Source organism: Rhinolophus sinicus, chromosome 1 (genome assembly GCF_057876585.1).
Source record: "Rhinolophus sinicus isolate RSI-liver-muscle chromosome 1, RSI-T2T, whole genome shotgun sequence".
NCBI lineage: Eukaryota > Metazoa > Chordata > Mammalia > Chiroptera > Rhinolophidae > Rhinolophus > Rhinolophus sinicus.
The window spans coordinates 165533289-165605377 of NC_142501.1; the positions used below are offsets into that span (position 1 = coordinate 165533289).

At 38.4% G+C, this 72089-nt stretch overlaps 2 protein-coding genes and 1 pseudogene across 2 annotated transcripts in view; 1 reads left to right on the plus strand and 2 right to left on the minus strand.

Annotated features, from left to right (window-relative positions):
- Positions 1–15231, minus strand: part of COQ2 (coenzyme Q2, polyprenyltransferase) — a 20791-nt gene extending 5560 nt beyond the window's left edge. The window contains exons 1-4 of the mRNA XM_074324104.2: positions 14937–15231; positions 6156–6322; positions 2046–2167; positions 638–723 (exon numbers count right to left, since the gene is read on the minus strand). Of these exons, the coding sequence (XP_074180205.2) occupies positions 638–723; positions 2046–2167; positions 6156–6322; positions 14937–15228 (667 nt within the window). The 5' untranslated portion in view covers positions 15229–15231. The remainder of the gene's footprint in view (positions 1–637; positions 724–2045; positions 2168–6155; positions 6323–14936) is intronic.
- A 5895-nt stretch (positions 15232–21126) lies between these two features.
- LOC109447187 (transmembrane protein 163 pseudogene) lies at positions 21127–22599 on the plus strand (annotated as a pseudogene).
- Positions 22600–24966: 2367 nt separating this feature from the next.
- On the minus strand, positions 24967–57819 carry HPSE (heparanase). The gene is made up of 12 exons (XM_019731371.3): positions 57456–57819; positions 46151–46296; positions 44323–44448; positions 39488–39661; positions 37622–37790; positions 36980–37027; positions 36399–36492; positions 35825–35931; positions 34597–34711; positions 31637–31755; positions 30332–30478; positions 24967–26553 (listed from the first exon to the last, which is right to left on the minus strand). Exons 1-12 carry the CDS (start codon positions 57695–57697, stop codon positions 26394–26396), a joined length of 1647 nt encoding a protein of 548 aa, XP_019586930.3. The 5' UTR covers positions 57698–57819; the 3' UTR covers positions 24967–26393.
- Positions 57820–72089: the final 14270 nt, after the last annotated feature.

Genomic DNA, 72089 nt, shown 5'->3' on the forward strand with positions numbered 1-72089 from the left:
AATGTATTTTAGTCATCACTTTTATTTTCTTAGTACCTACTGCAATTCCTGACACAAAGTACAAGTCAGGTGTCCAATAAATATTTGAAGTAAATACGAGTATCCAGCTTTCTTAATATTATCTTAAGATAGGAAACGCATATCCTCCTTTTACCAAAAGATTCCCAAGTCAGTTGAGAATATAATGTCCTATATTTTTTAAATAATAAAAAGAAACATAACATTGAGTGAGAGAATCTTATAAAAAAGGTAAATATTTGACCACAATTTTCCAAGTAAGACTCACATTGATTCTTGGAGTGTCTTTTGGTTCTTTTATTTACTGGAAAAAAAATAGTTCAAAGAACTAGACTAGTTCTAGGAACACTCTTAAATTAATCTAGGAATAGAATAGAAAATACTAGTAAATATTTTTGCAATAGATTGACTTACCTACTTACCCATCTTCCTCTAATTGTCTTTTAAAACATGAAAATCTATTCTTGGTTTGGAAAATTTTATGACTGACTTGACATTTTATCTCCGACACATTATATATACATATATTATATCTGAAGGTATAGTTTCAGATATAATATCATACATATATACAATGTGTATGAATCAAAAGAAATACTTATAGTTATTTCAAACTCACCCAAGACTAATTGAGGCCAGTATGTAATTCTTTTCATTAGTGGGTAGGTGATGACAAGAAGTAGGGATGCTGCTCCTAGAGCTATACTGAAATCAAGAAAAACCATTAAAAAGATTAATAGCATTTTTAGATTACAAATAACTAAGACAACAATAGTAACACTAATTGGGAAAATGATTTATCTTAAAATTACATTGTTTGTTACGTAAATTTCTCTTCCTGGACTTTGATTAGGATAAAGGGTGATTAAAAAATAGTTATTAAATTTATTGGGGTGACACTGGTTAGTAAAATTACATAGGTTTCAAGTGTACATTTATATTTTAAGTGTTATAAAACAACCAAACAAAATAACAATAGCCAACACATATAGTACTTTCATGGATTAGGCACTGCTCTAACTGCTTTATATATATTAACTCATTATTATCACCACCAGAACCTTAAGAGGTTGGTTTTATTCTACTTGTTTTTTGCAGATGAGAAAACTAAAGCACAGAGAGATTAAGTAATTTGCCAACTGTCATACACTGAGTCAGTAGTCGGCACCCAGGATTCAAACCTAAGGCAGAGACCAACTTATTACCCACCATATGCTACTGCCTCTCTAAATTCTGTGCTCAAACATTAAGACAGCTAGTAAACTGAGACGTCCTGACAGAGAATTCGAGTCAAGCTATCGCTCCCTAGTTGTACAACAGGGTATTATTTTCTAGAAGAGGATAAGCCTCTATGAAAGGATGATAACTTAAGATGTTCCTCAAAGCTCACCTAACACCACCCTTCCAGGAATAACCTTCCAAAGTGTTCATACGACCGATGCTAGCAGGGCAACATATACAATTAAGTCTAGTCTCTATAAAGGAATGCTTATTTGCTGACTTCCTCCTCTTTTTTGTCTTATTGAAGCACTTTGTAATCAGCCGTCTGATGCACAGAAGTTTAATTCTGTCTCTGTTTAAGAGACACAGGAATGAGTTCTTTCACTTTTTATTCTGTCATGGATTAGGAACATGACTCTGGGAAAGATCGGTTCCTCTTTTTGCAATATAATCACTTCTGCTTCTATGTACTTCAGAGATACTATCAGGGTGAGTAAAATTAAACATACAGGTCTATACACACACATTCACTCATGCATCTAGAAAACCTATGAAGTGCCTTGTGTCCCTGAGGAATATGCAGGGCAAGTACCGAATAAATTAAATGCTGAGCTCTTAATTCCTTTAGCTGAAAGCATTCTTGATTTTACAATGTGTGGTGACTTACACTTGCTAATTTATAGATGCTTGACAGGCAGCCAATAAACAACTTTGTGATAAAGGTACTTCAATTTTATTTTATTCTTTCTTCTTCCACTTCAAAGGAGAGATTTTATATGTGATTATGAAAAACACATTTACTGTACCTGTAGTAATTCAGACACAGAAGAATACTCAGCGCCAAGGTCAGCTGTCCCCCAAGGAAAACAAAGGATTGAAAAGTTGAAATGTCTCCAGCAGCTATTGGGCGACTTGCTGTTCTTGCAACCTTAACACATAAAAACAGATACCTTAGTGTCGTGTAATGTCTCAACTATTTACTTAAACATTCCCTCAGGAGACTGGCCCATGGTAAGCATTAAGGCAGAATTATGAATAAAAGGTGAAATCAACATTGGAAAGTACTGCCAAGAATCAAAACTTGATATTTAAAATAGCTTTGAAAAGAACTAAAAATTCCCACCACTCATCCCCCTTTACTTCCATCTCCCATCCCCATCTCCAAACAAAACAAAGCAACTTCCTCATCTAGTTATTTAACTACTCAGTTTAGCCAGTATTATGTTCAATTTCCATAGAGAAAAGAGAGACAATAATAATGAGTATTCTCAGGAAAGAGAAAATTGCAGTGCATGTTCAATAAGGCTGATAACCTCATGACTGTCTCAGCACTGCAATCAGAAATCAGATGTGGAGAAAGAAAGGAGACAGATTACCTGGGTTTGAAAGTGGGAGAGTGGGAGAGCTTCTGCCAGGGTATTTAGGAATGGGTCTGTTATTTTATATTAGCTGTACCCAAATATAAAGGGCAAACACACTGTAAGAATATGAACAGACAGAGCAATTGTGTGAACAAATAATATATATTAATTTGTTCTTTTCCTTCCAAGAGATTATGAAATGTGATTATTCTAAACTCAACCACAAATAAAGAATTTTCAACATTGTTAAAAGTAAAGAACTCAGGATCTGGGATCAGAGAACCCCCCAAAATTTGAATCCAATCCCATCACTTACTAGCTTTGGGAATTTTGGCAAATTACTAACCTCTCTTGGGCTTAGGTTGCTTACCTATTAAAGGAGCGAAGGAGAGAAGGAGAAAAAGAACAAAGAGAGGTAATAATAGCACCTACCTCATAGAGTAAATGCAGTTTCTGAAGCATATAGGTATGCAACAAATATTATTTATATTTAATATAGCATATTTTTGTATGATTTATATCAAGGGTTAGCAAACAATGGTCTGTGGACCAAATCTAGCCTACTGCCTGTTTTTGTATGGCCTGTGAGCTAAAACTGGTTTTCACTTTTTCAGATGGTTGAAAACAAATTTTAAGAAAATGTGACACATGAAAATAGTATGCAATTCAAATTTCAGTGTCCAAAAATAAAGTTTTATTGAAAAAGAGACACATCATTTGTTTATATATTGTGTATGGCTGCTTTCACACTCCAACAGAGTCAAGCAGTTGTAACAAAGACGGTACGGCCCACAAAGGCTAAAATATTTATTACCTGACTCTCTACAAAAAAATTTTGCTGACCCTATTTATAGCATGCTTTACTCTGCAATAAATCAGCTTGTCAAACTATAATGATTTATCCTGGTTAAAGTGCCAGACTGGATCTTCTGTCCTGGACTTGGTTCCTGTAATTTCAATTGGAAATAATATTCTTATATGGGTTCTTATATGGGTTTCAGGATGTTGTGATTATTCCAATTAGTAGCTGAGTGTTTACAATGTGCCACTCACTATTCTAAGAGTTATATATGAGGCGTCACATCGTATCATTGAATCCTCATACCCCTGTCTTTTAACCACTCACAAGGTCTTGCTACGTCTAAGCCTTAGGAAACTTATGTGAACAAATAACATTTATTTGTTCAATAACTTTCCAAAGTCACAGGTAGCACCGTAGCAAGTCAGTCGTGTTCCACTAACCACACGACTAACCACAAGACCACACTACCCCTTCAGTACAGTAATACTTGCCTAGCTAAATTTGAAAGATGAAAATAAACAGGCACTCCATCAAAACACTAAAAATCATGTAACATGATGATCAAACATATTCCATGTCGTTTTTATGAAACCAGAATGCTCACAGCTTACAAAACCAAATCATTAATACCTGTGCATTGAGATTATTTCAATGTTTTATGGACCTAATGTTTATCACATGGCTAGATTATATACATCAACAGAACTTGCTTAACTCAGATACCCTAATAGCAACCCACTTAAAATCTTGAGCCAGAAACATATCCTTAACGATATATAGCCTTTAAGAAACTGTGAGGTAAGCATTACCATTTGGCCAAGTTTTTTAACTCATCCTTTAAAAGAGATGCACGTAACATTTTAAAATTCATGTTAGCAAAACCACCTCAATAGCTATAAAACACTCACTTATGTACTGTGTTGTAAGTCAATATAGAATCTAGAGTCTTCTAATCAAGGGAAAGTAGAATGGGGAAGATGTAAGATATATAATCAGTTCCCTTTTATCTAGGGAAAAAAAATCACTTAAGAGGTAACTAAAATGGCCATATTTTGTTAATTAAAAAAGTGGAAAAAGTTTGTTGGTTTGAATATATTATTGAATTAAACTTTTTCTTTTGAGGTAACTGGATTCACATGCAGTCATTTTTTCAAATCTCTGTATTTTAAAAAACATAGAGATCCCATGCACCCTTCATCAAGTTCCCCCAAGGGTAACATATTGCAAAACTACAGTACAATATGACAACTAGTATTTGGATATTAGCTGCTCCAAACATGTTCAAGAATTATTTTGAAATGATATATACCAGAAGCCTCATTCACATTGTGATGCAGAATGAAATACCAACCAGATGTGTGAACCCCCAAATCAAAAAAGTATGCATCTCCCGGCACGGATCAAGGCATCCACACTGGGTCAGTGGGGCACAGAGAAGCTTCTCCATGCAGTTCCTGCCACTCTGCCACTATCCTATTCTGCAGCCATAAGCAAATCTCAGGGTTCAGGTGGTCAAGCATAATATACTTTATCTCAAAGCCATAGCATGCCTCTGTACCTTCACCCTCCAGCACACCCTTTTCTTGCTATCCTATTCTGAAACAGTTCAAAGGTCACCCCCTGAAAGTCCTCTCTGAGCTGCTCCCGTAAGCTAAGGCAAGTGGTCTTCAGTAAGTCCCCTCGTGGACACCATACGATAGTGCTGCTGTGTTATAACGACTAAACTGTGAGGTCAGAATGTTCTTTCACCCATGAAATCCGAGAACCTATCACGGTGTCTCACACACAGCAAGTATTCAATAAATGTGTTTTGAATTAAAAAACATATTGTGATACTGTTCTATAAACTAAAAATCATTTTAGGTGTACCTTGTTTAAGGAAACTTTAGACTTACATGAAAGACAAATTAAAAATGATTATTAACTTTATATCAGTGTACATGTAAGATTATTTATTTTATATAATTTACCATGCGTTTCTTTTAAATTGAAAGTTTACTTGATTATTCACTCAAGTACTTAATGATCTTGTACTTGTTATTGCATGGCTGCTAGGATAAAAGGCAAACAAGATGGACCTTTCCCTTGAGAAGATAATGGTCTGTTGAGGAACAAAGAAGTAATTATACACGTGTTAGAATATGCATAGAAAGTAATCCAGAGGAATATGTATCAAACTTTAACTGGAGTTTTCTTCTGGGGTTGGGGGAGGAAATAAGGAGAGCTTGCACTTTCTCTCCTTTCTATTTTTGTACTGTATGAATTTTTCAGAATAAACAAGTGTTTTTTTTAAAGCAGAAAAAAGGATATAATTATGTTTTTTGAAGAAATAATTATAGCAAATGCTAATAGGGCTGCGTTAGTTCATCTAAATTAAGATTTGATTTACATATGAACAGTATGGCTCCAACATCTATCTCAAAGGAAGGGATGACAGTTCTTTTAGATACTCAAAGGTTCAGATGGACTTTTTACCTTCACTCCTAACATCCTTACAGCAGCCTTCTAAACCTTAATTCATTTTGTAAAAATGAAGTACACACCTTGCCCCCATGGCCGCTCTTGTGTCGAGAAAGGAAGTACACTGCACTTTGTAACACCAGATGTTCAACTGATATGGGCACTGCTCATGCTGGATTGCAGTGAGGACACTAAATGATCCTGTTGCTTGATGTGGCATTCAAACGTAATGGCACCACGTTACTCTGCAGAATTGAGAGGAGGCTCTCTGGTCCTTTCCAGGACAAAACTACCTTTTTATCGTAATCCCGGTCCCACATGTCGTTAATAGTACAGCCTGCTCCACGCATCAGAACAGCTCCAGTGCCAAAGAGGGATAGCATGTACCAATCTGGAAAACAGCCTGGTTCAGCTGCCAAACCAATGCTCCAGGTACACGGCAGATACAGAAGCCAGGTTCCTAAGCAAAAATAAAAAGACAGAAAAGGTACAAATTTAAGTTAGTTAACTGTTTTCATTTGTTTAAACACCGCATCCCAAAGAATTAAAGAACACAAAGTTAAAAACACATCACAAAACTGAGACAATAAATTTGCAACTCCTCACAAAGGATTATTCTCCGTATTATGTAGGGTTCTTAGAAACTGAAGAGAGATCAATAAGTAGTCCAACTAAAAAAAGGACAAAAAGCATGATAGAACTTCACAGAAAGAAATATGAATGGCTCTTATACATATGAAAAGATAACTGACTGAAATACACACTGAGTTAACATTTTTCACCCATCAGACTGACAAAACCCAACGTCTGACAACACACCTGGAAAGTGGGATACTTTCTTGTATTTCTGATGAAGTTACGAAATGGCCCAACCCTTAAGGAAGAGAACCTGAAAATTTGGTGTGTGTGTGTGTGTGTGCCCACGCACACACACATATAAAACACATACATTTGAATGTTAGTATGTTCATAGACCATGTTGGGAAGGCTATATTAGAAACTGATAATAGCTGTCTTTAGGGCAGGGTAACTGGTTGGCTGGGAGAGAAGGGTGGGAGACTTAGTTTTCACTCTACACTTTTGTACCTTCTGAATTTTGTATCATATGCATGTACTACCTGCTCAAAATAGTAAAACTTTCTTTACTGTTATTAATATAATACAATAAAATGGTTTTGGGGTAGGGAGATTACTAGTGTACTGTTTTTTTAATATTTTACAACTATACACACAAATGGGATTAGTTCTTGGCACTTAGCCCATAAACGAGATGAATTAAGCTAAAACCAAATACAGTAGTCCTCCCTCATCTACCAGGGATACGTTCCAAGTCCCCCAGTGGATGCCTGAACCCATGGATAGCACTGAATCCTTTATCTATGTTTTTCCCTATATAGACATACATACCTATGATAAAGTTTAATTTATAAATTAGGTATAGTAAAAAATTAAAAACAATCACTAATAATAAAATAGAACATTATAACAATATACTGTAATAACAGTTACGTGAATATCATCCCTTGTTTCAGGGGCTCCCCTGCTGTAGTCTTTGTATAAGCTCAGTGCTTTCTGGCACAATACGCTGCTGTCGATTGGAACATGTTTCCATTTAGTATCTGCCAGATGCTAAAGTACATTAAACTTTAAAGTTCATTCTTCCTCATCTATGAATGAGGGGAAAGAATATGTACCTTTCAGAGTTGCTATGAGAAGATGATATTGGTGATGATGAAAACAAAAACAATAACAATAAATACATAGTGCTCACTGTGTGCCAGGTATTGTCATATAACACTTTTGATTCTCACCACAAATCTATGATATAGACACTATTTTTATTATACACATTTAACAAATACAGAACTGAAGCATAGAGAAAGTAATATGCCCAAGGCCACACAGGCAAAACGTGGCAGAGCTGGAATTGAAATCCAGGCATTCTGGCTCTAGTCTGTCCGAAGGCCAATGCTATCATATCACTCTGCACACCTAAATCTCCACATACCCCTAAATTCTTATTGTTCTTTTGCCCTTCTGACTCTCAGCAACATTTTTTTGTCTCCCCTATGACACTTTCATTGTATTTTATTCCATGAAGAAAGATGCAGAGGTGGTAAGGATACAGATAGGTTTTAGAAAGAAATGTTTACTGTAGAAAAAGGGAAAACTCTCTGGGAGATTAAAGACAATTATCAAGTTTTGATAGGTGATGGGCAGACCAAAGAACCTGGATAAATGGAGTCTAAGAGTCAGTCACTAATTACACATTATCTTTAAGACAACATAATCACCCATAAATTCAGTAAAATAAAAATTACACCACCAATTTAATGGAAAGAGTGCCACCTGCTGAAACTTCCTGAAATAATAGTTCATGGCCCATTTGAAAGAAGTTGTATGTAATTCATGCTGAAAAACAATAAAACACACTTTGATTTATGAAGATAACAAGATTAAACTTCAACAAAGTAAAACAATGAACATAAAATTATCCCGCAAAAGAATTTAAATAAAGAAATATCAAACCTGGATTGTACTACTGTCAATTTATTGCTCCTGGCATACACAGGGGCTCAAAAAATGTTTGATGAACTGTAACACAGAACTATTAATGAATTGCCTTAAAAATCCTTCAATCATCACCTCAGTAAGAACCAAAGGACACAGGCTGTTATCTTTTAACACACCCTGTTTCCCTGAAAATAAGACCTAGCTGGACAATCAGCTCTAATGCGTATTTTGGAGCAAAAATTAATATAAGACCTGGCATTATATTGTATTATATTACATTATACTATACTATGTTATGTTATGTTATGTTATATTATATAAGACAGGGTCTTATATTATAGTAAAATAAGACCAGGTCTTATATTAATTTTTGCTCCAAAAGATGCATTAGAGCTGATTGTCTGGCTAGGTCTTATTTTCGGGGAAACACGGTACATAGTAACTATTACCCAATCTTCTCCAATTTCCACTTCTCAAGTAATATTGGCTAACATTCTTGAGCACTTATGTCAGGCACTGTTCTAAAGACTTGACATATATTAATGAATTCTCATGGTAACCTTATAAAGGCAGTATTGTTAGTATCTTAATTTTATAGATGAGAAATGAATAACTTAGTTGAGGTCTCTCAAATGGGCAAAGTGAAGATTCAAACCCAGGAGGTCTGGCTCCAGCTTTATGTAAAACTCCTTTATAGCCTCTTATGTGATGGGGTGGTCTAGCCACTAAAGGAGAAGCCAGAGGTTTATGGAAATGGGAATAATAGCAGCTACTGACCTGTCTTCGATACCCGTAAGCCTACACTGCAGCTCCATGACACAGACCCCAAGAACATAACGGTTGTCAGGCTTCAGATTAGAACTGGGCTTGGAAATTTATGCCTATCAACTTGTATCTGGCCCCAAAATGCAATGGTTCATGATGGCAGGGCTGTTCCTACTATATATTTTGCTTTTATACTTTAATTCTTGAGCGTTACAAACTCTTGGTGCTCTAATCCCAAACAGGTAGTGCATAAGCCTAGAATACCAAAAACAAGGCCTAATTTGGGGCCTTGGCTGGGAAAAGGTGGAGAAAATGTATCTATTCATTTCAACGTATTTCCATACACTGCAGTGGCAAATGTCACCATCTGGATTACCTGGAATTCGGCCTCCACCCCTCCTTTGCCATTGTCCATCCTTCTGAAGTCGTTCTTAACCAGGCTGGACTCCCACTATTTGCTACATGCACATGGGGTTCCAGATCAGCTCAGATTTTTAAGTGTTCTAACACTCCACCTTCAGGTCTTTGCAAAAATATTTCCCCCACCAATCAAGATCTCGTCCCTCCTCTGCAAAAAATCTACTTGTCTTTGAGGTACACTTTTTTCTTGACTTTTTCCAGCAATTAAGATTCACAGTAATTACTCTCTTTTCTGCTGTACTATCTGTATTATATCAACTTTTTCAACTAGACTGGGAATCTAGTTTTGTGCTCAAGGGAGAGCAGGGAGCTTCCATACCTCTTTCTATCCCCAAGGCTAGGCGATGTTGTGGTAATTTATTAATTCACTCAGTACTACTGTCAGGCTCTGTTCTAGGCACTAGGTAGAAAAATCCCATATATGTGGAACTTATAATATTGTATTGGAGAAGTCAATTAACAATAAATGCATAAAGTTAGTTAGTAGAAAGTACTATGAAGAAAAATGGGGGCAGTGAAGGGATAGAAGCGAGGTGGTAGGTGATATTTTAAATAGGAAGGTCAGAGGGGAGGATCAAAGATGGTAGAGTAGATAAACACTGTGATTTTGTCTCCTCCCATGAACACATTAAAATTACAACTAAATTATAGAACAATCAAACTGGAAAACCATCTGAAGTCTAGATTAACAGAAGTTTTATAACTAAGGATATGAAGAAGAAGCCACATCAAGAGTGATAGAAGGGGCGGAGACACAGAAACAGGCCGGCCCCAAACTGCCATGTGGTGGTTGAGAATCTGGAAGGTTATCTTGGTCACAGGTTTCCCCTGGAGGAGCAAGGGGTCCCAGCCCCACATGAGGCTCTCCAGCCCAGAGTACTGGTGCCAAGAAGAGGAGCCCGCACAACATCTGGCTGTAAAAAACAGTGGGGAATCTGATCATCTGGAAGGGATGGTAGGCTGTGGGAAACCCAGATGCCCTCTTAAGGGTCCTGCGCACAGACTCACTTGCTTGCAGGCACTCACCCTGGGCTCTGGTGGAGGGACAGTGACGCAGAGGGACATCAGAGACATATGGGAAGTGACTGAGTTGTACGGCTTGAGGCGAGGACTGGAGGGATAGTTGATATTTTCCCTGTGTGGGGTCCTCCTATCATGTGGTTGGTACAACCGATCTGCGTTGAGCCCTTCCTCCAAGACCATGGCCAAATCTGATTTTAAATGGCTCTGATAAGCAATACTCACTCCACCCTGGTAACTCCTTGGGACCTGCCCCACCCAACTCACCCAATGCTAAGAGGCACTTTTTCAGCAAGCAGACAGCACGTATCGCACTCTTTCATGGACAACTATCAGGGGTCTGTAGGCCCGAGATGGGCAGCAACTGGCCTCAGTGTGCTCTGAGACTTTTGCTGAGTAGCTCCATGCTCCACACTGGCACCAAACCAGGATCTGCATTATCCTGGTGACCACAACTAGTCCTACACTGGTGACTTCGTGAGACCCTGCCTAACCCATCTCACGTACTGCACGAGGCTTTATCAGTGGCTGAAACTTAAGGAAGCAGGTAGGTGGCAGGAGACCTAAGGGTATCCTGGCTTTTTGCAGAGGTACCCCAGGCGTGGTACTGGAGGCAGCCGTACTTGGTTCACAGTGTGGCCTCTCCCACGCACCTCCAGGTTTAGCACAGGCAGAGATCAACCATGGTTCATTCACTTTGTAGCTCCTTCAGGTAGTCCCTGACTGGTCACAGGCAGTGGGTGACCTGGGTCTGCACCAGAGCCCCTCCCAAGAAGTCCCAGAACCAACAAACTTGGAGGTTTCACATCAAAGCAGAGCACCACCCAATTAGCCCCACAAGCAGCACACCTAAAGAGCAGTCTCAACAAGCACCAGAGCCTGCTGGGGTGAATCCTGCTCAGTGGGGTAAGATCGCCACACAGTAGCCTGTACGCTGTGGATGTGGCCAAACCCACAGCCAGTCAGCCCGAGGGTCAATCCCACCCACTGATGTGCTAATACCAATCCAGGCTCAATGTAACAGGAGGGTACACACAACCCACACAAGGGACACTCCTGGAGCACCCACAGCAGGTAACCAGGGAGAACTGACACTGGGCCCACAGGGCACCTACTACGTAAGACCACGCAGTCAAGACTGGGAGACATAGCAGTTCTACCTAATACACAGAAACAAACCAGAGAAACAGACAAAATGAGAAAACAAAGAAATGTTTCCCAAACGAGAGAACAGGAGAAAACTCCAAAAAAAGAACTAAAATTGAGGCAAGCAACCTACTAGACACAGAGTTCAAAAGAATGGTTATAGGGATGCTCAAGGAACTTAGTGAGAACTTCAACAGGGATAGCAAGCATAAAAAGACAGAGAAACCATAAAAAAGAACCAGTCAGAAGTGAAGAATACAATAACTGAAGTGAAGAATGCACTAGAAGGAATTGCCAGCAGACTAGATGAAGCAGAGGCTCAAATCAGCGATTTGGAAGACAAGGTAGCAGGACAGCAAAAGGAAAAAAACAATTTTTAAAAACGAGGATCACTTAAGGGACCTCTGGGACAACATCAAGTGCAACAGCATTCGTATTATAGGGGAACCAGAAGGAGAAGAGAGAAAGCAAGGGATTGAGAATCTATTTGAAGAAATAATAACTGAAAACCTGGCAAAGGAAATGGACACACAAGCCCAGGAAGTGCAGAGACTTGAACTAGATGAACCAAACAGGCGCACACCAAGATGCATCATAATTAAAATGGCAAAGGGTAAAGACAAAGAGAGAATCCTAAAAGCAGCAAGAGAAAGGCAACTAATTACTTATAAGGAATCTCCCATAAGATTGTCAGCTGATTTCTCAACAGAAACTTTGCAGGTCAGAAGGGATTGCCATGAAATATTCAAAGAGATGAAAAGCAAGAACCTACAACCAAGATTACTCTACCCAGCAAAGCTATCATTTAAAATTGAAGGACAAAGGGTGGCATGACTTCTCAGTTGCTTAGAGCGCAAGCTCTGAACAACAGGGTTGCTGGTTCGATTCCCACATGGGCCAGTAGACAATGAGCTGTCGCTGAGCTTCCAGAAGAGGCGGTCAGATGGCTCAGTTGGTTAGAGCGCAAGCTCTCAACAAGGATGCTGGTTCAATTCTTTCATGGGATGGTGGGCTGTGCCCCCTGAAAATAAAGACTGAAAATGGCAACTGAACTTGGAGCTGAGCTGCACCCTCCACAACTAGATTGAAGGACAACAACTTGGAGATGATCGGCCCTGGAGCAACACACTGTCCCCCAATACTCCCCAATAAAATTTATTTTTTAAAAAAAATTGAAGGACAGATAAAGAGCTTCCCAGACAAGAAATAGCATAAGGAGTTCACCAATATCAAACCAGTATTACAAGGAATGTTCAAGGGACATCTTAAAGACAAAAAAACAACAACACAAAAAAACCAACAACCAAGAAAACAAAAACAAAAAAAAGATAACAAATATGAAAAATAAAATGGCAATAACTACATATCAATTAACAATTACTCTAAAGTAAATCGATTAAATGCTCCAAATGAAAGACATAAGGTGGCTGAATGGATTAAAAAAAAGAACACTTACATATGCTGCCTACAAGAGACTCATTTCAGATTGAAAGACACACATTTCATGAAAATGGAAATGAAAAATAAAAGCTGGCGTAGCAATGCTTATACCAGACAAAATAGAATTTAAAACAAAGGCTATAATAAGAGACAAAAAAGAACCCAGTAATCCCACTTCTGGGTGTTTACCCAAAGAAACCCAAAATGCTACCATGTTTCCCTGAAAATAAGACTTAGCCGGACCATCAGCTCTAATGTGTCCTTTGGAGCAAAAATTAATATAAGACCCGGTATAATATAATATACTGGCTCTTATTTCAATATTTGCTCCAGAAGACGCATTAGAGCTGATGGTCTGGCTATGTCTTATTTTCAGGGAAACACGGTAATGTGAGGGGACATGTGCTTCCATATGTTCATTGCAGCATTGTTTACAATGGCCAAGATATGGAAGCAGCCTGGGTGTCCATCGATGGATAAATGGATAAAGAGAAGGTGATACATATATACAATGAAATATTGCTCGGCCATGTAAGGGAATGGGTTCTTGCCATCTGTGGGGGGATGGATGGACCTGAAGGGTATTGTGCTGAGTGAAGTATGTCAGGCAGATGCAATGCGATTTCGTTTATATGTGGAATCTAAAGAATAAAATAGACAAAGAAACAAACGCATAGATATAGAGAACATTTTGATGGTTGCCAGATGGAGGGGTAGTTCGGGGGGTTGGTGAAAAAGAGGAAGGGATTAAGAAGTACAAATTGGTTGTTACACAGTAGTCACGGGGATGTAGGGTATAACATAAGGAATATAGTCAATAATACGGTAATAACTATGTATAGTACCAGGTGGGTACTAGACTACTCAGGGGTACTACTTCTGAAATTATATAAATGTCTCACCACTATGTTGTACACCTGAAATTAATATAATATTAAATGTCAACTGTAATCAAAATTTTTTTTAATTGGGGGTGAGGTGAAGGGGAATAAAAGATCCAAATGTCCAGGTATAGAACAAATAAGTCATGGGGGTGTATTAATAATATACAGCATAGGGAATACGGTCAACAATATTGTGATAGTGTGATACGGTGTCAGATGGTTGCTGGACTTATCACGGTGATTACTTCTTTAGGTATATAAATGTTGCATAACATTCAAATGTACATCTGAAACTAACACAGATGTAACACATATAAATATGTTATCTATATTTTTAATAAAAATCTTTTAAAAAATAAATAGGAAGGTCAGGGAAATCCTCAGGAGGCAATTACGAGCTGATAGGCAGTCCATATATGTTGCATTCAAATGAATTAAACCTTTCTTTGTGGTATGAGTGGTGCAAGGCAAAGAGCTAGAATTCAGCATCAAAACACTAGGTTCATCTGGTCTGGCTCTGCCCAAGACTCTCGATTCCCTCCGCGTCTTTATTGTCTTATTTGCTGTGGGAGCCTTACAGGATTAGGGGAAGGCTCAAACATTATGAATGTGGAAGTGCTCCAATACTGTAAATCTGTGCAGATGCAGATACACACGCACAGAACTTCTGCTCGATTCACTACTTGGACAAGGATTGTGGAGAGCATATTTTGCCTGGCTCAAGCGCTCAGGATTCCGAGGGACGCGAAGGCAAGCAGGTCACTTCCGCGATCGTCGGGTCCGGGTGTCTCAAGAGTAAACGGCGCCTGGAGCTCCGGCTTTTGGGCTCCATTTCCTTTACGCTCGCAGCCTCCCGGACCCCCCGCGCGGCGCGCCCGCACTCACCAATGGGCTTGTCCAACCGCATGAGGCGCAGGTAGGGTTGCAGAGGGCGGGGCGCCGAGTTCACGACAGCCGCGGCCGATAGGCTGAGCCGACGCCGGCGTGGCCCCTGTCCCGCCGAGGGCCGCCAGTCCCCCGTGCGGGGCGCGCCAGCCGCGCGCGCGAGGGCCAGGGAGCGGCCGCCGGAGCCCCGCAGCCATGCCTGCCTCACGACACGCAGGCCCCGCGCGAGCCCCACGCCGCCCAAGCTCAGCATGGCGCTTGGGAGGCGTGGCCTCGTGGGGCCTGACGTCATTCCAGGGCGTCAGGTTATGGGGAGGCTTGTGCAGTGACGTCGGTTCGGACAGCGCTGTGGCCCGAGGTTTTGAGTAACTTGCAATAGGGATTATCATGGTCACGTTACTCTGTAAGGGGGGGGGGGGCGGTCCCCTAGGTACTTTGCATAAAATGAATTCCTATTATCAGCTTTCTCAATAAATGAGAAAGGATAGTGTTTACGCGTACGGAACAGTTCTAACAAAAATCCCCAAACCTAGTGAACGCGGAGACTGCCAGTCTTTAACCAATGTAAATAGACTGATGTCAGATAAACATTTATATGAATGACTTGTAAGCTTGCCTCTGGGGATGAAGAAAGTTCTGAAATGGAAGTTCTTGCTGACCCAGCCATCTGGCGTGGACTTTTACTACCTATCTTTCCCCAGTGATAAAAGTTACAGTATTTTGCTGCATAGGATGTAATGCAGAGGGACAGGAGTTCTTGCAACCCTATTTTATCAGAGGACAACGGAATGCTTCTGAGGCTGTATTGGCCCTGGGATAATGGTACTCTTGATCTGGGTCTTTATAGGGTATCTCTTGTGGTTGGGGTATAGGTAAGATATTTAGGCCAAGGGCCGGCTTTGCTGGCGGGGACTCCTGACCAGCCATTCTCATCTATGTATTTTGTTAAATTAATTAAACAGGGAAGCTATGAGATTGAGGTGGTTGTAACGCCATAGCGGCCAACGCAAGCAAACTAAAACCTAAACCTTTAAATGCCTCAAAGTTATGAAATCAGAACGCGATGGACAACGAATCACAAACAGCCTACTACGCTTTAAGCTATAGCAAATCAAATAATTTCTTGTCTTTGCTTCTGCACTTTATATAAGTCATCCCCTCTCCCTCCTGTGAGCAGGTTTCTTCTAACCACTTCCAGTTTGGCACTGCCCTTATTCATATGGATACATGCTTAAATAAACTCTTAAAATATTTAATATGCTTCAGTTTATCTTTTAATAGTTTCATGCCCTTTTCATCTGGATTCTCAAACTCAACAAAGACATCTCAAACTCCAACTCAACAAAGACGTTGCCTTGGTCTTTGGAAAGATGGGTTTCTGTAGGCATATCAAGCACTTAGATTGTCTCTAAAGTGGAAAAAATCCATGAGATGTGATTCTTAGTTATACTTCTTGGAAACCTCTCAAATGTGTTTTCTATAGCTTTCGGGGGAAGATTTTACCTTTGAGGGAAAGATTTCACCTTTTCCCTTCCTTTACATCATTTTTAGGATATTTAAATTTGGAGTAAGAATGCTGTATGTTGTCTTGTTTCTGATGAAAAGAACTCGGGGGAGATACAGAGAAAACTGGAACTTACAGAGTGGCCAGATCTTCCCCTGCAGCTTGATGCAAAAGTACAAGTCTCAGAACTGGTCCTGCAATTCTACCATCAATGGGAGCACCCTTATCTGGAGCTAGGCCACTTCTACTTTTCTTGATGAGCTCATGATTCGAGAGCAATCATCAAAACGTGTGTGTGTGTGTGTGTGTGTGTGTGTGTGTGTTTGGTAGGAGAAAGAACATTGCAACTGAATTTGGGGGTAGGGGGTGGATGAAGGTGAAAGCTGAGTTTCTGAATTTATTTTGTTTGACCACATTCTCCTCCACTGAAACATTCATAAGAGAGCAGCATCTTCTCTTTAGCACTGCCATGGCATTTGGAATTGCAGACATAGTCCTACATATAAGATATTTTCCTCTCCTGAAACATTAATAGAACTGTGTTTTATCTCTTTTATGGAATTTAAGTAATTTTCCTTTGTATTATACTAATTTGTATGTTTTTTTCTCATTTTTGACTGTAAATGCCTAAAAGTCAGAGACTGTAAATAATTTAACAAAATATGTATTGAATTCTTGCTTCATGAAAGCACTGCACTTAGCACAGGGTATACCAAGGAGAAAAAATCCTATTCTCAAAGAGCACACAGACTACAGATGGTCCCTGACTTACAACGGTTTGACCTAAACAACTTTCAGATTTTATTGCCAAGGCACTGTATGTATGCTCAAGGTACTCAACTGCTGTAAACTCCAGAAAAAGCAGACACTGGATTATCTCTAAAAGGACCTGCAAGGCTCTGATTTCTCACCCTGGATCATGAGTCCCTAGAGGAAAGGACTCTGTTTGCTTTTTAAAAAGTTACTATCCATAGGAACTGGGATGGTTAATTTTATGTCAACTTGGGTGGGCTATGGTGTCCAAACATTTGGTCAAATATTGCTCTGGATGTTTCTCTGAGGATATTTTGAATGATTTTAACATGGACTTTGAGTAAATCAAATTGCCCTCCATAATGTGGGTGGGCCTCATCTAATCAGTTGAAGACCTAAATAAAACAAAAGACTGAACTCTTCCAAGCAAGAAGGAATTCTGCCAGCAAATGACCTTCAGATTTGAATTACAACATCAGCTATTTCCTGAGTCTCCAGCCTGCTGGCCTACCCTGCAGAGTTTGGACTTGCCAGCCACCATAATCACATGAGTCAACTCCTTGAAATAAATCATATCTATATATCTACATATCTATATCTATGTACACCAGTGGTGCCCCCAAAATGTACACATTTTAAGAGATGTTATCTATGTATTACTTTTCCAAGTTGAATTGAATTATGGTAGTAATGTGTAGTATGACATTCGCTCAAAAGATGGAGTTAATCAAATGAATGCTAGCATCATTCATTGTATTAGAATTTTAATACAGTTTTTTCCTTTCTTAAAACGTGTGTACATTTTTCGGCACCCTCTGTGTATATAAACATATATATATATATATATATATATATATATATATATATATATATACATATATACAGACACATACTGTTGAATGTGTGTGTGTATGTGGGTATATATATATATATATATATATATATATATATATACACATATATATATAATATACATATATATATATATATATATATATATATATATATATATCTGTTTACCTAACAATTCAATACAAAATGAAAGCAGGAGTATTTAATACTAAAAATAAATGGTAATGGAATGGATAAGTAGTTTCAATTGTAGATGTCTTTAATGATATTTTAGAAATGTTATCTATGAATATGTATATACACACTATTGGTTTTGTTTCTCTGGAGAACTCTGCCTAATTCAGGTAATATTACCTAGAGGTGAATAAAGTCATTCATTCCACAAATATTTGTTTAATGCTAAATCAATCAAAACATTCTACTCTATGTATTCTTTTTTTTAATTTATTTTTTAAATTTATTGGGGTGACAATTGTTAGTAAAATTACATAGATTTCAGGTGTACAATTCTGGATTACATCATCTACAAATCCCATTGTGTGTTCACCACCCAGAGCCAGTTCTCCTTCCATCACCATATATTTGATCCCCCTTACCCTCATCTCCCACCCCCCACCCCCCTTACCCTCTGGTAACCACTAAACTATTGTCTGTGTCTATGAGTTTTTGTTTCTCATTTGTTTGTCTTGTTCTTTTGTTGTTTTTGGTTTATATACCACATATCAGTGATGTATTCTTCATTTTTATAGTTACATTTTTAAGCGCTTCTATATTCTTTATACTATTTGATCCTTAGAACAATTTTTACTTTCCTACTACATTTCATCTGATTTAGGGGTAGGTCCTAGAGAAAATGTTTTAGATTTTTTTGAAAAAATCTTTTGTCTCTCAACTTGAGATGTTAAAGTTATAAAAGTGGCTTTCAAGCTTAAACAGTACAATCATTAGCTATAATGGCTTTAGGCCTTAAATAATTTTATGTGAAGTTGGTGTTCTTTATATAAATTGTAATTGACAATAAAGTGACTATAAAATGATAGCTACTAAGAAATAGGAAAATAATAAGAAAATAATTCTGAGAGGCATCCCATATGTTTTCCAGAGGTGCTGGTAGAACTGTACTCTCATTGTCTACCATAGCAAGCTAAACAATAAATCTTAATATTGGCTTTTCCTTCTTCTCTGTCTCATGTTCCCTGATCTCTCATGCCTGCTTGCTGAGATCGCCTCTCAAATAAACTACCTGACTGCAAGGCCTTGTCTCAGGCTTTTCTTTGGATGACCCCCACCTCTGACACCTAAACATAAGGAGTGGCACCTAACTAACACACTAGTAGTTCTACATCCTGTTTCTAGACTCTTCTAATCAAAAACCTGATTGTTACCTTACTTGGTATAGTGGGCCTGAGTTGGCAAGACTGGTAACTCTGGCTAGGGAAATAAATTTGTAATCTGGGATGAAGAAATAATATTTTTATGCAAATTGTACTTTTATAGTTTTACCTATAATTGCTGGCTTGTTTTTCACGCTGTTTAAATGCTTAGGCAACTTGATCTACTAAATGTGTGTGTGACTTAATAGATGTATAAGAGTTTTTTGTTTTTTTTAATGTGCTTAGGAAAAATATGTTAAATATGCAATTTTGCCTTATTAAGCTTGGAGTGCTGCAGGATCTAATAAGCTAGATTTGTTATTGTCCTTTGAAAAATCTATGGGAATTTAAATAAATACTTCTTTGTAAGTTGCATGTAACAAAGTAACCTAAAAACCAATTAAAAAACTAATGGACTATCATCAAATATGCGAAAATAAGGAAAGAACAAAGTCGACTTCAATTAGAGGTGTCATAAAAACCTATAGCATTTAATGTTAATAAAATGGAAGATTAAATATTTAAGTACATAAATTGTTCCAGGGCTTTCCAACCCATAACTCTATAAAACTGAGAATGGCATAAAATTGAAAAGAAAAAGAGAGGAGTCTTAGAAATAAACCCCAATATCTATCTCACCTAGAGATGGAGTGAGTATGGGAATCTGTACATTATGTTTTTCTAAGGCATATAATACATAAGCCAGTCATCAGTAACATTTTCTAAAAGGTCACCAAAGATACTTGTATGGGGAGTTGAAACCATCCTGGATTATACACTATAATTACAAGGATTCCTAACTGTGGAAGAGGGAGGCAGAAGAGGAGTATCATAAAGACATGTAACTATGGAAGGTCAGAGTGCAGTGTGAGAAGTTCTTGATCTGCCATTGCTGCGTTTGAAGATGGAAGGAGACCTTCAACTAAAGAAAGTGGGTGGCCTCTAGAAGCTGAAAAAGGTGAGGAAATAGATTCTCCTCTAAAGCTTCAAGAAAAGAACACAGCCCAGCTGACACCTTGATTTTAGCCCAGTGAGAACTGTGTTGGACTTCTATACAATTATCAGATAATACATTTGTGTTGTTTAAAGCCAAAAGAACAAAAAAGAAACTAGTTATTCATTGCACTAACATTAAAATTTAGTTTCAAATATTTCTTCTTTCATTTTGTATTAAACTGTCAGATAAACATACAGGTATTTATGTTAGTTTTGTTGGTAGTCAAAACTCTGGTTAGAAGGATAATTAAGAGACCTATCAACCGTGAGGTGGTTCAAGATGTTGATTAGATATATCAGAATGTTTTAAAAACAAAGAAAAAGTAAATGGGTACAAACTACAGAACTGATAAGCCCTGAACACACAAGTTTTACAACAGGACTCGGAAATTCCCATTATCGTGGAGATGAAGTGAACCACAAGGGACAAACAAAAAGACAAAAACAATTTTGAGCCAACATAAGAAGTTGCAGAAAGTAAATGTATTTGATTGATTAAATACCAGTGGAAATGTGTGGGCTCAAAAAGTCTCAATGACATGACAGACAAGAGCTTCCGTTAAGGAATTTTCAGAAAACCTTAATAATAATGCAATTTTCATTAATACATAACTGAGGGCATTTCTTTCTTCACATAACCATGCTCCTAGTTCTTTACATAACCATTCACCATTAGTAAGAGCTCACTAGTGATAATTTTAAAAGTCTTAAAAGTTAGCAGAGAATACCTTTTCAGGAATTAAATGTCATTAAATATCATTAATTTTTTCTGTGTATTCAAAATCAAAACACCTAAGTTTGTTTCAAATTTGAATGCTCTTTTCTGTCATTAAGGAAACATCTGATTGGCTACTGTGGGCCAGAAAATATGCTAAGTACAGGGAATACAAAGATGATTAAGTTTGTACCTTTCTTATGAGCTTAGGGTCAAGTTACAAAGATATATATGTCCTTCCCTGCTCCCTGTGTCTGGCCTCTAAGTCTCTGGCATTGCAGCTCAGCAGTCAATTTGTCTCTGGGACAGTACCTCTTGCAGGGTTCCACCTCCTGTTGGCTCTAGAGACACTGTCTTCTTTCCTTGTCACTCCAATCCTAGGAGTGGAACCGGCTTCTGAGTGTTATACGTTTCTGGGTGACTCACTATCTCAGTTTTGCTCCCGTAACCATGCAAGCTGCCTCCGCTATGAGGTACAGCACTCCTGCTTTTGGTTTACAATTGATGCCATCCTTGATGTCCTGTCATTGGTAATTGTCCTGTGGTGTTACAGCAACGTGGCCACTGTACACTCTGCCCGTAGAGAATACATAGCCTGTGTCATCTTGGGGATGATATGCCTTCTGTCATCCATATATTGTAGTCAAAGCCATCCATGACCTCTCAACTAGGCTGCTCCCAGAAGTGGTGGATGATTTCTATTCAATAGCGTCTCCATTTTAAATAGGATCCTTTGCAGCATCCAGGCTGTGTTGAAGTTTATGCTGGGGAAGGTTCTGACCAACAGAGCAATCATAACAGATGGCTTTAACTCCCTCTTGGGAGGCGTGGTGGGCTTCTCCATTCTTCTGAGTGCAGAGGTGCTCCAGCATAACGCAGGCGACCTGGTACCCAGATGGCAGCACAGTTGTGCTGATCGGCCTCATTGTATTTGCCTAGAGGGCAAAACTCTGCATCGACATGGTGCCTAGGATGAGGCAGATTGGCCACATTACAAGATGTTTGAGAGAAGCAGGCCAGAGCCACCAGTTCTTCATCCGCATGGAGACCATCAGGATGACTAGAGGTTTCCACACAGGCAGTACCAATATTTAACTGAACATCCAATTTCTTTTTTTGGAAAGTTTGTGTTCATGGGAACGAGGTCTGCCCGGCAGGTTGGTCTGCACTGCTCCCCCAGGTCCACGGCTCCCGTCTAGCCAGTTAGGACAACCTGCACAGGAGGGGATACTGGTGTCCCCATCTCCAGTGGGAACTGATCTTTTCTGTTTTCTGGAGTAAGAAAGGTTCTTGTGGGTAGGATAAGATTTTCTGTGGTGCTCCAAGCCTGAAATGGATAGCAACCTACCAGACCCACCTCCTCTGGACTCCGAGTGGCCCCAGCCATCTCTTAGTTCTGAAGTCTCTTATCTCCTGGCAGAATTTATGGGGAAGACTTAATGTACCCTTTTTCCCCTCACTCCTCCACATACCCGGAACCATCAGTATATATCACTTCCTAATTTCTATCAATATATTTTGTTAGTTTCGTACTGTTTTACTAACTCTAAATCTCAACAGATTTGTTCAAAAGACCATTCTATTTTTAAAGTACTTAGTGATGTATGTATGAGCCTTGCATGAACAAACTAAGCACATGACTCTTGTACATTCAGAACCTGACCATACATGTAAAAGCAGGATCCATTTTTGACAGATGTGAAACTACAGTTTATTTGTAATAAATAATTATATAATCTACTTATCCCGTGTTTCCCTGAAAATAAGACCTAGCCAGACCATCAGCTCTAGTGCATCTTTTGGAGCAAAAATTAATATAAGACCCAGTATATTATATTATACTATATTATATTATATTACATTATATTATATTATACCCAGTATTATATTACATTACATTATATTACACCTGGTCTTATATTAAAATAAGACCAGGTCTTATATTAATTTTTGCTCCAAAAGACGCATTAGAGCTGATGGTCTGGCTAGGTCTTATTTTTTTGGAAACACAGTATATGCATACGAGGTATGACAATCAAGTTTGTGAACTTGTTGCCATGATGTTGCTAACCTTTTTTGATATCAGAGGGATTGTTCATTATGAGTTTGTACCAATTGGACAAAGAGTTAACCAAGTTTACTATTTGGAAGTGCTGCAAATGCTGCGTGAAAAAGTTAGATGAACTGAACTTTTTGCCAATAATTCATCGCTCTTGCATCACAATACACCAGCTCACATAGGACTTTCTGCGAGGGAGTTTTTAGCGAGTAAACAAATAACTGCATCAGAACACTCTCCCTACTCAACTGATCTGGCCCCCAATGACTTCTTTCTTTACACGAAGATAAAGGAAATATTGAAAGGAAGACATTTTGATGACATTCAGGACACCAAGACTAATACGACGACAGTTCTGATGGCCATTCCATAAAGAGTTCCAAAATTACTTTGAAGGGTAGACTAGGTGCTGGTCAGTGCATAGCTTCCCAAGGGGAGTACTTCAAAGGTGACCGTAGTGATATTCAGCAATGAGGTATACAGCACTTTTTCTAGGATGAGTTCTCAAACGGAATTGTTCGACCTCATATATGTACCATGCTTCCCCGAAAATAAGACCTAGCCGGATCATCAGCTCTAATGTGTCTTTGGAATAAAAATTAATATAAGACCCAGTTTTATATTATATTAAAATAAGACCGGGTCTCATATTAATTTTTGCTCCAAAAGACGCAGTAGAGCTGATGGTCGGGCTAGGCCTTATTTTGGGGGAAACATGCCATATGCTATGTTAAATGGTAAAGGTGCATTGCAGCCTGTTAGAGATGGCCAACTCCTCTGTAAGGAACAATATGTACTTAGTTTATGTAATGTTACACATAGATTCTGTAAAAATGTTCCCTAACATACAACTGTACCTCTAGCTCTGCTGCTTGTCCAGGTGATGGTATCTGACCAATAAAGACTTTTACCTGTAAAAAAAAAGATATATATGGATACAATTAAGATGCATCATAAGTGTTATAGTAAATGTCCAAACTGCTATAGGAGCAAAGAAATATGATTAGAGCTACTTGAATAATAGGGGAGGTATTGAAACTGATGTTTGATCTGGGTCTTAATAAATGTGCAAGTTTGCCACATAGAGAGGAGAGTTAGGCTAGTGCAGGTGGAGAGCAGAAGGAGCAACACCAAAGGTACAGGAGCAAAGGGTAAAAGAGGCTGTGTATTCAGACTTCTCAACCAGTGTATGGGATGAGGAACAGAATTTATGGGGAGAATGACAAGATTCGAGGCTGAAGAAATAAGCAGGTGCCAGGTTATGGAGGACATTGTGTACCTATAAGAGATGGGAAGCCATTTAAGAATGTTAAGCAAAGTCAGGCGGAACAATTAGATGATGATGGTTATTAATATACAAGTGAAAAAATTCGGCCTTGAACTTATTAAGTGGCAAAAAGAAAGGGAAAAGAAAAATAGACAGAACAGGACTTTGATCATGATTGAATCTACATGATGAGGGAGGAAATTGTGTTTGTGCCTAATGATCTCTCTTCAAGGTAAACTTTTTTGGTGTTAGGGAGACTGAAAGGACAAATGAAGCCACTGTTTCCTGAAAATAAGACCTAACCGGAAATAAGCCCTAGCATGATTTTTCAGGAGGACATCCCCTGAACATAAGCTCTAATGCGTCTTTTGGAGCAAAACTTAATATAAGACCCGGTCTTATTTTTGGAAAAACATGGTAGGAGGTATAAGCAATGCAGTGAAGAAAAACAAGGCTTCCAAGTGTAAGGATCTGTAGGCTTAAGCTTTATTGAAAAAATAATCAAGCAATATTGAGGTTATAAAAATTGCTTTTATTTCAAATGTGAAAATACAAAAACTACTTACATATAAAATTTAAGGGTATTCAAACATCCAAACTTTAAGTTTTATATTAGCCTCTTTTAAATGTAATTAAATTTAATTAAGACAATATTCATAGCAGGCATAAATATAAAGAAGATTGTATTTCTAAAAATTAAAATACAGGAGAAAATAATACATTCTGTCACTGATAAAAGCACAGAACCGTAGAAGTCAGGGCCATAGATTTCCTAACACCCTCTCCATTCCAAAAGAGAACTGGCAGACAATTATAGGAATCTCATTGATGTTGGCAGTGACCAGGAGAATGGCCACGTGACCTATTCCTGACCAATAAGACATGAGGATGCGCGAGGTTTGCTGGAGAGTCTCTGCGGAAGGGTTCTTCAAGTCTATCATGGAGATACATAAACATTGTTCACCTTCTTTCTCCTGGTGCTGCTAGGTCTGAATGGGTCCATGGAATAGCTACAACCACCATGCCACCAGCTTGAGCATGAAACCAATACTAAAGGTAGCAGAGCAGAGAAAGAACCTTGTTCCTTGGTGATATACTGAGCTGTGGAGCGGTGTCACCCTGTTTGAACTTCCTGTTACTTCATATTATAAATATCCTTACTGTTTAAGCCATCTGAATCACGGTTTTCTGTTACTTGCTGCCAAAGGCTTCTTGAACTAAAATAAGAACTAAATGTAGAACAAAAGTAAACATTAACTGATGGTAATAATGTATTGAATTAAATTTTTTCCTCTTGGTAAGTCAATCTCAGTTATAGTCATTTTTTATTTCATTTTAATTCCTTCCCTGTGAGTTGTCATTAATCATTTTTTTTAATACTGTCACATCTAACCATCTGTCCTCTACATAGTATTGCTGATAAAGACAAGCAGAATAGAGACAAGCAGCAGCTGAATCTAGCTCTCTGTTAAGGTGCAAAGAGATTGTCTCTCTTTTATAAACAATGTGAAGTTTAGTAGTAAATTTTCTGATGGGAGCCCATAGAGACTGCATATGGAGGAAAGAATCTGATAATCTGCTAATAACTGTTTTTTAAAAATAAATACAACTAAGCAGTTTCTTAAAACTAGTAATATATCTTTCACTTACTTGCATCCTGGCTATACTGGGAACATTCATATACATTTTTACTAACTTAAAATAGTACATGCAAAGTACAAGCATAGTGTTTGGCACAAGGTATTCTTATTAGCAGTGGGCTACTTAGAGAGAACAAAATACTCTGCTAAGTCTAGCACTGAGTGTCCCAGTGTCTCTAAAGCTCCCACTAGTTGATTTGTAATGTATCCGCTTGCCTTCCTGCGGCTTGAGTTTTGCTTTCCTCCTTTCAATACACTTGAAAAATTCAATCTCAGGGCTAGTGTATGCCTTTCATTTTCAGATGCAAGCAGCAGCTTTGGCATTTCTTATCACAAAAAATCCATATGAGAAAGCTGGCAAGCCCAGTGAACTTCCTGGGCGGAGAGGGTTTTCTATCAGAGCTGGCAGGGTTTGATCATCCACCATCTTCAGAGTTTGACCATTGAGTTGGACAGATCTGCAAAGGAGAAGGACGCATCCAAGTTAGCCCAGTTGTCCATGCTCCACCTGCTCTATAAAAGTCATGAGATCTTTTTAAGACCAAAAAAAGTTTTTGTGACAGCGTATATTACATAACATGTATTTCAATACTATATCAGTTACATATTAGACCTAGATATTCTTTAAGCCACATTGGTAGAGTTGAGTAGTTGTGACAGAGACCATATGGCCTGCAAAGCCTGAAATATTTACTGTCTGGTCCTTTACAGAAAATGGAACGCAGGTAATCTATATTAGGCAACATGATGGAAGTAGAAAAAGGATAAATATGACATAACTTTTGGATTTGTGGCAATTTACTTATGGGAAATAATTGAAAATTTTTTTATATAAAGCAAATACATATATAGAATGGAATGTAAATTTTATAAATTTAATGTAAAAAATGACAGTCAATGAAAGTTCCCACTTGTAACTATGCCCATAACCCTGTAACTCCCCTTCCTCAGGATATATGTATTCATTTTCTTTATATTGTTAAGATATTTTGGTAGGATGTGTATTGCAGTGGTGAAACAAAAAAGATTTTGTTTGGCTAAACCACAGATTCCAAAATATTTATGTTTCCTTTGCATTTCACTGTTGGAATGCAAATTCAAAACTGAGTCAATAATGGTTAAACGCAAGTGTTATTTCTTATACATCTATATCATTATTTAAGTCAAATGAATACATGCTCACAGCAATAAATGCAACATAGACAAGAGCTTAGGAAGAATGCTTTAGTCTGCTTGTAGTTCTAGTGATAGTTATACTTCCATAATTCTAAATGATGCTTATATCGCTATTATCTTTTTCTCAAATGTTTTTTACATCATGGAAAAAAGTAAGCACTTTTTTATTGTTGAAAATTTAGAAGATTAGTTAATGTCAGAGTTATATGTACATCATATATGTAATATATGTAACATATGTAGAACACTTAAAATAATGCGTTACATATAATAAGCACTATAGAATATTAGTTATCATTGTTATTCAGAAATAAACATAACAAAAGCAACCTGTTAAATCATAACTATTTTTTAATATTTTGATGTATATTCCTTCATCTCTTTCCTATGCCTGTATAACGCATACATATTTTCATTTAAACCAAACGAGTATACTGTACATAGTCTCTTAAATCTAGATTCTTTTTCCCTTGACACATCCTAACATTTGCTCACAGCATTAAAAATTCATCCACCACATCATTTCACAGGCTGCACAGGATTCTACTGGGTGAACATATCAGTTATTTACTTAATCATCTAATGTTAGACTTTTGTTGTTTCCAATTTAACATTATTATAAAGTTTTCTTTTTTAAAGCTCTCTCACACTCTATCCTCACTATCATTCAGGAAAATAACTGGGTTCCACTTAACCTTGGTTGGTAGTCCAGCTCTGGGCTCTGTACTTTAAGACATGTCAGTAAGATGCCCCTGCTCGTGCTGGAGGATAACAGCCTGCATTGCGGTTGTACTTGTTCCACATGCAGTGGGGTTTGTTTTCGTGCCTGTATCACATAGGTTTTTTAGATGGGCTCTGGAGGAAATGCCATGACCATCACCAGGAAACCACAAACGAAAATAGGTTTTGAAAACATCTCTACATGACAGTGATAAGAGCTGTTCTGCATGACATTAAGGACCATTTACAAGGGTACAGCAAAACATTTCAGAAATACTTTTAAAGAGGCTACAGAGTTTAAAGGTAAATCTGATCATTGTAAGTTAATACTGCTGTGAGTTAAAAATGAAATATGGGCAAGATACTAGTAATACCAGCCTATGGCGTTTCATTAGCTATAAGTGTAGCTAAAGGATGTACTGAATGTAAGCTTAAAGTATGCTAATTATTTCTGTACTGGGAGGGGCAATGAAGGTAGGGTTTTATTTGAGGGTAGTATCTTGTTTCATATTTTGAAGTCAGTAAGATGATGACAAAGAAATAGAAGACATGCTTGCGAAGTGTCTAATGAAATAGAGCTGGAAGACAATCCAACTGTCCTTAAATATTTGAGAGTTATTTTGGGGAAAATGAGTTTTTTGGCATGGTTCCAGATTAAGGGTAGCAAACTCAAATGCCCACAAGGGCCAAGGAAGTAATATATGCAAGTGCAAGTAAAACAGATGAATGACCTGCCTAAAGTAAACAATCCCAATTCAACTCCATTTAATTGGAAAAACAAGCCTAGAGTTGCCAGAGTATCCATTTTTAAAGACAAACTAGAAATCCAGATATTTTAGTAGTTGTCAATTGAATGTTGATAACTAATTAAAAATAAAAAGTAACAGAGTGAATGCCAACCACCTCCACCAGAAAATGAGAAAAAAATTCCTCTAAACCAACTTGTTCTCAGGCATGAGGTGTAGTTTCCAAGCTCTGCTCTGGAGAACAGAACTAAGAGCAGAAGAAAGGCACAAAGAAACTCAGTTTATCCTTGCCAGAAAGAACCGTCACCAGAAGAGGCTGCGAGCTCCAACAGAAGAGGAATCAAAGAGAGCTAAATGGCCTTAGATACCCACCTAACATGGGACTAAAATGATCTCCTAGGACACTTCCAACTTTACAAATATTATTCAATTATTTCAGAAAAGCTTTTCCCTCATCAGCATCGGACACCAGTATGCTAAAAATACCCACTTCAAAAGGGGTCAGAACTCAAATAGAGAAAAGTATCTGTTACCCAAATATGCATTATTTACAACAGGGGGGAAAGACTTAAAACAGTAGGGAAATGGGTAATTTTACAAAACATGCAACCCATTAAAAATGTCTACAAAGGCTACATATGGTTCCCCCTCCCATTTTCCCATTAGAGGTTGTATGATTACAGTTATAGTACAATAAAGCATAGTAGAAAATAAAGTAATGGTACCCAGTGTTAACAATGCTTGTCTATGGGGGGTAGGACTTTGGAGAAAGCATGCTTACTGTCCTTGTTCAGGTTATGATGTTAAATGTCACCGAAAATATCACTCATATAGTATTTGCAAAGATGGGAGGAGATAGTGAGAATTTTATAAACTCTTAATTTTTTTCTGCTGTAACGTGAGAATAGTCATGATGAAAAGAGCTCCTTCCAACACACATTAGACCGAACGAAATCTGACAATGTCTGTGCGCCTAACTCTTTAAGGCTCATAGTCATTCTTGGATATTTTGTTGAATATGGTCTTTTATAAGACATGTTCAGTGACTAGCTTTTAAAACCAAAATGTATTTGAAACAACTTCAAATAACCCACCTGAAATGTACATTTCTGGCCATTTTTTCTTACTCTAATTAATTAAAAAAGCTTCTTTAATGCTATAAGTATTATAGCACCCAGCTCACATAGTATAATATTTTACACCAATCCCATGTCCTCAACAGCAATTATATATATGTATGTTTTGTTTTAGTGACAGTGTTAAGGAGAATTATAAATCTTTTTAGAGCAAATAATTTAAATGCATTGAGTGGGTCTTGATATATCAAGACTATAGTTGTTTAGAAATGCAAACTATTCCCTAAGATAACTGCTAGTTTGTGTTCATACCTTTTTGCTTTGGACTCTCAGATTGAGTTATACCTGTAGTAATAAGTATTCATATATAAACTTCGTGAATATTAAGAATACTCAGAACTTGAAATAGTTGTTTCTTTTTCTCCCTATCAACTCTATTATGATAAATAAATAAGTGTTTACAAATAAATAAATTTAGTGTTTATGAAAGTTTGAAATGAACAAGGAAAAATACTCACTTGGAAAATAATCCATCAGATCCTGAAGGTTTTACAATGTATCTGTCCACTTGTTTGTCAAATAAATAATATGGTAACTGCAAGTGCTTGGTGATATTATGGAGGTTTAATGCATACAGAGTCAAATCTCCTTCTTTATACCTTGGGCTAAAAGCAAATAGATTAACTCAGTAAAAATATTTCTTTAATTTAAGCAATTAGAAACTTGATTACAAATATAATTATGGATACTAAGCATTAGTATCTATAATGATGATGGGCCCTCTTTTTATCCTGCCATTTATAATAATATAAGAACACTGATGTGGTCCTATTTGAAAATGTAATTAAAAGTAGTGCTCTTCACACCACCGCTGTCTAGGCAAGAGCACTCTGAGATCTTTGCTGCTTTGCCAGGCTGAGTTGCTAGGAGGCTAGTCAGCCCATTCGTTTTCAAACATAGGAAGGTTAAATGGTAAAAAGTGAATTTTGTGGGTTCTTGTGAATTCTAATTATAAACCATATAAATGGGCTTTTACTAGTCTTATGAAAAGTGTGAGACGAACAAGAAAATTAAATCTATTGCTACTTTTCAGAATTTCTCCATCCAAACTACTCCCTCACTTCTTCCTAGAGGGGCTCTCACTATCCATAGAGTTCCCACTCACCAGAAACTGGAAACAGTAGGTGGTTATTTTGGCTAGAATTAATATTTTAGAACCATCCTATCAGGAAAGACAGACTGAAAATAAGGAGAAAAAAAAATCTCTGAGATTTAGGAACATATTTGCTACCAAAGACCAGAATACTGGACTACAAAAATCTCTATAGCTTTTCAACCCCAGAAATTAGTTCGAAGCTTTTGAAAACAAGATTGTTTTTGTTGTTCTCCTTCTCTTAATTCATCTTTTTTATTAAGTGTATCCACTATGATACAAGGGGATAAGTTATTCATACAATTATTCATTCATTTGAACTTATACATATATTTATACTCACTCATTGTCATTCAATGAAATAATTGTTCATATAAAAACATATTTGTACCATTCTTTATTTATTGAAATTCAGAGTATATTTCTATTATGTACCGTGACAATTAAAATCATTGTGAAAATCTTTGCTAGACTGCAAATGCTAACATTTAAGATATGTTTTTTAAGTTAGACTTTGGCACCATATTTCTATGAATATGGAAAAACATAAAGAACAATGACACAGCTTAGACCCCCTGGGTAGATAGAGGACAACAGCGCATTAGAGTAGGAAGTTATGTGCTTACTAATTAAAACTTGTTGGTTGGTAAAGAGTATGTTGCATACTTACTGGTTGATGTTTGTGCAATGAAGGTATACTCGAAGTTTGCTTCTGTCTGGACCTTTCACACTTGCCATTAATACATTGGTGCCCACCAGTTTCTTAAACAGAAGAGAGAGCCAATAATCCTAGATGGGGTGGTTGGGAAGGGGAGGGACAAAAATAGATCTTTACTTAGTATTTAACAAAAACAATGTTGAGCAAATAGTTATCCTACAAAGTATGTGACTGTTTTTCTAGAGGTATTTAAATAGGATTCATCTTCTGGCTTGTGTTACCCATGAATATGAGGGCAATATCTTGTTTGCTGCTTTTTATCACTGGAGGACTATGTTTCCACAATTCAGACGGCCTTACCTACTAGGAGATAAAGCTCAAGAATGCAATTCATGGTTCAGAGGCAGTTTAAATATTTTTTGTTGTCTGACATACAAGAATTCTAAGCAAAGCTCAACACACACACACGTTTTAAAACAGAAGTTTTATCTGTTTAAGAGATTAAAATAATTTCCTTTAAAGACTTATAACCCCCTAATAAATTAATGGGTTAGGCAACAATCATCATTAGTAGCTATCAAGGTCAAAGAAAGAGAGACAACCAGATATTACATGTCTCTTGATGGAAGCACACAGCATCATCAGAACTCTGACAAAACAAAACAAAACAAAACAAAACAAAACAAAACAAAACAAAACAAAACAAAACAAAACAAAACAAAACCTGAATAAGTTCAATCCTCTAGTTCTAACTACTAGTTTACAAGAAACACAGGGGATAGAAGGACATGTTAATGATACAGGAATAAAATCTAGGATGTGGGAAACACTATAAAACAAATTACCTGGTTTCTTTAATTAATAAATTCCAAGGGACAAAAAAAGAGGAGAACTTAAAGATTAATAGAGTTAGATATATCAACCAAATGCAATACGTGGACCTTGTGGTTTTGAACATACTACCTATTAAAAACATTTGAGACAATAAGGAAAATGTGGAACACTGACTACATATTTGATGATATTGTGGAATTACTGTTAATATTCTAAGTTCTGATAATGATATTTATTATATTTTTACAGAGAAGATACAAACTGAAATATTTACAGATAAAGTGATATATCTGAGATTAACTTGAACGTAATCCCATAGAAGGGAAGTGAGGAGTGGGTAGGACTATAGATTAAACCAGATTGGGGAGTCACATAATTTTCTCTCTACTTTGAAATTTTTCATAATAATAAGTTAAAAAAAACAAACGATTCGATATATACCCCAACTCTTCCTTTTTGAGCTGAGGGTAAGTAGGCTCAACAGGGCAAACAGCTTTGGTTTCTCTGCTTAAATTCAGATTTTCACTTGAGACGAGTGGAATCAATGAAATGTTTTCAAAGGAGACACAACTTTCGCATGGTTCAGTGACTGAAGGGTAGAAAGTATACAAGCGACGGAGCCAGGATTTGTACGGATTCTTTAGAGTAATATGAGACAACGGTGTGGCCTCTAACAAATCACCCGACTTCATCTCAATTAGAACTTCCTTATCTGAAAATTGGATCTAAGACACCTGCCTTGCCACCTTCCAGGATTGTTAGGCAAATCAAATAAGAAAACAATCGTACAATGGGTTTAAGACCAAATCCCTTGGATTCTTGCAGGTGTAAAGGTTTCCATTTATTCGTGCAAGGTTTTCTAGCTGACTGTGAACTTGAGGAAGTATATTTAGTCCATATACAAAGGGTTCTTAATCAAAGGTTTATGTTTGGGCACTGAGAAGATTTAGATGACATAACAAAGAGTTGGCACTATTTACAACAAATGACAGGATAACCTGGTTAAGTTCTAGACAGTGTACTCAAAGTGAATTTAGTAAAAACTATCTATTTACCTTCCTTGTTCAAGGTCCATTTAAGAAAGGGCCAGCAGTAGATTTTGGACATTTGTCTAATGAAATTATCATGTTTGGTTTAACTCTAGAGATGGCTCATAATATGCTTGAGAAAGATAGATTCCTTTGTGCAAGATCACTTTTCTAAGAATTTTCTAAAAGTTATGACAGTGTGCCTCATGAGCTAGGACTGCAGATTAAAAGCAATTTTATTGGGAAATCTATCTACAAACCACAAAAGCCTAGCTTATATTTTGGCACGTGCTTTTCGCAGACAGCTTTTGTACAATATTCCTAATCCCCTTAGGAATTAAGTGTAGAAAACAGATATCCTCAAATGACATTTTAGATTATAAAAATAAGGGTTTTTGATTTCTCACAGCTACATCTATATCATATATATATAGGTGGCTATTTACATAGAAAGGGTACAATTTCTGATCTGGCACCAGATGCAGTTAAAGGTGGTGTGAAAATGAGATGCTATTCATAAATATCTTGAAGATTGTTAGCAAAATAGCCAATTCTTAAAGTGAGAACAAATACATGGTATTAGCTTATCTTGAAGTTAAGTAAATTATGATTTCATGATATAAAAAAGCCCCAGATACTGTGGCAGTTTTAACTTTGATTTACTTTGTAAAACATTTTTTTGATCTGAGTTTGATATCTTATAAAATTAGAGTCATAAAATTTCATATGACCCCGTTTTAAAAAATCCCACACCATGGGGTGGCTGGTTAGCTCTGCTGGTTAGAGTGTGGTGCTGAAAACACCAAGGTTGCCAGTTCAGTGCCCACATGGGCCACTGTGAGCTGCGCCCTCCTAAAAACAAAAAACAGCCCACACCATGCCCCAAATGGCCCACATTAAAAATATTATTCCTGAGTTTCAATTTCTTCTCTTGAGACACAAACAAATGTTAGAATGGATGATTTCTAATGTTTCTTCTAATTCATCTTTCTATGGTTTGGCTACTTATTGACAGTATTGAATTTATTGAGAGGATTGAAAATTCATATGAAATTAATAAAAGATGTGCCCTAACCAATTAACAGAAATAGAAAAATAATGATCACTTACAGGTAAAGGTTCAAAATTTTCATCTACTAAGTGGTAGTTTCCAGCTCCAAAGAACACTTGCCTCATCACCACTTCAATGCCCATTCTGGCCGAAAGGCCCAACTTGTCCAGCCACCTGGAAGAGTGAGGTCCAGCTTTCTTCAGATTTGGAAAATTAAATAACTCAATTCTAATTATATACTATTCTGTTTTATTCATCTATGTGGGAGGACTTGACAGGAAACCAGAAAAAAATGGTGTTAATTGTAAACAAGCCATTCAAATGAAATGGAGACTTTCCGTCTCTTCACATGTTTTCACACTTCTTCATGATAACAAATCCTGGAAGATTATTAATATGCCATAGAAATCCCCTTCAGGGTAAGACAGCATCTACAATTAAACAATTAGTCCTTGCCCTTTGGGATACCCCATCCCCATGTGAGGTCTAAAGACTACAAGGTTGCTTGTAGTCAGCAGTAGTAAAATGTGAAGCAGAATCACACCTAGCTTTTTTATGGACACCTCCTGCTCCCCATCTTTAGCGAATGGCAAAACAGACATTTCCATTCTTTTCCCTACACCTCATACCCCTACCCCATGAGCACAGACAATTTGTGCTTTAGTCTGGGCTCATAAGGGTAGAAGAAGAAAGAGTAAGTCTCAATGTGAGGATATAGAACTATAGATTAAGAGTGCTCATGGAGTTATGGAATGTACGTTAACCAGTTGTTTAAAGCAATCAAGTTTGTTCTGGTTGGATGAGGAGGTGATTTAGTAAATCTTTAAATTTATTAGCAGCCCCTCTGGTGTGACCTTATACTTCATGCTCTAAACTTCTCGGGAATCTACAAATACTGTGTAGCTATGTTTACTAGCATCCTTCTCAGAGGCAAGGCTCTAGATACACTCCTTTATAATGTATTATTATTATTATTATTATTATTATTATTATTATTATTATTTTACAATGTACTTCTTTAGAGGAGAAATCCTTGGCATGTTTATGGACCATACTGAAGGAACAATACTTCTAAAACAATTCATTTGTACAATGATTAATTTGGGACACACGTTAAAGATGTCCAACAAGCTTTAGTAAGTCATTTTCTTGCAAAATCTGGCATGAAGTTTGGGGCTCAGCCACAGAAACCATCTCTGATCACATTTTTGGCCGATGAATGGTTTTAACCAAATGGAATAGGAGCATGTGCAACCTGATCCCTGAGGCGGGTGCTACTTCACTCACATAAAGCCAGCCGCAAAGGTGTTGGACAGCAAGGGCGCTCCACCCCCGTATGCAGAGCTTGTTTCTCCCAACCAAACCTTCTTGTGGGGTCTGGTCTTGTTAACAACCTGTGGAACAGGAAGGTCTCCATGGTCATTGCAAACAAGCTGACAAATGACGGTGTTGAGGATTCAGGACAGTCAAACCCTTGTATTCCCAGACCCACCCATCTAATATTGTTACACAACAGTTCACAGCCATTTAGGTCTTGGACAATTTACTTTTATTGGAATACTGGGTGTGAAAGGAATGTAAATAATCCCATTCTTATGGCCTAGGGAAGTTCATTTAACCAAAAGGCTATTAGAAGTATTTTTAATTTTTAATCAACATACATAGATAAGACTTGATGCTAAGGGGGACCGAAGGTGAGTACGACCTAGTACCTGTTCTCTAAGATTAGAAAAGCTCATAAGTGCGCGTGCATACACACACACACACACACACACACACACACACACACACACACACTAGAACAGCTGAACTAGAGAATAAGGATTCTGGTTTTACATTAAAAAGAAAAAAAGACTATTACCTGGAAAACTTTTTGTACAGATAAAATAAAAGTGTCCAGCACATCAGGGTTTAGAAAATCTTCTTTGGTGGCAATTCGTCCATTCAAGTAGTAGCTAAATTATTCAGAGAATACTCAGAAAAAAATAGCAACCTTTATTTTCTGCTTCTAAGTTAATTGGCCAAATGTGCTCTCCTTCCTACCTCTTCCCACTCTCTGTTATAAAAAAGAAGGCAGAAGTTCTGCTTAGGAGAGACCAAGATGGAAGGGGATCAATTATTCTGTCTTGAGAAGACACAAGTGCAGGTACTTTTGGGTTACCTGTCCTTTGGCAAGCATATTGGCTTTACCTACTTATCTGTTTCATGAGTTAAATAATAGTGTCCCTTGATCTTGCAGAAACCATCACATTATTTAAAACAAGTTTAAATTTTTGTTTTATTAGTATTAAAATCCTAGTAAAGTCCTGCTTGAGACACTATTTGTTTCTTACTGGAACTGTAAAGTCAATTAGCAGTTAAATGGAAATAATTTTTTCAATACTAGATAAGAAGTAAAGCTAGCATTACTTTCTTAGAGTGAAGAGTAGGAGACATACTTACTGATGCCACGTAATTGAATCAATCACTCCGCCCCCAGCTTTCAGGAAACTAGAAAAAAAATAATCTATTATGTTATCACTTAATTCATATACACAATATACCGGGAGTATCAAAAAAAAAAGTATGCACATTTTAAGAGATGTTATCTATGTATTGCTTTTTGAAGTTGAATTGAATTACAGTAGCAATGTATAGTATGACGTTCGCTCAAAAGATGGTGCTAATCAAATGAATGCTAGTGTCACTATGCGACAGGGAGGACAAAGAAAATGGCGGAAGCATGGTTGTTGTTTGAGGAGCATAAGACAATTTTGAAGTGATATTTGAAATTAGAGAATGTTGTGGAAATACAACAACAACCTCTGTATATGCACAATATATGCACAAGAGTTTTATTCCCTAGAAATGGGCTGGTTACTACTTAGGATTAGGCAAACACAAACTTCCTAATTTGGATACAAATTTTATCATAGGTACCATTTGCCCCAAATCCTTGGTATTCTGAGAAGTCAATGTCTCCTCTTCTGGTAAACCATCTAGTCAGGAAGCAAATTGTTTAACAACAGATGGACTATTGAGGATTCTCCACCAAAGAGAAATATTATTTTTAAGAAAGATAGTTCTGCTTCCTGGAGCTCTTACCTCCTTAGCATCTTCACAGTCTTTCCTCGAGGCTGGCCAACATCAGGACCATAAAGTTTTGTATTTTTGAAAGTGGATTTTCCTAGAAGTTCATGCAACTCAATAAAATCTTCTCCTAACTGCAATCCATCGATGAAAATACCAGCTTTCTTCTGGAAGCTGTTAGGTTCTGAAAGAGCAATTCTCAAAATAATCACCTACCTAGAAATTTCTTATTTAAAAGCAAACACTATAGCCACATATAAAAGCAACAAAATATTTTTCAAATTACAGAGTTAGGATTCAAAGTCAAGGACAGAAAAACATCTAGTTATAAAGAAGATATTCCAGAAGAGCAAAAATTTGAATTATGTAACTAAAATATGAGGAGGTATTAAAACAATTTGAAATTAATAATGGAAACATTAAACCAAAGGATATTTGGGAAATAGTCTGCATCCAGTATTGGGTAACCTAATTTGCTTTTTAAAAAAATTGTGATAGGGGAAGGCATTTAAAAACCAATTTCTATACAATGCAATTAAAAGTCTCACTGAGAATATTTACTCACAAATTATATCTGCAAGTGACCCTGGAAGTAGCAAAGCTGAAGAGATGGGAGGGAGGCACAGAAAGTGTCCAATCTACTTCCCAAATACAACTTCATCCTGGAAACCAGACCTTCTCTTTACAAAATGGGCCCAAAAAGAGGGAAACATAATGACATCACTATTTTGTCTTACTCTGAAGAGCAGGAGTTAGGGATGGATCGGGTAGAAAAGCAGGGTAGGAGGGATGTATAGAGATGGGTAAGGATGTGTTCAGACGACCTATTATTCATATAGCTGCTGTCATATAGTTGTTCAGCATCTAGTTAAGACATGGTTGCCTCGACCCTTCTATTCTGTTTTCTGTGCTTCAACTTGCCAATTATCCTCAGCAACCTGATCCCAAAATCTGTTGCTAGACTTTACCATAACACATACCATTGAAAACATGTGTTATGTCTTTGCTTATTTTCTTGTTGGTCTGGCTCCCTACCTCTAAAACAGAAGTCTCGAGAGCAGAAACCTTGCTCTGGATCCAGACTGCCTGGGTTCAAATCCTAACTCCTCTAAGAGACCTCTAACTAAGAGTTGCCCAGTACCACACAAGTAGTTAGCTAACTATTTGTGTTTCTTGTAATCTGTGAAAAGAAGGGCATACTTGTATGCACCTCAAGGTGGCTATAAAGATAAAATAAGTTGATACTTATTAAATGCTCAGAACAGTGACTGGAATATAGTATGTGCTCATATTACTACCTCTTCAGTTCCATTGGCTGATGGGTGGGAAAAGCATTGTAAATACGTTTGAATGAATGTGGCTAATCATTAGCACTTCAGTTAGAATTTATAAGATTTTTATAAGAGTGAAGGAGGAGACGATCAGGAGCTTGACCCAGGTCGGATTCTATACTGGGTATGTGTAGCTTAAGCATATCGTGCGGGTTGGGATGGGGTTGCTGAGGTTAACTGACAAGTTGAGAAACACAGAAGGGAACAGAAGGGTAAAAGCAAACTGCCTGCTTTACAGTTTTGCTGAGTCCAGACTGCAGAGCATAATAGGCCTAAGTGACCTGAAAACCCCAAGGGAACCTGGGAGCTGTGGAAGTTGCTGGTTCCAACTATTCCTCAGCTCAAACATAACATCAACTGGGATTAGCAATAGGTTCTGGGATATACAAAGGAGTTCCCTGCCATAAGCAATTCCAAAAGTTGCATTGTTGAGTACTGTACAAATGTGCCAAGCCTGAAGTATATTTACTAATATTAAAAAGAATGTCATAAAAGGCAACAAATAATGCTAAAGAGGAATGTCCTTATTCACCATAGAAGGGATTCTTACCATTGCCTAGTTCCCAAGACATATTATAACTCATAGAAGAACAGTAGTCCAGGAGCAACTGAGCATTAGAACTGTTCCACCGCAAATCTGCTGTTCGGAGTAAGGCGTTTAGACCAAAGATCAAGTCTAGTCTGGAGCACTTTGCAAAAGTGTACAGTATATCCACTGAGCTTCCTAAAAGAAAAACACGAATTTAATGTTTAGGTCAGTACCACAGTGATGAAGGCTTCCAGCTTTTTTCTTTATAATGAATTACTATTTCTGTTAAACTGCAGGAATTCCCATCCTAATGAATGACTATAATGATGAATAAGAGAACAAAATTGGACTGGCAAATTGAAAAAAAAAAGAGAGAGAGAATGTAACTTCATTTGCCGCAGCTGTTGAAGCAATTCTCACAGAAGGTACCAGAAGCTTTGGTCTGGCACTAAGGTTTTGCTCAAGTGACCGCAGGTGAATTGGGGAAACTACATTGTATAGCTCAGTGCTCCACATGGACAGGCCAGACCTTCATTAGTCAGCATAAGCCCCACTCTTCATAATCTAAATATCTCTACTTACAAAATCAGTCATAAAATATTTTGGTAAATTTAATTATAATTTAAAAGAATTTTTTGAAAAATTCACATATGTGATTTTTTTAACTTTAAATAAATAGAATTTCACATTAAAAACTGGCCTAGAGTTATAGGACTGTGGCTTCCAAACTTTGTGCCAAAGTATCCTGGAGAGCCACAGTGAATTCATTGGCAGGCACAGCAGTCAGATTTAGCAAATAAAAATATAGGACATCTAGTTAAACTCGAACTTCAGGTAAATAATGAATAATTTTAAGTGTATGTCCTATGCAACATTTAGGAAATACTTAGAGTAAAAATAAAATATATATATGTTTCTCTGAAATTCAAATTGAACCAGGCAACCCTACTCATAAGGGCACACAGGATCTTTTCAATTTGCAAGGGAAACACATTGACATCTGTTGGACATTACGAGAATTATTACTGTTAGGGTGTTTGGACCTAATAACAACTTAATAATTGAAACTCTTAGGTATTTGGGCTAGGTACACTGTGAAAAAAATTACTGAGTCACTAAAGTACCATAAAAGTTTGAGAACTTTTGAACTCAGCTTTTTAAACTATTAGCTAGTCTATATTCACTTTTTGAGAGTGACAACAATGTAATTTTTAGTATCATCTTTAAATCAGTTATCATAAGCTAAATAAGTTCTTGAGATTTTCATGTATATTTAGTTATTTGCTAAATAAGTATTCACTCTTGAACTGTCCTGGTTTTAAAAAAAATCTCTGTCTGGCAAATTTATACCCTTTCTTCTTAAAAGTGGCTTTGTGTTTTCTTTCTAAGTCTTCAGCCTGAATTATCTGGATCACTATAGCAGTGAAACTCTAGACTTAATATTGCCCATGAAGGCTGAGGGGCAGAAATGACCCAGAGCAACCTGTTTTAGGTGTTTTTGATGTTTGCTGTGTCACCCACTTCCCCAAAACTACTGTCTATCACCACTGAGTTACGGTCACTGGGGTTTGCAGCTGAGTCCTGCAGCTCAGCGTTTCACTGGACCTTAGAGCCACAGTTTAGGACAGTACCGGCCTTTGGGATTATTGAGTTGTCCCCAAACCTCCACCCTTATTTTTCTATGAGGAAACTGACACTCAAAGAAATGAATGGCGTTGCCCAATATCACGTAGCTGCTTGGTGGCAGTGCCATTACTACAGCCTATTATAAGGCCCTGGTACTGCGTTAGTCACAGCTATATTTTAGCCTTATGTATTGCAGAAAGTATCCTGGATCAGGAATCCTAAGTCCTGAGCTCCAGGTCCCACTCTCCCACTTATGGGCTGAATGACTGGGGGGGACCCCTTTACCCTGCTATGGATCTACAATCCTGGAACAAGTACCTACCTCATAAAACCAAGGTTGAAATGACACATGTGAAAACCCTTTATAAACCATAAAAAAAAACTCTTACAGATATAAAGCACTGTTATTTCTTAGCCCCTTTACAGTGATTATGGCATTTTCAAAAAGCTGAAATATTTGCATTTTAGAGCATTTATTCAACTCATGCTGTACTCTTCTTCTATTTTTCATTTTTCCAAATGCACTTGGAATGTATGTAGCTTGAAATTCTATTATGTGCTCCCTATAACAGTAATATCTCCCAGAATAAGGGACGTATATTACTGAGTTCAAATCTACTCTTAAACAAACAAGCAAACAAACCAAACCCCACCCAGCCTACTCCCTCCTCCAAATAAGAACAATAAGAAAACTCACAGCAATTATTCAATTCCTAATCATTATCCAATCTTATTTCTTACTGTATGAGAGGATGGAAAGATCCCTGGAACAAAGATAATCTAAACAATATTAAAAATTGGCATTGACTTTTTTTCTGGCATTATACCGTGGACAATTTACATAAGTGTGTCCAGTATCTAGCGTGGGAGTTGGTGGGGGCTGGAGTTGTTGGGTAATAAAAAAGAGAGGTGGAGAAGGAGAGCAAAGAATTAGCGCATTATATGTGATTATTTTAATAAGAGAGTCCTTTCTGCAGTCCCACCCAGAATTATATCTGTAACACTGCTTCCTTTTCCTGTCCAAGCAGGTATACAGCAGGAGTTTATATTCTCATGACAAATGTTTTGTCACCTTCTACTTAAGTGAAACATACCATCCAATGAGTTCTGTTAATTAGAAACCTTACCTATATTTTCTAGGACACCTGTTTTACAGGCGTAGACCACTAACTAAGCAATTAACATGTCCTTGCTACAACAGACTTTTGCTATCTCTTCCATCGTACAATGCTACCCCAAGATACTCAGGCATTACCAGCCTCAGCCATGGATGCAGAACAATGCGTGGAAACACCTATTGTCTTCTGAGATATGTATTACTATGCTTGGTGCCCAGAATAAATAATAGATTACTATCAACCTGTTTCTAAGACATGTAGATTAAAATAGAGAATTTCAAACCAGAAGTCAAATGTTTCCAAATACAAATAAACTATCTGTATTTGTTATACATTTTAGCATCTCCAACAGGATGGCTAGAGTAACACTGACACAGTTACTACATACTGTGTTTCCCCGAAAATAAGACCTAGCCGGACCATCAGCTCTAATGTGTCTTTTGGAGTAAAAATTAATATAAGACCTGGTATTATGTTATGTTATATTTATATTATATTATATTATATTATATTATATTATATTATATTATATTATATTATATTATATTATATTACATTACAAGACCCGGTCTTATTTTAGTATAATATAATTATACTAAATAATTATACTATTAATAAAATGTAATTATATAATTATACTAAATATAATTATACTAAAATAAGACCGGGTATTATATTAATTTTTGCTCCAAAAGACGCATTAGAGCTGATGGTCCAGCTAGATCTTATTTTTGGGGAAACACAGTAGTTAGTAAAGGAAGTTTTCTCTGGCATAAGAACTATGAAGGTCCAAGTCCCAGAGGCAGGAAAATATGTTGGAAGCCTACTGTCTTGGTTCCAGAAAGATCATGTGAGGTAACAAACTGTTTTTTTTAGAAAAATTGATGATAAACTGCTATAAAGTTTAACATGATAAAACAAAAAGTGTGACTCTATAGATTACCTAATTCTGTGAGGTCTTCTCCTACGAGGCCCATATCATGATGATGTATAACACATGAAACCTTACTGCTGTGGGTCTCCTGTACTCCTGTCGTTCCTCTAATGGGATCTGAGATGTCCCTGCGTTATGACAAATTTTGTGCAACCATCGCTCACTTCATTAAAGCGTGAGAGTAGACCCCCACCTCGGCCCCTTTAAAATGAAAAAAATAATTGAGAGAACTACATTATCTATTAGCATACAGCCTATTTTCTGATTTCTTATGTGTCACTTTTTTCTGAATCTTATAAATAAAAAATATAAAACTAAAAAATCCATCGGACACATTGAAATCTGATAGTATACAGTAAAAATCTTACAGATAAATAATTTATTTTCAGTAATGTACTTTTAGAGTGTTGACTAACCCATATTAACTTCAAGATAATTTAGTTTTCAAAAGTCAGAAGAAGACGGAGAGTACCTGAGCCAGTTATTTCTTTAACTGAGATCTGGGGCAACATCATCCCTTAGGTGAGTATAATACATCAACTTTCAGATAAAATTATATTTCATAGTTAAATAAGGCTTGCTTGTTTCAGTTGCTTTAAAGCCCTGCGTGATGTCATCCATTTTGAAGACTGGAAAACGGTTTCAGTGAATGGAATTAAATTCCTGGTTAGTTGAGCTAGTCCTATGTTTGCAAAGCCACAGAGGAAAGAAAAAGAGAAAGCTGCTTATTGGCCAAGACTATCTGTTATGACCCAGGATTCCTCTGCCTAATAATACACCAACTGATAAAAGGAGTTGCTTATGGATGGAGAGATGGAATGGACAACAGGTGTGAATGTTTTCACATTTTACTCTTTGTATTTCGGTATTTTACTTTTACAAGAGGAATGTATCCATGTCTTCCTTGATTTTCCAGTTCTTCAGAGAAGTTAAGGTCATCATTAGCTCATGAATGAATGATTTCAATATTTCACTCCATGGCTAATAGGCAAAATCAGTTGAAGAAAAGAAAACAGAAGTTTTAGGTTCAAGATTTCCCATTAATCTTGACAAATTTGAGTATTATGCTGCTTTATACAACTGCTATGGGGTTTATTAGATTCAAGGCAAATTTCAAGCTATCCAAATATTAATATTTCATGGGCTGGGACACCTGCAGGATGCCATTCATTTCTTACTTGAGTAGGTGCTGCTCTTAAACTTTTTCTGATGCTGTTCTCTGAGTATCAGTTGCTCCTGGAATGGCCATTCCAATTGTAACCTCTTCTCCACATCAGAAGGGATGAATCCAGATTTGCAAATATCTGCAAATGGAAGATAATGTAGAGACTCTGTTTTCGTTTATTTAGTTAGCTATTTATGTGATTAAAATAGGATAATTAAGTTTCTGGTTATTAGGTATGAGATCAGAGAAAATATTTTCTGTTACATATGTCAAATTTGCTGGCTAACCAGTCACCACAAAAAAACAAACAAAGGGCCGTTTTCCTAAGAAACATTGCCCACAGGGACATTGGACATAACTTCAGGTTATTTAACAATTCAGAAGGCTTCTCAGAAACTTGAAATTACCAGAGGATCCCACTGAAGAAAACATAGTTCAGTTCTTTTAAGGTTTACCTTCAAAATACATACAAGTCTGTTTTACGTGGACTATATCTGATATGTGGTGGTTTCCTCTTGCCATAATGATAGGACAGGAAATGGTAACTTTTTTTCCTTCAAATTTGGTAACATCAAAGCTTCTTAGACCATAACATGTGCACTTGGAAAATCCACCACTATCTTGTCAGGCAGACAGTGCTTCTTTATCACAAGACAACAGGGCTGCCAGGCAATAGCTGCTAGGGCTGGCTGACATGCCAACAACTTCCTTTCTGGAAAGTCCCACATTCTGGCTTTCTGGCAGCCAGTGCCTTATCCATCTCTGTGCTCACAAAGGATGTTTCAGAAATACTTGGATATTCCCAGTGACCCGCCCCACTACCACTGTCCCAAACAGGATGAAGAAAATTGATGATCAAAGGACAGTTTCCGGTCTAAACTTATGAGAGCTTCTGAATGCATATGACTGGTGGGAGAAGGCCAAGTCTAAACATAAACTATTCCAATTTGTTATTCCAAAAGAACCCTCCTGATTTTTCCATTTTTTTCTAATTACTACCCTATTAATTTTGGCCCAATTTCTGATTAAATTGTTCTCAATACTTCTTAACTGAAGAAAATAAACAGAAGGAAAATATGTAATATATGAAAAAATGAAATATTATTCATTAATATGTAAATTATACATACATTATTATAATTCAATAATGTATATGATATTTTTAGTGATTTTAAGATCATGATTTAACTTCCATTTGATGTCTGTATAGCACTTATGAAAGACATGGGGCAAATCCTTGTGGCTCTCTAGAGCAGGTTTCTCAGGTGAAGCCCACAGACTTCCAATATCAGAATCACCTGAGGAGCCTGCTAAACTCTGAACTAAGGTTGGAGCCCAGGTATTCCAATGTTAAAAACTCACTTCAGGTGATTATGTGTAGCCAATAAAGTTTGAGAATCATTGCTCAATAAATCGTCTTAAAATCCTTTCTCAGAAGCAGTGTGTGTCTCATGTCCCTTGTTACACCTTTCATCCACATTTTATTTCCAGAATAAATGGGTTTCAGTCCATTACCGTGTCTTCAGCTGGAAATACTCTCTTCAGTTGGAAGCATTTCTAACCACATGCTCCCTCTAAACAGCTCTGTCCTTCAGCTACTATCATTGTCCTATTTATGCACAATTAACTCTCAGTTATGCCCAGTACACTTTTTTGTGTGTGTGTGTGTGAGGTCTCACATTTCATGAAAACATCAGATCAGGAGGAGGAAACCTGCCCACTGCTTCCTCCTTTTGTGTAGGTGCCTCCACAGGTCAGTTGGGAGCCCTTAAACTCTTACTGAATGCTCATGACTGACTCAAATTAATTAAAATATATGGTTAATCTTTAAAAAGTTTCACCCTGGTTGAATTGAGATTGCCAGTAACTTCTCTCTTCAAAGCTTGGTTCCTTCTTGGGATCGAAAATGAGAAAGTCTGTCTTGGTGCCACCAAATCTCAGGTATGCAGGAGACAAACCTCTGGCCAAAGTACGAAGCTTTGGAGAACTGTTATGAAGACAAAAAAGAAATTAAAATGATTTTTTTCCAAGACAATCCAGTCAAACATCTTTATTCCCTTTTCTCTTGGTGGACCTATTTCTTAACATCTTGCTGTACAGGCCTTGGAGGGAGAAATCATATTGCTCTGTCGGGGGAATCATCTCAATCTGAATCTTTCTAATTGCAAGGCTGCTCTTCTAGGCACCTGGAGGCAACTTGGAGCTCTAACTCTGGCAGGAGCTTATGTTTTAACTTGCCATTAGGCTAGTGTTCGGTACTTTAAAAAAACTCATCACCTTTTATGATTGATGGAGGAAAGGAGGTAAGAGAGTAGAAACTACAGGAAAGATGACTCTGTTTTTTTGGAAAATAGATTGTCTTCAAAAATTTATGTTCCCACATAAGTTCATAAATGACTTAGGATTCCTCCTTCTCTGGCTAACCACTTCCCTCCAAGGAAAACCATCCTTTTAAATTCAAGTCAAATTAACTTAGAATTATATAAGATTCCAATTCCTATCATTGACACCTCCATTTGAGCAATTCTATATGCCTCTCATCAAGCCAAAAATGCTCCTGATAGGTGCCAGTATGTGCTCACAATGGTACCAAGTGCTACGGAATGAATTAGATGATTTATAATCCCTTCCCTCAGAATGATGAATATGTCATGAATATTTAAGTGAACAAAACTAAGAAAACAGAAGACCCAGGTAACAGGGACCCCTGCCATACATTTCTAAAGTCTCACACAGGTGATCCTGGTCCACTGCTTTTTGGAATGCTCTTAAAACACATAAAATCAATGTTGTGTAGTTCTCAGATTGGCCTGATTTTAGTTTACATCTGGGTTCATTTCAAATCAGAAAATAATTCCAGGAAAATTATCTAATTGCCAATAGTTCTTCACTTTCTAAGAATTAAAGACCTGACCTAAAATTTAAAATTTTAAGGTGTACTCCTGTTTATCTATAGCACTATGTAAAATTTTTGAAAGATTTCTTTATTTATGCTTAGAAAAGAGAAATTAAAAGATGGAAATTGACCAAAAGATAAGACTCCTGCATTAAAAAAACTTCAGCAAGTCCTCCCCACCATTTTTTATTGTTTGTAACTTGAGAGCTTTTTACTTCTACTACTGTGTTTCGCCAAAAATAAGACCTAGCCGGACAATCAGCTCTAATGCATCTTTTGGAGCAAAAATTAACACAAGATCCGGTCTTATATTATATTATATTATACCCAGTATTATATTATATTATACCCGGTATTATATTATATATTATATTATATTATACTATACTATACTATACTATACTATATTATATTATATTATATTATATTATATTATATTATATTATATTATATATAAGACCCGGTCTTATGTTATAGTAAAATAAGACCGGGTCTCATATTAATTTTTGCTCCAAAAGACGCATTAGAGCTGATCGTCCAGCTAGGTCTTATTTTCGGGGAAACATGGTTATTTAGGCACTTTTTTCTTCATGAGCCTCTTCCTTCATAAAAAAGATTTTAAATTGCACTGTATGACACTATTTATTTCTTTAAAGACAAATATGTTAATATTATATATTAAAACATTTTCTTTGACCTAAAAGTTCATTTTCTTGGATTTTTTGGATCTTAAAAGAACTTATTTTCATGGGTCTCTAAATGTACATGGGTCCTGAAACAAGGAAATGAAGCACAAAGTGAGACTTCAGAAATGTTATCAACTTGGAATCCACCCTGACTGAAATACCTTACAGCACAGAACTCCAGGAAGGATGGCATCTATCACAGGACCCTCAAAACCACTTGAAAATCAATGGGAAAGCTAACTTGGACTAAATAAGTGGTCAGAAGGAAGCCAACTCCACTTTACTACAAACCCAAACAAAAATAAACTGTAGGAAGGGGAATAGAGCATTATTGTTCAATGGGTACAGAGTTTCAGAATTGGAAGCTGAAAGTTTGATGGCTGCACAATAACGTGATTATGTTTAGTGCCAGTGAACTACACACTTTAAAGTGGTTAAAATGGTGGCAAATTTTGTTTGGTATATTTTACCACAATAAAATGAGCAAACTGTAGGCATAGTATGATTGCAACAATGAGAATAATATCGATAGAAGGAGATAACAGTGATCATTATTATCGGTGAAATGGATGATAGACTCTTTTCCATTGTTTTCTTGTATTTTACAACTTTTCCATAATAAGCACATGATATTTTAATGTATACAGAGTGGTTTAGTGTGTATGTGCTTCTGTTTAAGAATAGATGAAGAAACCAGGATTTACATAAAGGAGACATAGCCATCCATTAATTTATTCAATAAATGTTCATTGCAGGCCCACTTGGTACCAGGCATTATGCTCATTGCTGGGAATACAACAGCAAATAGGACGGAAATAGCCGCTGTTCTCATGTAATTTAGAGTCTAGTGATATAGATGAACAAGTAAATAAGCAATTCCAAAGCAGTGCTATGAGAACAAAGAGGATTCTAACCCAACCTTTGGGCTGGGAGTAAGGGGTGGTTAAAGGTTTTACAGGAGAAGTGGCCTCACTCTTAGACCTTTGAAAGGAATGCATCTTATCCAGATCAAAAATCGTGAGGTGGGATTGAAGGAAGTGTTCCAAGTGTGGGGAACGTCTGTGCAAAGACCAGAGACAGAAGAACGTATGCCACCACTGAAGAGCTGACAGGTGTGGCCAGAGCCTGAGACTGGGAGCAGGGAGTTGCTGAGAGAAGATAAACGAGAGGCAAGCAGGACCCTATCACAAAAGGCCTGTAACTCCTATATCATGTCTAGGAGTTGCAACTTTATATGAGGGCAGTGGGGAGCCATGGAAGGATTGAAAGCAGTGTATGACCTCACCAGACTTTTATTGCAGAAAAGAACCTCAGGCTGCAGTGTAAATAACTGAATAGAAGGACCAAGACTGTGGTCGTGTTAATGTAGACAGGAAGTAATGGGCTGAGGTAAAGTAACAGCAGTGGGGACGGAGAGAGGTGGATAAATTCAAGATACATGTGGAAGTAGAAATACTAGACTTGGTGTTTAGTTGGATGTTGGAGAAGAGTCAAAGATTACCCCGGGAAGCATCTTGGAAGAAGGTAATATCATTTGCTGAGATGAACAGATGATAGCCTGGTGGGGGTGGGGGACTCAGTGTCCTAGATGCCAATGGAACAGGTGCCCTTTCAGCAGGCTGAAACATATTCCCATCAGGCCCTTGGCCTTGTGTGTGTGCGGCTCAGGAGACACATAGGAAGGGTATAGATAGGCTAGTCCTCAGTCTAAGGGTCAGTGACCAGGAACCCCAGTCCACAGGTGTGGAGACATCGCCCTACAATGGACACAAGGAACTCCCTCAGAGTCACTCCAGGATGATCCTGTTTCACTGTCTTTGCCCAGACACTGATTCTGGTCCTTGACATTTTGGTTGTGTTTGAGGATAGGAGAAGCTCATTTACATCAGTGTAGCTGATATTTGTAAGCTGGTGAGAGGCTGGTGCTCTGTGGGAAGTGGAAGGGAAACGAGCACCCGGGAGAAGGAGCTGTGGCATCACAAGTTTTACATCTGTGCCTGGCCTAGGTCACATGCCCTAGCACCAGGTAGTGACTATACCACCTCGGGTCACTCTCCATCATATTACTCTGCCTTTGTTTCCTTTGTGGCATGCACCACACTCTAAAATTAGCTTCCTTGTTTGTTTCTTTGGTTTACTATCTATCCAGCCCTCACCCCTGATGTTATAAGCTCTGTGAAAGCAGGGATCTTACCTATCTGGCTCATCAGATCTCCATAGCACCTAGAGAAGCATCTAGATAAGTGCCTGGCACACAGCGGGTGCTTCATAAATATTGTTAAGTGAATGAACAATCAAGTCCAGCCTGCTGAAAGGGCAAATGGGGCCAAAGACTGTTTTCTGAACAAAATTAAAACTCAATGCTATGTCTCCTGCCAAGTAAAGGAAATCACATGCTTCAAAGTATTAGTAATACAGACCTTTTTGTTTGTCTCCTTTGCAATGGAACACTTCCTTGCTTTGAGAACAAATATCAGTACCCCCTGACAAAAACAAGATTTAAAACAGCGCAACACATGTCATAAAAAACAAAATTGATCAAAGGTACAGTATTTCTGTTATAAAAGAAAGGGGAAAAAATTTAACTACCACTATAGTGACATGGAAATAACAAAAGGACACATAAAAGCAGCAGCTCAGATATTCCATTTCCAGAGCAGATTGTTAGGGGAAAGAAAAGTCTGCAAGTATTTTTATTTTACCTTATGTGTAAACATAAGATGCTTAGGTCTGACACAAAAGCAAAAGTGTCCAGGAGCCAGCCGTCTTCTGGCTTCTACTAGCTTGTGAGAGCCAATAGTTTAATTTTGAGAACCAGTTGTTAAACTGTTGGCAGATTGAGAGTAGCCACGGTGGGAGTATTTACACCAGAGAATTCAGAAAAAAGCTTGTTTAACAACTGGCCCCTCCTCCCAGAGAGCCAGTTGTTAAGCATTTCCCAGCTCTCTACTACACGAATAGTAATTCAAGCCATGGAAGTGGGTGAGACCACTCGGGAGATTATGTGAAGTGAAAAGAAGGCCTACGTCAGAAGTCTAAGGAACACCAACGTTTAAGAGAAGTTAAAGAAAGAAATGGAGAAGAACTGTTAGAGAGGTGGGGGAAAACCCTAGAAATGGAAGTGACACAGACCCAAAGGAATGAGAAAGTGTTTGTAAATGTCCACATTGCCAAATATGTCCAAGAAGCTGTCTTAATTTGCTAGGACTGCAGTAACGAAGTGCCACAAACTGGGTGGTATAAACAAGGCACATTTATTGTCTTACAGTTCTGGAGGCTAGAAATGTGAAATCAAGGTGCTGGCGGAGCCAACGCTACTGAGGAAGGAGCTGTCCCAGCCCTCTCTCCTAGCTTCTGGTAGTTCCTTGTAGCAGCATAACTCTAATCTTCACATAGCATTCTTTCTGTGTGCATGTCTGTCTCCAAATTTCCCCTTTATATATAGACATCAGACATATTGGATTAGTATGACCAATTCTTAACTAATTATGTCTACAATGAAACTATTTCCAAATAAGGTCACATAGTTGGGTACTAGGGGTTAGGGCTTCAACATGTAAATTTCTGGGGGACACCCAAAAATTCAAACCCATAATAGAGACAAAATAGGAAGGATGGAAAGGTTGTTCATTGGATTTTGCAATAAAAGAAGGTCTGGAGAGACTGATTTTATGACACCATGATGGGGACAGCGTGAGGGTGGAATGGGCAGTAAGGAAGGCTACAGAAGGAAGGAGAGAAAGGCAGTTTCTGCAGAGGCATATGTGCAGGAAGGTGTTTGAGATGGAGAAGACTGAGAATGTTTCTATACTGAGAGGAAGGAGCCAATAAAAAAGGGAGAGGTTAAAGAGAAGAAATAACTGAGAGCAAAGTCCTTGGGGAATAGGAGGGGACAGGATTCGAAGCCCAGCTGCGAGAAGTGGCCTGAGAAGAGAGAAAGGAAGAAAACTGGACATACCATGGTATGCCTGCAGGTTTGATGGCAGGAAAGGAAGTTCCTGTCTAGTGACTTCATTTTCTTTGGAAAACAGAAAGGTGGCTATAGGCTAAGAGTGATGAAGTGAACGTGTGATCAGAGTTTTGAAGGAAGTGAAGGATGAGAGAAGTAGGGAAATGAAGAGTTAAGGGGTAGCATGAAGGGCCAAGTAAGTCCAGAGGTGAAGAATTTATATTGTAACATCAATCCACATGGCTGGGAGATTCCCTTCTACCCCCAAGAGCTCAACAGCCAAGCCATACAGGACACTGAGACTGGAAGCAGAGGCAAATACATAAAAGTGGTTTATAAATATGCATTACAATTCATGATTAGATAATATTTTAAATTTCTAAGCTTTATGGCCACCTTATAGATTCCAAAGAGGGAAAATACAGTCAAACCAGGCTAAGTTTGAGGCTCTAGCAGAAAGAACAATGGGGCAGGAGTTTGTGATAGGAGTGGTTCTTGTGATAAACTAAGAAGTCCAAATTAGACATGGAAGACGTAGAGAGAAGGAAAAGGCTGTTCAGTGGAGGTACTTAAAAAAATAGTTGTGATGGGATCCACAGAGTGAAAGAGCTAAGAGGTTAAGGAGTATAATCCAAGAATGGGAGGTTTTAAGATTTCAAGTGTTGAAAGGTGCTTAGTGATGCAAAGGGTCAAGGCATGGCCATGGCATTAGGTGGCTGAAATGCAGTGAAGCAGTGTGTGCCAGAAAGCTGGCTCCCTGAAAAGAAAAGTGTTCTATGTTTCAGCATTTGCCAATTTCCATGGTGTAAATATTCCCACCAAGGCTGATTTGAAGCTCCCAGTGTTGACGTTATTGAAGGCAGAGCTGGGAGGAGATGCACGCATTCCACAAGCTGGCACAAGCTGGTGCTAGAACAACATTGAGTAAAGATTGTTGTAAAATGTGGGTGTGAAGAAACTGAGAGACAGTTTACTCAAGTGGACTTGAAGTCATCTAGGATGATGGGGGGACACGGGAGTGGAGAGGAAACTGTGAAATCAGCACCAGTCTTTAGTCAGTAAGAAGTGCGCGAGAGGGAAGCAGAGCGCAGTGACAAGGAGCACGGGATGAGAGCCACACATGGAGACTGGGAACCTCACCCTGGGGTTCTGACAGTCATCTCCAGCAGGCATCACCTTAGTCCAAACTGAGTGTTTGGGGCACTTGGCGTAGGTTATTTTACTTAATTCCAAAACAACCCAGTTGAGGTGGGTATCATTATTATCCTCATTTTACAGATAAGGAACCTGAACAAAAGAAGGCTAAATAATTTGCCCAAGGTAACAAGCCAATAGGGATTTGAACCACAGCAGTCTGGAGTTCAACTAGTGGGCAGTCATCTAGAAGCTGCACTGAGAGCGGGAAAAGGGCTGCAGTATGGAGAATGCCCAGCTTCTACTCCAAAGGGCTATTTCAGAGAAGGAACCACATCTACTTCTCTACTTGGGTCTTCAGAGAAGAGCCAAGTTTTGCTAGAGCGAGGAGGTGGCAGGAATAGTCTATGAGGATAGAGCAGGGTTACCATGCAAAGGGCACCATGGAGCACAACAGAAGGTTGGGGGGGGGGGGAAGAATGAGCACTCCATCAGTGGGGAGCACTGCTCAGGCACCAGAAAATGGGAGTCTATGTGGCTTTGATTGTTCTCAGTTCTGTTTCTCTTTGGTTATTTCTGTCAGCAACAGGCACATACAGGCCTTACGGCTCTTTCCAACATCAGTTATCAAAACTTGCACTTGACATTGATAATAACTACTTTACCAAATATTAAAAACAACGTTGTCAATGAAGATGGAGGAATCTGATTATCAACAGTTATTATTAATAAATACTTATCAAATTGGCAAAAAGGGATGAAATTCGCTGAAGAAAAATAAGCAAATCCTTATGAAAAGCAAGCAGCACTGACGATTACTGCTGTCTCTGTTTAGCACATCTTTCGTACGGTACTGCTATCCTCTCTACCATTGACTCAGCGCTTTGCACTGAAATGTGTACTGCACTGTCCAGTCTGGTAGCTACTAACCACATGGGGCTGTTGAGCACTTGAAATGTAGCTAGTCTGAATTGAGATGCACTATGAGTATAAAATATACACCAGATTTTGAAGGCTTGTTTCGAAAAAGAATGTAAACTATCTCATTTTTATATTGATTACATGTTGAAATATTTCAGATAGTTTATATTAAACAAAATGTTATTAAAATTAATTTCACCTGTTTCTTTTTTAACATTACATACGTAGTTTTTACATTTTCTACGAGAAAATGTAAAATTACGTACGTAGCTTGCGTATGAGGCTCACATTCTATTTCTATTGCGCAGTGCTGGTCTTGCCCCGCCCATCGTTGAGGGCTAGGGGATCTTTGGAGCTCAGCAGAGCCAGGCTTAGGATGGTTTTGACTGTGTTGTTGATTAGTTACCTCTAGGAAGAGGGCAAACTGAAAAGATGCTCCTTTCCAATTCTAGATTGTTCTATCATAGGCGTTTCAGTTCTGTGTACTCTGTGTTCTTTAATTGCAAATGTGAAAAAACCGATCTGTTTGCCATCATGGAAAACAGAACCATGCCATCTGATTAAATTTGCTTAGGCCACTTGGGAGGTACCTGAGAGGTTTAACCCCCAATTCTCCTCCTCTCAGGTCAGTGCTTCATTTCATTATAGCAGTCTTCTCAGTTTGTTTCTTGACAATCTTTCTTTCTTTCTTTCTTTCTTTCTTTCTTTCTTTCTTTCTTTCTTTCTTTCTTTCTTTCTTTCTTTCTTCCTTTCTTTCTTCCTTTCTTTCTTCCTTTCCTTTCTTTCCTTTCTTTCCTTTCTTTCCTTTCTTTCCTTTCTTTCCTTTCTTTCCTTTCTTTCCTTTCTTCTTTCCTTTCTTTCCTTTCTTTCCTTTCTTTCCTTTCTTTCCTTTCTTTGCTTTCTTGCTTTCTTGCTTTCTTTTTACCATATCCTACTCTGCTGCCCTTAAAAAATACAAACTGCTTTACTTTCTTTTTGTGTACTCTGGTCTCCGCAATTAGCACCTGGGTTCAAACTCTGCTCCTTCTTATAGTAGCTGGTTGACTATGGGCAAGTTATGGGATCTCCCTAAGGCTCAATCTCTTCATTTTTATAATGGGGATAATAGTTCTGACCTCAGAGTTTTGTATCAAGGACTAGATGAATTCATACCTAGGAGGTACTTAGAACAGGACTTGGCTTATGGCAAAGGCTCAATTAGCATCAGTTATGTTTTTGATCCTCTTCTTATTATTACTTCATTTTTCAGCTGCTCAGCTCTTGATATCTTCACTCAATAATCTTCACTTTTGAGGCACTGTAATAAAACAATGCCCATCTCACCCCTTGCTCCTCTGGACAGATATTAAGCTTCGTGTTGTCTTCTGAGAGGGCAGCTAAGTGCTTTGTCTTCTGAGATGGTTAGGCCACCCTGGGTTCTATGCTAACCGTCCTGGGAGCTGGACCCTCAGACCCTAACTCAGAAGCTAGGTCTTAGATGAGAAGGAGAGGGAGCTCCTGCCACTTTGAGCTGCAGTCCTTTAGGTCTCAACTACGAGTAGTGTGGATGTGCTTGCAGGTGCCTCTGGGGATTAGGCATCAGACAGCCTCTGCTAAGGACAGGACCAGTAGTGTCCAGGAGCCAGCCCTGGAGAGAAGCCCGTGTGAACTGGAATACACTGTGGTTTGCTAACTAAATGAACAGTTTTATCTATTGCATGCTAAGCTTTTTTGGTTTTCGTTATCTGCCAACTTTAACAAAAAGGTGGGGGCCAGGAAGGAAGAAAGAGTGCTTTGCGAAATAAGAGATTGGGTTTAAGAAGAAGCACAGGTATCATGCTCACTAAATTGCAAATTGGAAGTTCTGTGTGTTTTGGCAGGGATGGTGCTGATCAGTTGGTTCATTTGACAGCAGGGTGATCAGGTCTGGACCTAAAAAGTCATACTGTAGGTTTTTTTCTTTTGAACCTGTTTCTCCAGGGAGGAATCTCTAAATGCAGGATTTAGGGATTCGGGGGAGGGTTGGGTTGTGTGCTGACTGCAGCAGCAGAAGAGGACTTGAGATCTCACTTTTGAGTAAGTGGTCATTTACTTAATTCCTCTGTTTTCAGTTATGTATTCTCGCACTCTCTCTTCTCCTGTTATCTCCCCACCACACCCCAAGCTAGACCTGGGGCCCTTAGATATGGAGCCTTATACTTCTGTGTTTCTCCAGAGTAATCTTTCTGTCTCCCGACCAGCTGCTGCCTGTATCAGCTTCCTATCCCTAAGGGGGAGAAAAAAGTGGGGACTCCTCCCCATCAGGAAATTCTCCTTCCCCCCCTCACAGGAGGAAAGATGGAGATTAACCATGATCAGAAGAAACACACAGAGAATTGGTGAATAAGGTTAGCAAACACTCATCATTTTCCAGGAAGAAGCAATTAATTTAAATTATAAACACTCTCTGTCAAACACTATGCTAAGTAGTTATTTATTATCTCATTAAATCCCCATAACAATCCTACAAGAAAGTTTTATAAAGTTCCATTCTACAGGTGAAGAAATCACGGCTGAAGTTGCTGAGTAACCAAGCCACCCAACTTTGGCAGCGTTGGGAATCAAGCCAGGGTTGTCAGACTGCCAATCTCTTAACCATTAGGATACCTGTTTTTATTTGCAGAATAAATGACTGAAATTAGTAACGGCAGCTGACAGTGTGGGCACAGGAAGGACAGCAGGTAGGTGTTTGGCAATGGTGATACTCCCAGCTGTCTGCGCTAGTTGAGGTGTGGTCATCTCTGGAGGCTCTCATGACCTAGATGAGTGGCCTAGATGACCTGGGGCTGTCACTGTAGCTCCCCATCTTGGGATCAGCCTGCACTCATGGGGCAAGGGTCAGTGCACCTGGTTCAGTCTTTGTCAGGTGAGAAAAACATTATAGCTAATGAAGCAGTGCCATATTTTGCAGCCTCATCTTGGACAGATATCTCTTCATTAATAGTTTCCCAGTCTCATTTATTTAATATTTAGATTTTTTTAAAGGGTAATATGAGAAATCTCTGTACCTTGTGCTCAATTTAGCTGTGCACCTAAAACGGCTCTTCAAAAGTTATTTAAAGTACATATATACTATGCATAATTTTAAAATACACATATGGAGTAAGTAAGCTTATTCTCCTTTGAGGCCTTTTCCATCTGATTTTTTTTTTTTAAATCTTCCTAATAGAGTTTGAGAGACGGAAGCCGGGTCCACAGTCTCACTTGTCATACACTGTGCAGCAAATTCAAGCGATCACAGTCCGCCAGGTGCACTTGCCCAGACCGCTTCCGGGCGCGTTGCTGGGCCAGTTGGGAAGTTTCTTCCCCAAATTTCCATTTCCCCTTAATACCTGATCCTTAGTTGGCGTTCAGTCATCATTAGCTGAATGAATGAAGTCGAGAGGAGGGAGGCAGGGGGGGACGGGAGGGGGAGAGAGAGAGAGAGAGAGATTTCCGTGTGGCAAAAGAGAGGAGAGGGGGTGTGGTTGGCAGGGCGGACGCCGATTTCAGGAAGAGAGGAGAGGGCACAGGGGCACAGGGACCCGCAGGCTGGCGCTTACCCCAGGAAGGTGAGGAACCGCGGGTCTGTGGCCAGGTTGGCGTCGATGGTGAAGGACAGGAACGAGGGGCTCACCAGGTGCACCGACCGCTCAGTGGAAAAGTCCAGCTCCACGGCGTCCTCGGTTTGCGCGGGTCCCGCCAGGGCGCCGGGGGAGAAGGCACCAAGCGGCCCCAGGAGCAGCAGCAGCGGCAGCCCCGCCTTCAAGTGCAGCAGCATCTCGGGCTCACCTGGCTGCCCCATCCACGAGCAATCGCGCCGCGAGACTCAAGACCTCGCGCACTTCCTCTCGCCAAGCCCCAGCGCCTTCTCTCCTGCAGTACCGTAGCTCGCTCCGCCACATCCCTCCCACTGAGCCCTGCATCCCTCCCCCTCCTGCCCTGCATCCCTCCCATAGCTCCTCTTCTGCTCGCCCCTCCTCCCCCGCTCACTCCTACTTCCTTGCACGCTTTCCCCTCGGTGGCGGTCACGTCCATTTACGAAATCACCCACACCCATTTGATGGGTGCGGAAATGGCCAGGATCCAAGCGTCCAGGAGGCCAGGGGAGGGAGCGCCCCTAGAGGAGCGCCGGGCATCCTGGCCGGCTTCCCGAATCGTAGTGTCCCGAGCGATCATTTGGGAACACCAGTGTTTCCCCCTTCCAGGTGACGCCAGGTCTTCTGATCCTTAACTAAAGCCTTCAATTGATCAATCGTCGCTTGCCCCTTCACCTGGTTTATAAACACTTGCTTGTCACATGAGCCTGCCAACATCTGATTAACCTGTGTGTCCTCTGGCCAGAGAACTGTTTCCTAGGCATCTTACTTTTGTCTGAAGACTGACTCTGACCTGGGCATTGGCTAACCTACAGTTAGAAAGAGCACCTCCAAAATTCCTTATCAACTTCTCATGAAAACCCTAGTTAGCAGAGCCTTAAAGCATTAGGTGCTCCAACATCTAAAACTTAGGATATGAAGCTTCTGTATAAGTGTGGAGGTAGTGACTGTCCCTTGAATATAGAGCCTTTGACAAATTTCCCCTCTGTACATTTATCTTTAGCTCTTAGCTAAACCTTTCTTTGGTTTTCCTTTGATATCTATATTGATGTGTAATTACAGCAAGCACCATGCACCTAAGGCTCACATATGCCTGAAACCATGAGAGGTTGCTTTACCTACCTGTGCTTTACTTGTGCTTTACCACAGGTGCATATTATCTTCATTTTACCGCAGGACCCAAACTCTGAGACCTTAATAAGTCCGAGTGTCAGAATTGGGATGTGAAGGTAGTTACGTAACCCGGAACAGATGGCAGCCTGTCTCAACTGAAATGTAACTTCCTCAAAGAAGCTTTACCTGAAAGTCCAGGCAGCTGATGTCCCTATGACACACCATCACAGCATCCTGAACTTGCTAGAACTCACCACATTTGTTAGCAGGATGAGTGTTGCTCCACATTGGCCTCATCAGCTAGATGATAAGCTCCATGAAAGCAGAGAGGGGGTTTGTCTTGACTATTGCACTCACAAAAGCTTGCTCACCATGCTTGTCACTTGGCAGGCATCCAATAAATATTTGTTGAGTAAGCACACAACACCAAACCCTTTAGAATTTTCCACTTAGATTGCACCATCAAATAAATAAAGCAATAAGTAAAAATGAATTCTTTTGAAATTTATATCTAGTTTGCCTAGATCTGTGTATTCTTAAGCAACTTAAAAGTTAAGTGGATAGTTCATTGAGGAAGGTTACAGTTTGGAGATTTTGTGCATGTATCAGTTACTATTTTGCAACGGAAACTGGGTTCATGTCCTACAATTAAACATAAGAAAAAAATTCATATATAAAGCCCAAGCTACCAGGAGATCATATGACAATAGACATGGAGGTGGAAAAGCAGATGCCTCAGCTCTTTTTCTGCCTTTGTCATGACACTCACCCTTCATCCCACACCATGCCCTTGTGGGGCAAAAGTCACACCCATTTCTTTAGAATACTTGAAAAGTGGATCATTGTGAGTTTTCTAAATAGTGAATCCTCATGACATCCTCAGATGTGGACCAGTGTGGTCCACATGTGAGTTACTAATATGGAAACTGGGAAAACATAAATGAGGAAGCGAAGAAAAGTGACTTGCACACATGATGATCTGTTGCTTGAGATCAGATGAGTTTCTGGCTCCTGGATCTAAGTTGGTTTGATCCACGATGCCAAGTAAAGGGAATATATGGGCACGTGGGAAGCAGGACTATTTGATAATAATAGAAATTGTCATTTCAGAGATACTTTATACTTAGACATTCTACATTTTTAAGGGGCATGAAATGTAAATATGTGCTATCGGCTAGAAAGAAGAAAGTTGATATGTATTGAGTGCATGCTGATCCCCACTGTGCTTTTACATATTTGTTTATTCATCTAGTCATTCAGATATTTATTGGATGCTCACTCTGTGCCAAGCACTGAGCTAGGCTAGGCAGGGGTAAACAGCAAGCAGGAACTGTCCCTGCACTCTGGAGCTTCCAGTCTTAATGGAGAGGCAGGTGGTATATTTTTTCTATTTTCATTCATTTATTTATTTTTTAAGGAGGGCACAACTCACAGTGGCCCATGTGGGGATCGCACTGGTAACCTTAGTGATTTTAGCACCATGCTATAATCAGCTGAGCTAACTGGCCACCCGTACAGGTGGTATTTTTTGAAAATCCCATAAAAGTAAAATTGCAAGTGTGGTAGGGGTTCCAAAGATGATCATGGTGCTTTACACATGTATGTTGGAAGATTTGAATGTGAGGCAGGGGGAGTTCCTGTGGAGGTCATGCTTAAGTCGAGATATGAAAGATGAGTAAACAACTAAGCAAGGGTGGGGATGGGGATCATTTGAAGCTAAGGAGATGGCATGCACAAAGGTGAGAGAGCATGGAAGTAAGGGACTGAGAGAAGGCTGGGGCAGCTGGATCAGTGTGTGAGGGGCACATAAATAAAGCTAAAATTAAAAAAACAAAAAATTTAGGTCTGGCCCAGTGGCTCAGGCATTTAAAGCTCCACGCTCCTAACTCTGAAGGCTGCCGGTTTGATTCCCACATGAGCCAGTGGGCTCTCAAACACAAGGTTGCCAGTTCATTCCTCAACTCCCGCAAGGGATGGTGGGCTCCACCCCCTGCAACTAAGATTGAACACGGCACCTTGAGCTGAGCTGCCGCTGAGCTCCCGATGGCTCAGTTGGTTGGAGCGCATCCTCTCAACCACAAGGTTGCCGGTTCGACTCCCGCAAGGGGTGGTGGGCTGTGCCCCCTGCAACTAGCAAAGGCAACTGGACCTGGAGCTGAGCTGCGCCCTCCACAACTAAGATTGAAAGGACAACAACTTGACTTGGAAATAAAAGTCCTGGAAGTACACACTGTTCCCCAATAAAGTCCTGTTCCCCTTCCCCGATAAAATATTTTTAAAAAAAATTTAAAGGACGTAGAGTATATCTATAAAACAACAGTTCATAAAATGTGGTCCACAGTTCATGAAGGGTCCCAGATACCCTTGCAAGGGGATCTGCAAGGTCAAAACTCTTTTCATAATAATACCAACATGTTACTTGCTGTTTTCATTTTCATTCTCTCATGAGAGTACAGTGCAGTTTTCCAGAAGCTACAAATGTAATGTAACAGATTGACTACAGAAGTTGATATGAGAATCCAGCTGTCTTTTATTAAGTCAGACACGAAAGGGATTTGCAGAAATGTAAAACAATGCCACCCTTCCCACTAATTTTCTTGTTTTAGAAAATTGTTATATTTCATTAAAATGTTATTTATATTAATATTAAATGTGTTTATTATAGTTATTTTAAATGAATTAATAAATAAATTATAATAATATTTTTAAATTTCAGCTTTATTCAGGTGTAATTGACAAATAAAATTGTAAGATATTTAAAGTGTACATCACGGTGATTTGAAACATATGTACATTGAGAAAGGATTCCCCAGTCTAGTTAATTAACTCATTTATCACCTCACATATTTATCTCGTGTGTAAGTGTGTGAGAACATTTAAGCTGTACTCTCTAAGCAAATTTCAATTATACAATACTGTTTTATCAATTACAGTCGCCTGTTTTACATTATAGCCTTAGACATTATTTATCTTACCTTTGAAAGTTTATATATGCTTTTACCAACTTATGTTCTTTTGTGTGTGTGTGTGTGTGTGTGTGTAGTTTTCCCTTTGCACAGCCAGGCTCACTGCTTAAGGGGATGATGTAACAAAGCAGAAAAAAGGAAGAAAGAAAAACCTTTCATTTCCAAAAGACTAAAACTAAATCCATTAAGGAGATTATATGAGGTGCATCAGAGGTAACATTTTGCCATAGTGGTTTCCTAACCTTATACACATCTTGACATACATAGAAAATTACAGCATTTGTAGGCCTCTGGGGAAAGCTAGTGCTTTGGAGGGAATCTATATACACTTGGTGAAAAATCATTCCATTTTGTATACTGTATGGTTATGATAAGAAAAATGAAATACAGAGCACATGTTTGCTAAATATTTGATTTGTACACAACTTCCAAATACTGTCTCTTCCATTTTCTTAACAAAAGACTTGAGCTTGATTCCACAAACAAAACTTTTTAATATCCAGTGTAGTGCTTGGAATGACTGGCCACCATTTTGATAAAAATCTTTAAATGATGACCTTTTCAAATTCTTGATAAAAACTTTGCTCACACAAGTAGGTAATAAACAATTTAAAAAGTTTTAACAGTTATATTAAAAGAATCTCACAGAAATTCCCTTTCTTTCATGACAAAGATAATGTTGAAATTTCCTATGATAAAGTGAATGGATTTTTAGATACAATAGAAAATTTTTACAGTATTTCAAAATAATGGTGAAGCTGCAATGGGCAGAAAGAGCTTGCAGATGACCAAGGGGCAGATGAGTCGATAGATGTTCCAGCAGACATCAGGGTGGATAGATGCCGGGACCAGTCCCGCCCATCACTTGCCTGCTCCCTGCATATACCACACCTTGGCACTGTGCAAGTTGTAAATATACAGAAAAGTTGAAAGAATTATACAGTGAACACCCATATAACCACCACCTAAATTCTACAATTAACATTTTGCTTTGTTTATCATGTGTCTATCCATCTAACCATCCCTCTATCTTATGAATCAATCCATCTTATTTTAAAATTGAGATAAAATTCTCATATCATAAAAGCATACTTCTAAAGCATACATTTCTGTGGTTTTTGGTATATTCACAAGGTTTTGCAACCATCACCACTATCCAATTCCAGAACCTTTTCATCACCCCCAGAAGAAATCCTATACCCATTAAGCAGTCACTCTATATTGCCATCTAAACATTTGCCTGTTCTAAACATTTCAAACAAAGGGAATCATACAAATGTGGCCTTTTTCACTCAGCACAATGTTTCAAGATTCATCCATGTTGTAGATGAATCAGTACTTTATTCCTTTTTATGGCTAAATAATATTCCATTGTGTGGATATACCACTTGTATTTGTCCACTTATTGGTTGACAAACATTTGTGTTGTTTTCAGTTTTGGGCTATCAGGTATAATGCTCCTGTGGACATTCATGCACAAGTTTTTGTGTGGACATATGTTTTTAATTTTGGGGGTATGTACCTTAGGAATGGAATTCTGAATCATATGATAACTCTACATTTAACATTTTGAAGAGTTGCCAAACTATTTTCCATGGTGACTGTACCATATTACATTCCCACTAGCAATAGATGAGGGTTCCAATTTTTCCACATCTTTGCAGACTTGTTATTGTCTGTCTTTTTTATTATGGCCAAAAGTTATTTTGTGTGTGTGTGTGTGTGTGTGTGTGTGTGTGTGGTTTTTTATTTGTATTTTCCTAATGATAAATGATGCTGAACATCTTTTCATGGTCTTATTGGCCACTTGTGTATTTTCTTTGGAAAGTAAATATCTATTTAAATGTCTATTTAAATTCTTTGCCCATCATCTTATTTTTTTTTAAATAGTTTCAGGTGTACAAAGCAACATAATAGTTTGACATTTACACCCCTCGCAAAGTGAAAACCCTCTCCCCCATCTTATTTTTTGACATTGCAGTATAAGCTGAGACAGTATATGTTCGTCTTAAAGACTTCAACATGCATATTATTACCTGAAGTTCAATATTTGCCTATAGTTCTTTTTTTTTTTTTAAGATTTTATTGGGGAAGTGGAACAGGGCTTTATTGGGGAGCAGTGTGTACTTCCAGGACTGTTTGTTCTAAGTCAAGTTGTTGTCCTTTCAATCTTAGTTGTGGAGGGTGCCATACCGGCAACCTTGTGGTTGAGAGCCCACGCTCCAACCAACTGAGCCATCCAGGAGGCAGCTCAGCTCAGGGTGCCGTGTTCAATCTTAGTTGCAAGGGGCAGAGCCCACCATCCCTTGCGGGAGTCAAGGAGTTGAACTGGCAACCTTGTGGTTGAGAGCCCACTGGCCCATGTGGGAATCAAACCGGCAGCCTTCGGAGTTAGGAGCACGGAGCTCCAACCACCTGAGCCACCAAGCCGGCCTGCCTATAGTTCTTTTTGTTTTTAGGTAAAATTTGCATACAATGCATTAAAAACAAGACAACAGGCCCCACATGGAGTCACTTATGCTAAGTGCCATGTCACCAAACTGAGACTTAATTATGGTTTCAGCTCTCCCAGAAATTGCACCTTAAACCAGTCAATCAAGATTCACCTGACCAGCACTAGTGAGGTGATCTGCCTGATAAACCCCTGTCAACCCCTAAAGGAAAGTGATCTTGCAATAACCAACCTGCCTTTTTGCCTGGTATGACTTCCTTGTTCCTACTCCCTTCTGCCTATAAAAAGGCTTTCCTTGTGTACAGTTCCCCCAGAGTTCCTTTCTATCAGCTAGATTGGATGCTGCCCTATTCACTAATTGTTGAATAAAGCCAGTAAGATCTTTGAAATTTACTCAGTTGAATTTTGTTTTTTAACAAGTACAATGCACAAATGTTAAATGTTAACACTGAGTGAGTTTTGACAAATGCATGAACCCAATCTTCTATCACTCCAGAAAGTTCCTTCAAACCTTTTCCCAGTAAATCCCTGCTCCCATTCCCAGAGGCAATCACTGTTCTGACTTTATTCATCATATGCAAGTTTAGCCTGCTCTGAAAAAAAAAAAAGAGAGAGAGAGAACCACAAACCACACATTGCATACTCTTGTGTAACATTCTTTTACTCAGCATAATGTTTCTTAAATTAATTCAGGTTGTTTCACATATCAGAGTTCATTTTTCTTCCCTATGTAGTTTCCATTGTACGAATACACCACAGCTTGTTTATCCATTTTATTGATAGGCATTTTAGTTTATTGCCAATTTGGGGTTATTATGAATAAAGCTGCTAAGAACATTTTTATCTCAGTTGTTTTGTGACATATATTTTCATTTCTCTAGGATAAATAGCCAGGAATGGAATTGTTGGGTTGTGAATGAAAAAGGGGCTAGGCAATAAACTTGACAAGCTCAGGGGGGCCACATAGCAGGCCTAAGCTCAGTGACTAAACGTAACCATACAGGATGGTCTGATCACAAATTCCTAACTGGGCAGTTTATAGCAGGTACTCACATTCCTTATCAAAGGTTGATCTTTACCTTAAGTGAGCTCTGTCCATTGTTCTCATGCATCTAGGATAACAGACCTTTGAAATGTCAGAGTAATTCTTTTCCTACTGCTCACTTGAAGGCACAATCTCCAGCATCAGAGCACAAGACCATCAGAGCAGGAAATCACAGGACCCCACATTGTTATCTTGTTCCCCCTATATTATCGCTACGTGCTATCAATTTTAATTATTAACTATCCTGTGCCCACCAATGTAAAAGAAGTATGTGTCTTTCCATTTCGTCTTGTGTCCAATCCTAGAGATTTTCCCACTATGCTTTCTCCTGCCTTCTTAACCTACCACCAATGGATTTCACACACCTTCCTTTCGTCTTCTCTCCTTTGATTCTAATATATAAAGTAAGCTACAAAACTGTCATTTTCCAGAGCATTTGAGATCTTGCTTCCTGGCATATGTCATCCATTTTGCTCAAATAAACTCATACAAATTCTCTACAGGTTTGTATGTTTCTCACATGACAGGGTCATAAGGTCGTTATGAAACTGCCAGAACTTTTCCCCAAGTGATAGTACCATTTCACACTCCCATGAAGAGTGTATCAGAGTTCTGGTTGTTCAAGAACTTACACTGTCAGTTGTAAAAACTACCCATTACGTGACCATATGAGGCATACAATCCTATCTCATTGTGGTTTTAATTCTCATTTCTCTGATGACTAATGATGTTATTTTATGTTCTTACTTGCCATTTGAAGAGCTTCCTTTATGATAATGACTGTCCAAATTTTTAATTGTGTAGCATTTTAACATATGTAAGGGTTGTATGTCCTTCAAGATAGTGAAAATTTAAAAAAAGAATGCAGAATTCCGTGAATTCAGATATTTAAATATGGTAATTATTTAGAACCAAAGAAGTACAAAATATATTGGTATGATGGACCAGTCTAGGTCGGGTGCCAGAGTTCTGTAAATTGATTTAAGAATTAGGGCCTGATAGAACTCACACCCGGGAATGTGGGCTGAGTGACCAGGGTCTTATTATGACTTTCAGAGGCCCCAGGGCACGTTTGTCTTGGGGGGGGGGGGGGGGAAAGACATTTGAAATTGTATTTTACTACTGCATTGGTATAAAGATGGATATAATCCAAGGCAGATTTGGTATTATATAGTCATCATTGTTATACTAATATTTTTATTCTGATTTTAGAAGAAATTAAAATTAAAACATGTTGTGGGCCCCTAAAAGTACCATCGGTCTTAGACACTGTGCCACTCTGCTTAATGGATAAATCCGCCCTGTTATTGACTATCCCTTCCTTAAATTATGGCATAAGAAAACTATAGGAATTATAAAGGGAAACTCAACCTAGGTCAGGGTTGTCAGAAAAGCTGGCCTGGAAGTCTGAAGTCCAGGCCGAACATCCAGGCTGAAGCATCAGGTTGTTCAGCAACCTTTCAAGCACCTGAGAGGGGACCGTGTTTCCCCGAAAATAAGACCTAGCTGGACCATTAGCTCTAATGCGTCTTTTGGAGCAAAAATTAATATAAGACCGGATCTTTAATATAATACAATATAGCATAATATAACATAATATAATATAATAATATAATACCGGGTCTTATATTAATTTTTGCTCCAAAAGACACATTAGAGCTGATGGTCTGGCTAGGTCTTATTTTCTGGGAAACACGGTAATTCCCAAAGTGCATGGAATGACATCTTTTCTTGGTGAGTAAGTATCTCTCAACCTCACAAAGCATCCAGTGTAGTAGCATTTAAAAAAAATCACACTTATACATGAATATTTTTGGGTTAAAGAAACTGTATATATTTGATTTTTAAGTGTTTAAAAATTTTGACCTATTAGAGTAATATTTTAGCTTTGTAATTACCAATTAAATGTAAAATTGAGCAATTGATTTAGCTCATGATTTTAAGTTGAGGGGTTATATGTTTATTTTATTAGGTTTTAATTTATCTAAGAAAATGTGAAGGTTTTGCTTGTTAAAGCAGTACTTGAAAGGAAAATCAAATATGTAAAATGTATAAATATGTTTGGAAATATTTAAAGGAATCTACTACTCACTTTAAAAATCCTCCTTTGGGCTGGCCTGGTGGCTCAGGCTGTTGGAGCTCCGTGCTCCTAACTCCGAAGGCTGTCGGTTTGATTCCCACATGGGCCAGTGGGCTCTCAACCACAAGGTTGCCCGTACAACTAGCAACAGCAACTGGACCTGGAGCTGAGCTGTGCCCTCCACAACAAAGACTGAAAGGACAACAACTTGAAGCTGAACAGCGCCCTCCACAACTAAGATCGAAAGGACAACAACTTGACTTGGAAAAGAAGTTCTGGAGGTATACACTGTTCCCCAATAAAGTCCTGTTCCCCCTCCCCAATTAATTCTTTTTTTTAAAAAAAAATCCTTCTTTAAGGTGAGTGTTAAAATTCTCCGGGTTTATAAAGAGAATTACTGTGATTTAAAATAATATTGAATGTGAACTGTAATTGAAAAATTAAAAAAGGGGAGAAATAGGTGAAAGGGAATAAGAGGTCCACATTTCCAGGTATAAAACAAGTAAGTCATGGGGATGTAATGTACAGCATAGGGAATATAGTCAATAATATTGTGATAGTGTGGTATGGTGTCAGATGGCTGCTGGACTTATGTGATCACTTCTTTAGATATATAAATGTTAAATAACTATGGTGTACCTCTGACACTAATACAATATTGTACGTGAGCTATATTTTTAATAAAATCTAAAAAAACACCCTGTGACTTACTTTTTAAAAGCTCAAGAAATAATTAGGTTTTGAATCATTTGAATACTAATTTTTAAAATGAAAATAACTTTCTCTCAGTGCACAAAAACCACCCATAAGGACATAAAGAAATGCATTTGGGTGATATATGTCAGCACAATGGAGGAAACCATTTTGCTTTAGATAAGTAGTAAAGAGAACAGGTTGTGGAAAGCGGGATACCAGGAACCAAGTGAAAGTAGGCGCCTACTTCTCTTACCCAAACTTCATATTTGCCATTTTTGGGCCTCAGTCCCAAGCTCAAACATGTATCTATGAAGTCACATGGCATATGCCCTAGATACCGATTCCCCAATGTCAAAGCCCTGTGTCAATCAACTTGCTATGGTCACCTTCCTACAAAACACACTTTAAGTCTTTCCATCAGTACCTGCTCTCTCAAATATAGCTTTCACCTTGGCCCAGATGCTCCAGTTTTGCATTATTTATCTGGCTATTTATTCCAACCAGATTCCTCTTTGTACTCCCTGGGTGCAAATTAAAGTTTTTGGAAGCAGCCTCAAAGTTTTTCAGTCATTAGGGTCCTATTTACCTTCCTTTACCAGAATAATAATTCCTTAAATGGTGCCCTGGTGGCCTGAATAAATGACTGCCTCGTCCACATGACCTAATTTGCATTCCGAGCATGATATAGCCGCCCAGCAAAATCTAGAATTATATTTTTATTTATCTCATTAGTTAACTTTCTAGTTATTTTGATAACTATTCTCAGAGTAGCCATATGATATTGACTTGGATAAGCAAAATTCTAAAACCTCTGAGCTAATGTGGGTTACATAGTCATATGCAAAAAGCATCATTTTTTAAAATGTGAAGGTCATAATAGTCCTAAATGCAGGCAGTTTAACAGTTATGTTAATTTCACGTTAAAGTTAGCGAGTATTTGTTTCCTGGGATATTGTTACGTACATACTACAGGGCATTTGCCTATTCTTCATGCCTCCCACCCATCCACAGAGTTGATTCTGTGCAGTAAATTTGTACTGTGTGATGGTCACTGTTTCCTGCCACAGTTGATGGACCAAGGATAGGAATGCAACCTAAACTTGGTCATTCCTGTCTGGGAAATTGAGACTTAGAGATAGGGGAGAGTGTCCGCTGGTATGCAAACGGGAGGCCCTGTAAACAGAGTTCTGAAGCTACTGCTGTGGGACAGTCAGCCTTCACCACATGTCTGTACAACCCAGGGGGCCATCTGCAGAGGGAGAGAGGGACAGAGGGAGAGAGAGGCAGCAAAGCAAAGGTAAACAAGGGCTGGGCAGCACAGGACAGACAGAGCCGCTGATTTCTGACAACTTTCTGCTTCCAGTCCCTTGTGAACTCGAGTGCACATCCTCTCCTTGAAATCTGTGAAGTGACCCTGCATTTTATAGTAAATCTTCCCATAATAAAGACATAAATATAATAAATCATTCTAGGTTACTTTGCTTGGGTTTCTCTTGCTTGTAACCCAAAAAACTTTGACTAAGAAATAAAGGCCTCTTACTAAATAGTAGTCACAGAATCTGAATCTCAAAAAATAATAATAATAATTTAGGAAAAAAGTAATGCAAAAAATGAAAGAAGGATCATGGTCTAAACAGTTTTAATAGGTTCTACTGTGTTAGGGTTTCCATTCCCAGCTTAAAGCAAATACAGTGCACAGTAAGCTCAGCCTAAAATATCAACGTGAACATAGAAATAAGCACATTGTCATGTTGCCTGGATTTTCCCAGAAACTTTTATTTTCCAGTGGAGATTTGTAGATTCTGTAATATACCCTGTTCAACAGCTCAGATCTTTTTACAGACAGTTAAGAGCACATAATAGATTGTGCCAATACTGGGGATACAGGATGAATAAGATTGGTCTCTTGCCTCTAGAGGAGGGCCCAACACATAAAGAGCAGCTGTCAATAAATATAAGTTCCCCCTTTTCCCCGTCTCTGCTATGAGAGCTTCCGCGGGAGATGGGGCGTCATCACCAGGATCAGTTAACTGGTCTAGACAGACCATCTTTCTTGGAGTCTGATCCAGCAGAAAATCACTGAAGGGAAACTGAGGAAGGGGCTCACGTGGGTGGATCACCCAGGATTCAGTTGTAGGAAACAGATGCCCCGCCACGTATATTATACAGAAAGGGATTTTTAAAAAGGGATTAAACACTTACAAACTTGCTGCAGGGGCTGGAAGAGAGGGTTCTAGCCTAGATCTCTGGCATGATTCTCAAAAACATGTTGCAGAATTGGCTCACCAGGGAATCAGAGGCTAAAGCAGGACCTGCTGACTTCCAAGACACACTTCCATAGCCTTGATCTAGGACCAGCTGCCTCTGGACTCATGAAGCTCATGATAGACACAGGGGCCTGATACAGAAAATGCCAGGACAGTACCTACCAGAGGAATAAAGCGACATAGCAGGAAGATGGCGTCCACCTCACTTCCACCTTCAAAATAACAACAACGATAGTTGTAATAAAGCTAACACTTCCTGAAACTATATATGTCAGACTAAGCAATTTATGTGATTTAACTCAGTCCTCATAACAACCCTATGAGGCAGATGCTGTTATTAGGCCCATTTTACAGACAAGGAACCTGAGGTAAAAAGAGAGTCAGCACATCCAGTTCACACAGTAGGGATATGCATGCATCTTATTGGCGTCATCTATTTCATGTCTAGAACCCTAGCTGCAAGGAAGTTTGGGAAGCAAAGCATGGTTTTTGTTTTCCCACCTCTGCAGCTTTCGACAGCACCCGAGAAGAGAGTCAGGATGGTGGCTACGTGACTGTCTACCACAGCCATCCCAATGAGGCAGCCACACGTGAGTGCTTATCACGGCAAAAATGCTACGGCAACAGTGATTCAATGCAAATAGATTCAATGCACCTACCATGTTTCCCTGAAAATAAGACCTAGCCAGACCATCAGTTCTAATGCGTCTTTTGGAGCGAAAATTAATATAAGACCCGGTTTTATTTTACTATAATATAAGACCGGGTATAATAATGATATGATATGATATGATATGATATGATATGATATGATATGATATGATATGATATGATACAGGGTATAATATAATATATAATACCGGGTCTTATATTATTTTTTGTTCCAAAAGACGCATTAGAGCTGATTGGCTAGGTCTCATTTTCGGGGAAACAGGGTAATCTATGTGTCATCTGTTACCCTAAGATTAGCTCACCACAAAGCCCTATCAAAGCAATACAGACAGTTTCTAGATTGTGTGTGACACACAGTCCTGTTTGAACAAGGCTTAGCTTGTTGTCTGTTTATCTTTTGATACAAAATTACAAACTTAAATTTGGTGTTTCAAATTTACTCATTTTTGGAAAAATATAAAGTATTTTTCTTTAAAAATGATCAAACCAAATCTGAATATTGATTCTAAACTCATTGGACATTAACAATTCTCTTCATTTTTCAGGGCCAAACTCAAAAGTCATTTCTTTTATGAGGATTTCCCTTCTGAATTTGAGTACTTTTGTTTATAATTATACTTTCCTCTGTAAGAAATCTATACATGTCTGTATTAGTTTTGTCATAACAAAGTACTAGAGATTGGGTGGCTTGAAAAACAGAAATTCATTTTCTCACAATTCTGGAGGCTAGAAGTTCAAGATCAAGGTGTTGGCTTCTCTTTTGGCCTCTCTCCTTGGCTTGCAGATGGCCGCCTTCTCTGTGTCTTCACATGGTCTTCTCTCTGTGTCTATAGTATCCTAATCTCTTCTTATAAGGACACAAGTCATATCGGATTAGGAACCACCTAAAGTACCCCATTTTAACTTAATTACTTCTTTAAACTCACTATCTCCAAGTACAGTCACATACTGAGGTACATATAAATTTAGGGGGACACAATTCAGCCCATGACAATGTCCTTTGCCAACTATCATGCGCTCAGCATTTTTCATACCAAATATATTTTTTTCCCCAATCTAATTTTATTTTTACTTATAGGACTTAAAATTTTTTGTGTAGTCAAATATGCCTAGCCTTCCTTCAATTCTTCAAATATACTTTCTTAATTTTTGTTCTATTTGTTTATATAGCTTTAAAGTATCTGGAGCATATTTTGGTATTATTCAAGTGAGAACCTACATAGTTTTTATTTCTCTAAGTTTTTAATTATTCCAACATCATCTTTCGATTATGCCTTCCTTTCATTTGATGTGTGATCATGTCTCCT

What these genes read in the sequence shown, in the direction of transcription:
- HPSE (XM_019731371.3), bottom strand. Translation starts at nt 57,697, where the DNA reads ATGGGGCAGCCAGGTGAGCCCGAGATGCTGCTGCACTTGAAGGCGGGG. An exon ending in CGGTTCCTCACCTTCCTGGG is followed by an intron (nt 46,297 to 57,455) that starts GTAAGCGCCAGC and finishes TCTTCATAACAG; the next exon opens with TTCTCCAAAGCTTCGTACTT. An exon ending in ACCTTTGCGGCTGGCTTTAT is followed by an intron (nt 34,712 to 35,824) that starts GTGAGTGAAGTA and finishes TCACTCTTCCAG; the next exon opens with GTGGCTGGACAAGTTGGGCC.